Genomic DNA, 70,911 nt, shown 5'->3' on the forward strand with positions numbered 1-70,911 from the left:
GCAGACCTGGCAGTGTCTGGTTATAGACCTGACTTCCTCAATGGAGTAGGGCAGGTTACAGGCTTTAATGAAGTGAAAAAACCTGGTGACCCCCGGGTGGCAGAGGTCATTGTGGAGAGTCTGCAATTGGTCTATTTGTGCGCTGGCACATATTCCCGGGACAGGGCGTCTGGCGGCTCATTGAGCTTCCCGGGCTGGTATAAGATGTCGTAATTGTAGGTGGAAAGCTCGATTCTCCACCTCAATATTTTATCATTTTTGATCTTGCCCCGCTGCATGTTGTTAAACATGAATGCAACTGACCGTTGGTCCGTGAGTAGGGTGAATTGTTTACCAGCTAAGTAGTGGCGCCAGTGCCGTACAGCTTCCACTATGGCTTGGGCCTCCTTTTCGACAGGGGAGTGTCGAATTTCAGGGCCTTGGAGGGTTCATGAGAAGAAGGCTACAGGTCTGCCCGCCTGGTTAAGGGTGGCGGCTAGGGCGAAGTCAGACGCATCGCTCTCCACCTGGAACAGGATGGATTCGTCTACAGCGTGCATCATGGCCTTCGCAATGTCTGCTTTGATGCGGTCGAAGGCCAGGCGGGCCTCTGCCGTCAGGGGAAAAGAGGTGGATTTGATGAGCGGATGGGCTTTATCCACATAACTGGGGACCCACTGGGCGTAATACGAGAAGAAGCCCAGGCATCTCCTCAGTGTTTTGAGGCTGGTGGGGAGGGGAAGTTCCAGGAGGGGACGCATGCAGTCGGGATCGGGACCGATGACCCCGTTTTCCACAACACAACCAAGGATGGCGAGGCGGCGTGTGCGGAATACGCACTTCTCCTTATTATAGGTCAGATTTAGGAGTGTGGCGGTGTGGAGGAATTTGTGGAGGTTGGCGTCCTGGTCCTGCTGATCATGGCCGCAAATGGTGACGTTATCCAGGTACGGGAAGGTGGCCCGCAGCCCGTTCTGGTCTACCATTCGGTCCATCTCACGCTGGAAAACCAAGACCCCGTTGGTGACACCGAAGGGGACCCTAAGGAAGTGATAGAGGCGGCCATCCGCCTCGAAGGCAGTATATTGGTGGTCTTCCAGGCAGATAGGGAGCTGGTGGTATGCAGATTTTAGGTCGATGGTGGAGAACACCCGATATTGCGCAATCTGATTAACCATGTCAGATATGCGGGGAAGGGGGTACGCATCCAGCTGCGTGTATCAGTTAATGGTCTGACTGTAGTCAATGACCATGCGATGATTCTCCCCAGTCTTAACAACTACTACTTGGGCTCTCCAGGGGCTGGTACTGGCCTCGATGATCCCCTCCCCTAGGAGCCGTTGTACTTTGGACCTGATAAAAGCCCTGTCTCCAGCACTGTACCGTCTGCTCTTGGTGGCGATGGGCTTGCAGTCGGGGGTGAGATTTTCAAACAGTGAGGGAGGGGCGACTTTAAGGGTCGAGAGGCTGCAGGTGGGGCGCGGTGGGCAATCGAAGAACTGGTGATTGCAAACGGAGAGCGGGGGAAAAGGCCCATTATACTCCATGGCGACACTCTTAAGGTGACTCAGGGAATCTAGCCCCAGGAGTACGGCAGCGCAGAGTTGTGGCAGCACGAGGAGCCTGACGTTTTTGTACACTGTGCCCCGTACAGTCAGGGTCGCCACGCAGTACCCGAGGATATCCACCGAGTGGGACTTTGAAGCCATGGAAATCGTTTGCTTCACTGGCAGTACTGAAAGGGCGTAGCGACTCACTGTGTTAGGGTGAATAAAGCTCTCCATACTCCCACAGTCAAATAAACAGTTTGTAGTGCGACCGTTTACCTCGATGTCTATCATGGACCTGGCGAGTTGGTGAGGCCTGGATTGGTCCAGCGTAACCGAAGCCACCGTTGGATTTTGCGACACGGCTGAAGACGTCCAAGATGGCGGCCCGCACGGCTCACACGCGGCTGAAGGTGTCCAAGATGGCAGGTTGCACGCGGTGCTACTGGGCTTGGAGATCGACTTCGCCCTGTTTACCTTCGCGTAATGGACCTTCTTTCCACACCCGGAGCAGATCGCATCCTTCGCCGGGCAGCGTTATCGGGGGTGCTTCCCCAGGCCGCAGAAGTAGCACTTTGGGCCTCCAGACACTGCCGCAGCGGTCGGGTCATTGGTGGGACGTGGCGTGGCGTAGGCCTGCGGCCCTCCCGAGTACAGAGGTGGCGGCGACTGCGGCGTCCACGATGCGCCCCCGTGGTCAGGGGTGTAGGCCTCGAGATTACGGAAGGCCACCTCTACCGAGTCGGCAAGCGCTACAGTCTTTTGTAGGTCCAGCCCACCCTGTTCCAGCAGTCGTTGTCGGATATAGTTTGACCTGATACCCGTGACATAGGCATCTCTGATTAAGCCCTCAGTGTTTTGGGCGGCTGTTACGGCCTTGCAGTTGCAGGCCCTGCCAAGTGCTCGCCACGCACGCAGGAATTGGTCGCCCGATTCTCCTGGCTGTTGTCTACGAGTAGCCAGAAGATGTCTGACGTAGATTACATTAGTCTGTTTGTTGTACTGGCCTTTTAAAAGTTCGATCGCATCCTCGTAAGTTTCAGCGTCTCTAATCATCGAGAATACTTGATCGCTTACCCGGGCGTGGAGCACGTGTAGCTTGTCGGTTTCGGTCCGGACGATGGAGGCGGAGGAGGTGAGGAAAGTTTCAAAACATCGCAGCCAGTGATCGAAGCTGTTAGAGGCTCCTACGGCTTGAGGATCCAATTCAATTCTATCGGGTTTTAGTATCTGCTCCATCCCAAAACTTTTTGCGAATAAAATTGATGCACTGTCAATCAAGCAAAGACTAGTTTGTATGCAAGAACAAATAGGATTTTATTCGCAAAAGACTTGGAGCACACCCATGCTGATGAACTGGTCCAGAGACTGAGGCAGGGGGGTTGGGAGCAGTCACCTTTATACCTAGACCAGGGGGGAGGAGTCCCAGGCAGGGCCGGCAGGGGCATGCCCAGGCATGTCACACACATACACACAGGCAGTAAGCTTAACAGTGCTTTACCACACCCACCTCCTTGACCAAGCTTTTGGTCATTTGCCCTCATATCACCTGATGTGGCTCGGTGTCATTTTTGCCTTCTAACGCTCTTGTGAAGCACCTTAGAAGCCTCAAAATAAATACTAGTGATTGTTTTAAAGTTTATTTGTTAGTCACAAGTAGGCTTACATTAACACTGCAGTGAAGTTACTGTGAAAATCCCCTAGTCGCCACACTCCGGCACCTGTTCAGGTACACTGAGGGAGAACTTAGCATGGCCAATGATGTGCGGGTTAGGTTGATTGGCCATGGTAAATTGCCCCTTAGTATCCGGGGGTTTAGCAGAGTAAATACATGGGGTTATGGGGATTGGGCCTGGGTGGGATTGTGGTCGGTGCAGACTCGATGGGCCGAATGCCCTCCTTCTGCACTGTAGGGATTCTATGAATGCACTTAACCTGCACATCTTTGGATTGTGGGAGGAAACCAGAGCACCCAGAGGAAACCCACACAGACACGGGGAGAACGTTCAGACTCCGCACAGTGACCCAAGCCGGAAATTGAACCAGGGTCCCTGGCGCTGTGAGGCAGCAGTGGTAGTCACTGTGCCACCGTGCCTCCCTTGTTGTTGACATAAATAGAATCTACCAACAGTAGACATCTGCGTTACATACAACATATATACCATTCAGCCACATTTCTCGGAGTTTTATACAGTGGGGTGGTGTAATTAGAAAACTCCAAAATGAATAGGATGTGATTCTATGTGAATGATTTTCACTTTTGGAGTTGGCTGCTGTAATTATGCCCTTTTGGAGACTTCATTAGGAGAACAAGGGATTTATTTACAAGCCATATAGAGCAGCTGCATGTTTGCAGCTGATTCTAAAATACCTCAGTCTTAGGGGAACTCCTCCCCCTGGGGTGATGCCCCATTCTGTGTCCCGATTGGTCACCTGGGTCAGATGTCCTTAAATGGAAAATCACCACAGCTGCCCATCCCAATTGTGAAGGGACACCCTTGACTTATAAGACCCCCCCGCTCCATTCTTGTTTACTTCAAACTAGCGCAATGCAGAGTGCCAGACAGCAGGTCAATATCATAGAAATCATAGAAACCCTACAGTGCAGAAACAGGCCATTCGGCCCATCAAGTCTGCACCGACCACAATCCCACCCAGGCCCTACTCCCATATCCCTACATATATTACCCGCTAATCCCTCTAACCTACGCATCTCCGGACACTAAGGGGCAATTTTAGCATGGCCAATCAACCTAACCCGCACATCTTTGGACATGTGCCCCAACCAGCAGCAACATAAATGCAGTGGAAGGTCATGATCTTACAAAGGACGCGATGGGTGCTGTCTGGGGTGGTAATGGGATCTCAGAGTGACAGAAGCCCAGATTAATTTTGTGTTCATCTTGCCCTCTTTTTAGGTAAATGAATTGGCCGGGAATCGAACCCGGGCCTCCCGCGTGGCAGGCGAGAATTCTACCACTGAACCACCAATGCACTTCACCTTGCTTACTTGATGACTACTTGTATAGAAGCAATGTGCAGTGGTAAGGAGAAAAGGCAAGGGGATGGCACTGACTAAGTCATGATGCTCATTTCGAGAACCAGTGCAGACACGATGGGCCAAATGGCCTCCTTCTGCCCCGTAACAATTCTGTGAATGAGGTCCTGAGGTCATGAAAGATCCTATAAAAATGTAATATTTTTCATTATGAAAACAAAATAAGAGCAAATCCCAATGAGAGGTTTTGCTGGTGAAATATAAAGCAGGAAAACAAATCCTGTGTTGCTGCAGGTAGTAGAAAAGGAAGAATTGTTAGAAGATTGTTAGGGGCAGGAAAGAGATTGTGGAACTGCTGAATGTGAGGGGATGATGTTATCAGACTAATGCCAAGGCAGCTGGTGGAATTCAATTCGTAAATCTAGAATTAAAAACCAGTATTGGATTTTTGTAAAAACCCATCTGGTTCAGTAATGTTCCTTTAGGGAAGGAAATTTGCCATCCTGACCTGATCTGGCCTACATATGACTCCAGACCCCCCCTTAATTGCCCTCTGAAAAAGCCGTTCATTTGCACCAACCAACTGCAGAAAAGTCAAAAAGCAATGAAACTGGATGAAAGCCTGGCTTTGGCCTAGGCACTGGCAATGATGCACCATGCCCTGTTGACCCTGCAAAGTCTTACTAACATCTGGGGGCTGTGCCAGAACTAAGAGAGCTGTCCCACAGACCAGTCCAGTAACAGGCTGACATTGACATTTCTTTCAACTGCACCTGACAAATCTGCAAACTCTACCACCAAAAGACCAAGGGTAGCAGACGCAAGGGTTCACAGCGGCCTGCTAGTTCCCCTCCAAGTCACTCACCATCCTGACTTGGAACTATATCGCTGTTCCTTCGTGGATCTGGTGGATCTGCCACCAGATCCCTCCCTAACAACACTGTGGGTGTACCTACACTTCCTGTGTACGAGGCAGACTAGCATAATAGATGGAAAGCAAAGGAAGCAAATCCTGAACTCTGGCCCCACTACTGTGTTGGATGGCAGGACTTTTATCACTGGGAAATAATGTTCAAAGAAATTGAAAAGGAAAAGTCCAATTTTGTGTTTCGAGCTCTTATGTTTTTTTACCCCCCCAGAGTTGCTTGCAGACATGTATTGGAGATTAATCTGCCATTCCTGGAAGCTTCACGGTGTGGCATGATGACACAGTGGTTAGCACTGCTGCCTCACAGCACCAGGGACCCGGGTTCAATTCCAGCCTTGGGTCTGTGTGGAGTTTGCACATTCTCCCCGTGTCTGCATGGATTTCCTCCAGGTGTTCCGGTTTCTTCTCACAGTCCCAAAGATGTGCAGGTTAGATGGATTGCACTTGCTAAATTGCCCCTTCGTGTCCCAAGATATATAGGTTAGGGGGATTAGCAGGGTAAATACATACGGTTATGGAGATAGGGCCTGGGCCAAATGGCCTCCTCCTGCACTAAAGGGATTCTTATGATTCAGGGTACAGCTGTTAGTTTGTCAACCCTAGAAACCTATACTGGTTTAGTCGGTGATGCTCATGTCTAGGGTTGCCAATTTTATATGTTCCTGGAGGTCTCATCACATGACTTGCCCCCCATGCTCCAGCCATTAGTCGGCCAACACATAGAAGAATCATAGAATCCCTACAGTACAGAAGGAGGCCATTTGGCCCATCGGGTCTGTACCAACCATAATCCCACCCAGGCCCTATTCCTGTAACCCCACATATTTACTCTGCTAATCCCCCTGATACTAAGGGGCAACTTAACCCACACATCTTTGGACTGTGGGAGGAAACCGGAGGAAACCCACGCAGACATGGGGAGAACGTGCAGACTCCACACAGACAGTGACACAAGCTGGGAATCGAATCTGGGTCCGTGGCGCTCTGAGGCAGCAGTGCTAACCACTGTGCTGCCCCTAAATCCATCCTTGTGACGTACTGACCTTCCTACTCCAATTGGAAAGCAAAAAGACTCATTACACAATTGGGTGATGATCGACTGTCAGAAAGTCTTCCCCCGCAATTTTCAATATTTTTTATATCTGGTTAAGGGAAATGTTAAAAAAAAACATTTTTAATGTCCCTATGATATTTCTCCAGAGCTGTGTCCTGGAGGGTGAGCTTGGGGGATTGGAGGGTTGGCAACAGCACTCAGAGCCCCGGAAGGAAGAAAGACAGCAGAAAGAAGGGCTTCTCGGCCTTTTGGCTAAGATCAAGTGTAGTATGGTCGGCAGCCCATGGTCGGCAGCACTTGGTTGAGGTCATTGGGTTACACCGAAGCTTCATATGTTTCATATGAAGCAATTTTTTAAAGCGGCATCTCGGCCTTTTGGCTAAGATGCAAATGAGCTCAAGTCTTGGAGGAGGAACCTCCCCCTTCTCCAATCAGCTTGGCTCATGTAGATCAGGCCCAGGACAGGGTGGTTTGGTCGCTCGCCCTGTCTTGTCAGCCTGGATCTGAAATGTCTCAACTTGTTGAGACTCTGAATTGGATTTGATTTGATTGAATTGGAAAAGTATTAAAAAAAGGGCGACCTGTCACTCAGAATGATTGACAGTAGGGGGCATGCCTTAGGCGTGACGTCATTGTGGCATGGCGTGACGTGGAGGGACGTCATTGCGGCGTGACGTGGCGGGACTGTAAATAGGTGGTCTCGCGCTGCTTGGAGCGGGTGAGAGTGACGTGTTTGCTGCGAGGAATGGGCGGTGAGTGAGGCTGGGGGAAAAAATACGGTTAAAATGGCGGGGTTTCCCCTCCCCTCACTAAACGCAGAAAGGGGGAGGAAGAGGAGTTCGAAAGGTCCTGCCCGGTTATATTCTTCCGTCTCCGTTATTCGGGGGCGTCGAGTGAACGCGGCGGGATTTGCCTTGGGCCCGAGTGCTGCAGCGGCCTGTCCTGAGTGACTTCCTCTGAGGAGGCAGGCAGATCTGCCGGCCCGTCCTCTCACTCGGCCCAGGGCCTCCTGCCTTAACCCCCATTCACGGGCCCCACTTCCCCAATCTGTGTTTTTTTGGGATGCACTCAGACTTGTTTTTCGTCACTCAAACTCCTAAAACCCAAGCCGCCATCTCAGTTTTGGCGAGGAGTGAAAGAATTCCTGCAGGCTTTAATTTCATAAAGGAAGTACCTTTGTGCTTGCAACTGCCGTCCCACTTGATGTTTTGAAAGGAACCTTCGATTAAACTTTTAAGGCGGAGCGCTGTTAAATGGATGCTGATTTATTTTTTAGGTTTTGCACGTTTTATGCAATTTCAAGATTAGACAAATCACTTTTTAATGTTATTTTTTCATGCAAAAATTATGCTAAGTGCTTGGTTACTGGGGATTGGCTGCTACAAGCTTTGCAGCTTCTTTTGCGTGCAGACTGCTGGTGGAAGTGGTACTCTCCATTTTGTGAGTGTGTACGCCTCCAGGAAGCTGTTTCCTGCAGTGTAGAATTGACTCTGAAAGTTGTGGTTTCTAAGATCTGAGAGTTTAGACTGGAAACCACTATTTTAAACCTCCTCTTTGGCTTCTCTTTGTCTTGTTCAGTTGGTGAGAAATTAAACTTTAAAAAAAAATCCACATCTCAAGTATGTTCATGGGGCAGTCATGTCATCTCGTTGTTTCAATGATGGAGAATTTGCTGCTCGGAAGGTCGTCAGCATTTGAAAGTCATTGGAATATTTTTTAATTGCTTTTGTTGGAAGAATTATTGGGTTTTCAAGGCTGTAATGAGTTACTTTGAAGTTAACTCTTGTGATACTATTACTTTCATTGGTCTTGCATCATTTTTAACTATCTGCAAATTATTAGTTTAAATATTGTGATTTTTGACTGAGCAAACTGGAGGTAGCTGTCTCTTCTGAACAAGTGTTACAATGTCCTTTTTTTTCCTTGTGGAGTGGGTGCTAAATGTCATCGCCAGGCACAGTGACTATAATGTACAATTGGATTCGGAATAGTGTGGTATTTGGTGAGAATGCAGTTCTGAATAGTTCATTCATAATTAATTGCAACATATTTGAGTGAGATTATTCTGTGCAAAAACACCTGCAATAATAAACAATCTGTGGTTATGATCACTGCATCTAAGAAAATTAACTGAATAGATCTTGAGAGATTCTCCATTTTGAATATTTGTTTATCATTTACTTGCTGCCTTCCTGTGAAGGATGCATTGCCAGTGTGTAATGGAGACTCTACTGGAAATCACTTTTAAAGAGCTGTCACAGGCACAATGGGTCGAATGGTCATCTTCTGTGTTTGTCCTATAATGCCTGTTGAAATATTTCAATGGACAGAAAAGTGTACACCAGCTATTTGAGTGGTGTAGTGCTGTTTTTTTACCTGCTACTTTAGCCTTGTTTTCCAAAACATGTCACATTACATTTAACCTTATTCAAAAGGGGTTTAGGGACATAGGATTTGGCAAAGAGCAATTTGGTTAAATCAGCTGTCCTGAGGGATGCTTGCAGTTGGTGCTGCTGTCCTTTACAGAGTGATATCTTGTTGGATGCTGCAATTCAGCTAATGTAACATAGTTTGGTTAGAGAATGCAGAAGGAAGAAATAGAGCAAGAGAAACTGCAGGATGTGAAAGACGGAAGGAAGTGAAATTTAAAATGTCGGACTTGAGAAATCAGCATCTATAATCAAGGCTAACATTTTGTTAGCATTAACCTGTTTCATTCAGTTGCCCTGCAATACTTGTTTGATTCTAGATGTCCAGTGTTGTTTTACTTTATTGGCACGCTGACGTAAGTAAAACTCAAACTGCTAGTAAAACCGCTTTGGTATAAATTCCAAGATCTCCTGTACTTGCTACTTGGATCTGACTGACATAACCTAAATTCTCTGTGTAGTACTGTCCATCATGCCCCTGAATTTCCGAGGTGGGTTAGACGTAATGTATCGAGAAAAGTGAAACTATGTACTGCTGGGGGAGGGGAGCAATGTGGGTGTAGGAAGTTGGTGGGGAAGGAATGTGCTTAAAAATATAATGTGGGTAGACTAGAAGATGGATGAGTACAAGAAGGTTAGAGTCTGCTAAGATCTTTGAGAACCAAGCTGGATGCAGTACAGAGTACAAAACCTATTTGGAAAGGCTTTTTAAAATACTTTTAACCATCTGGGGAACAGTGGAACCTGCTGAATTGCTTCAAATGTTCAAGGAATGGCAAGTATTCAATTAATTGAGGAAGTGATTGCGCTTGTACAGGGAACTGAGGTGTCCGGGCATTGGAGAGAATGCAGTAACTAAATTGATACGTCTGGTTTAACTACAGTCGTGAGGAACGGCTGTAGAAGCTGGGAAAGAACACCCGCATGATCTTATTAGCGATCCTAAAGGCTAGAGACCAACTTCATGTCAAAATGTTAATGGTGACAGCAAATAGAATTTGCAAAGTTGGAGGGATGAAGACAGTTGGGTTTAATTTGAACTGTACTGAGTGTTGTGAATGGATTATCCATGGAAACTATGCCATTGCATCAGCAAGTTCAAGAATATTGAATATCTGGCCAAAAGAAAGAGGTGAGGTATCATAGGATTAGGCCACTTCTGACACTGGGCGTGTCCTTCATATGTGCATTGCAACATTACTGCTTCCCCAAGTCTTGGTCAAATTGCAAAACGTGAAGCCATGAATGTAATAGCAAGGGTCAACACGCTTCAAATAGTGTAATGTTGTTGGGTAATTAAGACTTTGGCATGATACACAATTGTTTTTAAAATGTTACATTGTGGTAGGTGTTTGTAGCTTTTGGTGGAGTCATTGTTGTCCAGTGTCTTAATTTCAGGGATTGGTGGTTGAATTAGTATTTGTATATGACCTTGTCACCACTGAACAAGTATATATTGAATGAAGTGACAGATGGAATAAGTTGAAATGTGTGGGTGTGTGCATGGGTGGAACTGCTATTTCTATAGTGACAGTTCCTAAAACCTCAAGCTGAAGAGTAATGTTGCAGCACAGTGGTTAGCACTGCTGCATCACAGGGATCTGGAGACTGATCTGGATTCGATTCCAGCCTAGGGTGACTGTGTCTGTGTGGAGTTTGCACGTTCTCCCGTGTCTGCGTGGGTTTCCTCCCACAGTCCAAGATATGTAGGTTAAGTGGATTGGCCATGGTAAATGCACAGGGATAGGGGGTGGGATGCTCTTCTGGAGAATCAGTGCAGACTCAATGGGCCGAATGGCCTTTTTCCACACTGTAGGGATCCTATTTGGCAGAATGTTTTTTTTTTCTTGCTTTTATTTTTGCTTGTTTCATTTGCAGTGGATGATATCTCCAATCAACTGTGACACCAGACTTGGGTGAGCCTATACAGAGCACATCTGTATGTTTTGTAAGTTATTTTTTGTTTTGACTTTGTGAAACTTGCATTTAATATAACTAAAGCCTTGTAAGAATTTATAATCTCATGGTAGTTCTGATTTTGTTGGTTCCATATTCAAACTGCATTTAACCAGAAAGTTCAGTTCATTGCAATTTATTTTTTAAGATCACGGTTGGCAGACTGAACCAAAATTCTAGTAGTAGGTTATAACAAAATACACTTCAGGTAGTCTAGCCCACTGATTTGGTGAAGGCTTTTGTGCGATTGAAGTCTTGGTAAGTGTTTAAATTCAGTGCCTTTGTATCTTAGGCTGTCGCATTCGTACATACAGAAACAACTGACACTGGGTTCTGTAATGAATAATACTTTCCGAATTTGAGTTCAATCGTGTCTTGATCAGCACTACGTTGTTGAATTCCTAAAAGCAGCAGGCATGTGTATGTGCAGAACACTGATCCTTAAATGCTAATCTTGTTAGAACGTGGCCTATACAGTTGGGCAGAATCCAGGGTTTTTGTTATGTTTGCACTCTGCAGTTCACAGAATTGAGTGCAGAAGAGGCCCTTCAGCCCATTGTATCTGCACTGATGTGTAAGAAACAACATAGAAACCTAGAAAATAGGTGCAGGAGTAGGCCATTTGGCCCTTCGAGCCTGCACCACCATTCAATATGATCATGGCTAATCTTTGTCATCTGCAAGCAACTTACTAATCCTATCTATCTCTCCTTTTTTGCCCCCCCCCCCCCCAAAAACAAAAGTCATTTTATGTTAATATAAATAAATAATAGGGGGCCCAGCACAGATCCCTGTGGTATGCCACTGGGCACTGGCTTCTGTCATCGCCCTCTGTCTCCTACAGCTAAGCCCCAATTTTAAATACACCTTATCAAATTACCCTGTGTCCCATGTGTATTTGCCGCCTTTATATCTTCCATGTGGAATCTTGTCAATGGCTTTTTGAAATCCATATCGACTTTGTCAACTGCACTACCCTATGGGACTAATAGGACTGATCTTCAAAAGACTTGATGGCCTGAGTGATCCCCTTCTGTGCTATTTTATGGTTACATCATGGAGAACTCTTGAACATTCTCACAATTAGTGTCTTTTCTAGCGCAGGTGAGAAATTTGAGGACTTCGAGTGGCCTTTCATTATTATGCCATAAATACAAGACCATAGAATGCTTCTATATTTCTGCTGTGCCAACATCCAAACAGATGTTCTTTGCAGAACTATTTTTGCACTCAACCAGAATTTTCCATGTTTTTGCCTATTTACAATTCACTTGCATATTTTAACACCTGATTTCAGTGCATACTTTATTGCCACTTATGTTTTCAAGAACATTGAAGATGTTGGCTCCTCTATTAGGTCTTATAGAAGTCCATTCACACTGTTTTTCATTCTGAAGCTTCAGTGACCCTATCACTGCAGTGAGCAGCTAATGTGTCTTAAAGGTTGTCTTGCACAGTAGCTTAAGATATAAGTTTGTCTCTTTACCATTTTTATCTGTTGGAGTTCTGGAATCTTGAATATCACTGAACATAAGGAAGTGATTTGTGTCTCTTGTGCTGGGTATTCTAGGCCCAGCTGACTATCCACCTTTCCACCCCAAGCTATTAATCTGTTTCAGGTGTCTGTCATTTTTTTAATTTGGGGAACATTGAAGAAGCTGATGCCAGGTTTTACAGCATCTTTATTCAGGAACTTCAGTGAGCCCATTGTCATATTGATTTTTGTCCATACAGGTGGTGGTTGACCTATTTTGGAAAGTTTCTGCCTGTTTTTCTCCGACACTGATATCAACAGGTGATTGGCCATGGGAAACTTCTTTGATATCTTTAAAGGCTTGCTTGGAAAGAAAGAGATGAGAATTCTGATGGTTGGTCTGGATGCTGCTGGAAAAACCACCATTCTTTACAAATTGAAGCTTGGGGAGATTGTTACCACAATACCCACCATAGGTATGTTCAGTTAATCTTCAAGTCAATTACTCTGGGCAGGAAGAGTTGATGCTACATCAAACTGCCTACCTGATATGACCTGACTAAGCAGGAAAGAATAACCTGTCTTGTTTTCTCAGGTTTTAATGTTGAGACCGTGGAATATAAAAACATCAGTTTCACTGTGTGGGATGTTGGTGGCCAGGACAAAATCCGACCACTGTGGCGCCACTACTTTCAGAACACACAAGGTAAACAAGTGATTCTGTTTTTACCACCTCTTCCATCTGAAAAATAACCTTTCGGTGTCGTTATCAAGAGTAGGGAAGAGACATGTATCATATTTGACCTCTGATTCTGTGTCTGAATCAGTGGTTTTATAGGAATGTAAACTGAGTTTTAATCTATCTATTGAGTATTATGCTGGCCTTTTGCTTCTGGGTCCTGGGTTTAAATCCAGCCAAATCTTGATTGCAAGAAAAAGGTGAAGTGGTCATTTTAGTTATGAGTTTCTCTTTTATTTTGGCAGTCCAGGTACACCTCACTAAAGCTGGTGGGCAGGTATTAAGAGTAATCAAGGCCAACATAACATTAACATTTTACCTCAATGGGGCAGGAATACAAAGGATAGGAAGTTGTGTTTTTTTTTAGAGCCTTGGTCAGATCCTATCTGGAATGCTGCTTTGGTTTTGGGCACCAGCCCTCCAGAGGGGATATATTGGCTTTGGACAAAATGCACTGCATGTTCATCAGAATAATACCAGGGCTTAGAGTTAAATTGACAGCTTTCATAAGCTTGGCTTGTGTTTCCTTGAATATAGATTCCAATCTCAAGGTATTCAATGGGTTAGATACCATTTCCTCTCGTGGGGAGAATGCAGAGTAAAGGAGCACCATTTTCTAGTTGGAACTGGGCCATTTGGGAGTTAAATCTGAAAGTAATCTAAGGCTGTGGATGCTGGGATAATTGAAATTTTACAGTTACTATCTTTCATTTGGTAAAGATATTGAGAGTTATGGATCAAAGGTACATAAATGGAGTTGTATAGATCAGCCATGATATGGTTGAATAGCACAATCAAATCCGGCTCAAGTGCTGAATGGCCAAGTCCCGTTTCTGTTTCTCTAGCTGCAGGGTTCCTGTATGCAATAACAGTCCCATCTCTGTTCCTAAAGGGGCCCACAACAATAAGCCACACTATCTCTTTACTTTTCCATATGATGAACCTTGTACATCATTAGATTTCCTACTGCTCTGAGGGAAGTTGAGATTTTGAGGATATGGGAAGGAGTGGGTATGAGCAGGAGAAATATTAAACATCAGATGTTGAGCTTGCATTTTCGCTTTTCTAGGGTTGATATTTGTCGTTGACAGTAATGATAGAGAACGTGTGAATGAGGCACGTGAGGAACTGATGCGGATGCTTGCAGAGGATGAATTGCAAGATGCTGCTCTACTCGTCTTTGCCAACAAGCAGGTAAATGAGCCACTGGGAGGTAGTTCACTGCCTCATTGGACAGTGGCAATAAAGATGGCCCCAATGTCAAACCTAGATTTTGCATGAAGTGACTAATCTTTGATCATGCCTGTCTGTCACAAACCTGACATGTATCCCACTCGGGTGGAATGAGCTCTGAACTTTAATGCAGTGGCCTGATATTTCATTGCAGATGCAGTGACTACTTGTGACAACCGATGAGCCGGGCTTTCCCCATCGAGGTGGAAATGCAATGAACTGTTATGCCTATGGACCCATTTCTAATTTGTCTGTGGCTGCATCGCAAATACTGCATTCCAGAATAAGGCATTTGCAATTTGGCGCAATTTATAACCTGACTATTCTGATCAGCAAATCAGAAGCGGCATTTCTCTGCGCATTTGAGCTGATAGAACCAGCAAATTAACTTTTCTCTTGCAATCAAGATATTTGAGTTAATTGCTTTTTTTCAGGGATTAAAGATAAATGCATATATAACTCTTGAAGCATTTCAAATAAAATGAGAACTTTCTGCTTCAAGCGGAGCAATCCCTACTTCACTGATATATCTCAACCTTGCTATATTTATTTGTAAATCTTCTCTCATAGCTCCACCTCTACTTGTGAAATCCTCATCCATGCTTTAGTCTCCCCAGTCTTGAGTATTCCAACATGGTATCTGCTAGTTTCTACACTCATCCTACAAAACGCTGCTATCCACGTCCTAACTTGCACCATGTCCAGTTTACCATCAACCCTGTGCTTGCTCACCTATTGACCTATGTCAGCACTCAGTTAAGCAATGCTTCAAGGATAAGCTTGCTCTGCCATTCAATAAGATCATGGTTGAAGGGGCTGAATGGCCTACTTCTATTTTCTGTGTGCGCATGTTAAAATTTGCATCCTTATTTCAAATCCTGGTCCTCTCTCCCTATCTCTAATTTGTGCAATGCTCCAATTCTGGCCTCTTGAACATCCCTAATGTACTCTCTTTTTGCATCTTTACTATATGAAAGGAGCTAAATAAGTTGTTGCATCCAGACCTACTTCATGAAGTGTGGTGCCCAGAATTGTAACTCCAGGTGAGGCCTAACCAGTGAATTGTAGATTCAGCAGCATTTCCTTGCTGTTACGCCCTGTCTCTATATAAAGACGAGGACCCTGTGTGCTATTTTAACCAGCCTTCACAACAAAAATTTGTGACCCCCACCGCCAGATGTCTGTTCTTCAAATTGTACGATATTATAGTTTATATTGCCTCTTTATTCTGCCTTACAAAGTGCATCAGCAAATACTTCTATGTTAAATTCCTTCAACTATGTGTCTGCCCCTTTTGCCAGTCTGTCTCCCCCTGCACTCTTCTATTGCTACTATCCTCACTGTTTACTATTGTGTTTGTGGAGTTAAGCAAGGGTTGGGGGGAGGGGGTGTGATTTTTAAATTGGGCTTTTGGGAGCAGGGACAGTTTTGCAGGCTTCTCATGGAGCAATATAATCCTGAGGTATAAATGTTGCCTCTTCCTCCTAGGATCTGCCGAATGCAATGAGTGCGGCTCAAATCACAGACAAGCTGGGCCTGCATAACCTGCGCTGTCGACGCTGGTATATTCAAGCCACGTGTGCCACCAATGGTGACGGGCTCTACAACGGTCTGGACTGGTTATCTGTTATTTTGAAAAAGAAGTGATGACTGCTTTCCAAGGATTGTGTTTGGAAAGATTGACTGTCCAGATGAGGTGAATTTAGCCACACTGACTTTTTTTACTTTCATCGTTTCCTTGGGGTGTGGTGTCTTGTTACTGTCTTGAATCGGGGATGCAGGCAATAGCGTCTCTTTGATTTTATGTAGTCTCTCTTCCAAGACTCCTCCTCCAAAGCAGCTCCTTTTGGCTTAATGTGAGAAACTGAAATCTGAACTGGACCTGTGCAGAAAGAGTTAATGAACCAACAATACATCAAGATTTCATTCGATCAATGGTCCGTTTGCCACATTCCAATAAGTGGACCTTTTTTGCTCTTGTTTTTGAATTGCGCTTTTTGAATACTGCTATAAGTTCCAACAGTTCTGTTCATTTCCCCATGCTTCATTGTTGCGGTCTCTTTCTGCTGTGGATTAGTAAATTTTTCTGGGTATATTTTAGATTTTTGTTTATTGCATAGCCAGTGACAGAATAGGTACTGTAAAACTGGCCTTATTAAACACTTTACCTGTCCACCTCTGCAAAATGGTCTGGCTTTGGTGTCTTTGCATGATTGAAGTTGGAAATTGTGAATTCACTTTATAGTGAACGCACCCAATACAGTAAAAATTTGTTATCCAGAATGTGCTTAACTGGAATTCTGGGTCAGGTCTGTCTATTTTTTGGATTTGGTGATGTCAAACTCACAGTAATGGTTATTGGGTAGTTTTGATCTCGGCCTCCCATTACTCCTTGGTGACGTTGACTTGATTTGTGTGCTCCTGCAACTCTCGAGACCTCAACACATGCATGGTCATCCTGGTGCTTTCTCAATTGGATGAAAACATGGAACCCACCTTGCATTTCAGTTAACCAGCAACTTCCATTCCCAGAGCATGCAGGATAAGCATTTTTTCTCTCTCTCCCTCTCCCTCTCCCTCTCCCTCTCCCTCTCCCTCTCCCTCTCCCTCTCCCTCTCCCTCTCCCTCTCCCTCTCCCTCTCCCTCTCCCTCTCCCTCTCCCTCTCCCTCTCCCTCTCCCTCTCCCTCTCCCTCTCCCTCTCCCTCTCCCTCTCCCTCTCCCTCTCCCTCTCCCTCTCCTCCCTCTCCCTCTCCCTCTCCTCCCTCTCCCTCTCCCTCCCCCCCCCCCCCCCCGGCGCCTGTTCGGGTACACTGAGGGCGAATTTAGCATAGTCATGCACTGAACCAGCGCATCTTTCAGACTGTGGGAGGAAACCAGAGCACCTGGAGGAAACCCACGTGCACGCAGGAAGAACATGCAGACTTCGCACAAAGTGACCCAAGCTGAGGCCGCAGTGCTCACCACTGTGCCACCATGTTCATCCCATTCTTTCACTTCTGGGGCCCAGATTTGATTTGATTTTGGCTTGATATGTGAATGTTGCCTTCCTCTCTGGATCGAAGGGCCCTCAGTGAGAAAATCATGCAAGGTCTGGTGGCTTTCAGAAGTTGACACTTAAATTTGACAGAAATTGTAATCTGCTTCAAACCTTTTAAATTAGCAGGAGGGATCTGATTTGAGTTTTCTGCTTTAGGACCACCAAAGATGTGCAGGTTAGGTTGATTGGCCAGGTTAAAAAAAAATTGCCCCTTAGAGTCCTGGGATGCGTAGGTTAGTGGGTAAAATATGTGGGGGTAGGGCCTGGGTGGGATTGTGGTCGGTGCAGACTCGATGGGCCGAATGGCCTCCTTCTGCACTGTAGGGTTTCTATGATTTCTATGATCAGTAGCAGGAAATATCATGTAACAGGAAAGCTTTTTTTTTTGATCAGTCATCCAGCCAGCCCAGAACACTGCATACCCCAATATAGATCAGGTGGCCAAATACAAAGATTTGGGGGGGAAAAAATTACCTTTTTTAATCCAGAGGTCAAGCGGCAGTTACATAAGTATTTACAATGATATAGGGAGAGTAGATGGAAATTGATTTTCAAACACAGGAGGTTTTTACACAAGGGGACAATAAGGCAGTGGAATGGATTACTGAAGTTGGTGATTGCATTGTCAACTTCAGGAACAAGTTGAATAGGTGATTAAAAGAAATGGAGAGATGGGGAACAGCACACTGAGTGGAGGCTGAATGCAGTTGGGTTGAACAGCTTGCTCCAAGTGTGTATTAGAATTACAGCACTAAACAGAAATGTTAACTCCTGACCTTGTCATTATGGGGCTGAATTATTTTAAACAGCTTAATCTATCTAATACTGTAATCTTTTTCAGCTTTGTATTCTATTTTAATTTAGCACCTTGTAAAAGTATACATGAAACATTTCTGAACTAAAATTCCTCAAAGTTGGGCTTTTCTGGAATTGTCCTATAGTCAATTCCAACAAACATCCATTCCATTTGGGCCACAAATGAAGGCAGCAATTCTCTTAACTTGCTAATTTATATTTGACTTTTTTCATTTTGCCCTGCTATAACCTTGCAAGTTTGTTTTTGTGTAGCAACTTGTGTTAAGTACACTATGCTGCAAATCCCAGAGGGAAGAGTCGTGCATCACATTTGCTTGTAAAGCAGTCTTAAGATAGTAAGTGCTTCTGAGCTACGGCCTCAACTGAAGGCAAATTTCGATTGTAACATTGCCTGACTAAACAGTAATTATGCTGAGCCTTTCTTTACTTGACAGTTTTTGTGGACGTGACTTTGCCTTGGGAGTTATGCAATATATAACACCCCAGTCCTCGTGTCTGATTTGCTGTGTGCCATGCTGCAGGACATGATCTGGTGGCTTTAAAACAAAATAAATGAAATATTTCTATTCTTTTGTTGCTGTGTAGCTTTTACTGCAAGATAAGCTCTCCAGGATGGGGAAATAATGGTGAGCAGGTCAACTAACTTTTTTCTAAATATTGGACCTTTTTTTTGACCTAAGATACTTGTGTATTTTGTTTGAGCTGATTCTGGCACTGGGTTTTGGTGAGCAGCTCATCAGTGCCAACAGTGGGCAGTGATGGAATTGTCTGGACTTCACTGGGTCATTTATATAACAGTTTAATTCCAGTCCTTCAAGGAGAGGGGATTACTGCTTTAGTTTGCTTGGTTGGTTCTCGCTGTGCTGTTTGCACTTTAGCACAGCGGGACTGGGGAAGTTAGATAAAGCTAGCCTTGAGGAGCAGCATTGAGTAAACCGGAAACCTCTTTTTGGGCTCTCGTCGCCACTAATCCCATTCTCTGCTAATCCGGCTCACTTTGCAGATGAGTGACAGGAGTGTTTGAAAGGCTGTGTGCCACACCAAGGGTCTCCTTGGTCAGCTGTTGGGTCCCAGTGGTGCTCATGTCCACTCCTGGTACAAGTAGAGAGAGACTGAGCAGGAGTTTTGGGAGCCATTCTCAGCTCTGGCCTATTCAGGGGAGTCATCACTCATCTGTCTGTCTCCCTCACTTTCAGCCTGTTCACATTGTTCCCTGTACAACCTCTCCACATCACATGTCACAAGTGTTGACCCAGGCAGTAATCACATTAAATCATGAGAGGATTCAGCCATTCTGTCTTTTCAAATGCACAGCAACTGACAGTGGTATGTAAGCAGGGAGAGTGGGGAAACACTGCATTTTTTTTAATCGAGGAAGAAGTGCACAAAAGACTGAAGGCTGGCATAATAGGCAGCAGCAGTCCCTGTGAAGAATTGTCCAGATTCTTCTTGTTACCATAGATGCAGAGCTCACCAACACCCCTCTGACTTTCCTGAGACATTTCCAGTAAGATGCAGATCTCATGTATTCCGATGTTGCTGAAATGTCTTTATTGATTAAAATGGAGCTTGCTTTTCATTTCAGCAGATCTGATTTGTGTTTACTACGAATTACGCAATAAGCCCCAGAAGCAGTTTCCATCTTCAATTTATTTCATTTTGTTGTTCTGAAGTGGAGATTCACATTCCTACATGCTTGCTTAGAGACATCTCTGACAAATTTTTCTTATGGATTGACAAGCAAGGAATGGTGTAACAGGATTTAATTTCCATCTGAATAGGCATATTTGAACTGCAAGATGCCACTTGTCCTGAATATCACACTTGAGTATTTTTCTTGGTTTTATATTCTTTGAAAGTGTGTTAGGCCTGAGTCCATCATCTATGGAAGGAAGAATATGATATGGCATGTTTTAGATATTTTTGGGCATTTTTTTTCTCTGTAGCATAAAAGAAGCAAGTGGACCAAAACACAAGTAAACAAGAACAATCCAGCTTCATACCTTGCTGTGCATGGCAACTCCGATTTATACTTGCATTAAAATGTTCATACACTCACTCTTCACTTTGCATGCTCGTTGTGGTGGTTAGAAACTTATTGCACTAGCCCTTAGTGAGCTCCTCCTTTCCAGGAACATCAGTTGCTAACTCCTTGGCTTCATCAGTCAGGAACATTACTTTTTAAAATCATGCAATGCGCAAACTAGCTGCTGTTAACTTGCGCAAGTGCAGTGCAAAAACAATTCCATGCTTTGTGAAGCACGTTTGGTCTTCTGAGGAAATTAAAGGCGCTATATGAATCCAAGTCCTTTGCCTTGTTTCCCCACCCCTCCAGCTGGAAAACAAATGTGGATTGATTATCATGTTTTATCCATGTTTGAGTTGAGGTTTTTCTAGAAATGGTCGGTATTAGGAGCATTAGTGGAGTTGCAGATTAAAAAGCTACTTGCTGTGCTGCATGTTAAAGTTTATTCAGATTAATTTGCGCTTTTAGCTGTAAATGTATTGCCTGCTCTTGATCTGCACTGTTCCCTTGTCGGGTGCATAAATTTGGTAACGGGAGGAATATCCTTGTTGGGCTAGTACATCCATAAACCAATGCAGAGTATGAATGTCTGTTAACTGAAGTTTTGTCCAGTGTTTGCAAACTGTATATGAACTATCACATTGCTCCAAGAAGCTCAAGTTCTTGGTCTTGGACGACTTCCCTGCTGTTTCAGCTGGCTAAAGAAATGAGGGACTACACAGTAGAGATCGGACAGAGCCCAAGTTCATTCCCCTCTGTGAATTGGTGCATTTGAGCTAGAGAAGTAATATGGAAACTGTTAAGCCTTCGTGCCACTGGAAGTTAACCTGCACTTCTATGCTGCTTATTCCCTGACACCATTTCATAGGGAAGGACCCCACTCAAACCATTCTGGTGAATTATAATCTCATAAATTTTAAAAATACTTTTGAGCCCCTCTTTTTTTTACTTTTTACCTTGTGTGATATCCCTGTCTTTAAATGCACAGGATAATTGTTACAATGGTGACATGTATGGATGCCTCAATTTTTCACCATTAATATTCCTGCAGTTGTCTTTGGTTTTGCAATGCATTACATAATTAAAAATAACTATTGCTAGAGTGCCTTTTTGTTCCTAAGGAGATGGCTGACCGGCTGTATTGTCTTGACCAAGTATCATTTATCCCTTCTTGCTTTTAGACACAGGATTTGCTATTTCTTCAGATCCCTCTGGGAAGGGATTTCCTTTCGGGTTCATACACAGGACTCCTTTAACTATTGCGTTTACTTTGCTCCTTCATTTTAACGTGGAGCTGTTGAAAAGTGAGTACCTTAATGTAAGGATGTTTCATCTAGGCTGTTCAAAGTCCAAAGATGTGTGGGTTAGGTTGATTGGCCATGCTAAAATTGCCCTTAGTGTCCTGGGATACGGAGGTTAGAGGGATTAGTGGGTAAAATATGTAGGGGTATGGGGGTAGGGCCTGAGTGGGATTGTGGTTGGTGCAGACTTGATGGGCCGAATGGCCTCTTTCTATGCTGTAGGGTTTCTATGATTCTATGAAATGTCTATCTTGCCTTCCACCATGTGCTGACAGTCCAGGAGATGCATCTGGATAACTGATTTTAAGGAAATGCCAGAATTGTTACAGCACAGAAGGAGCTCCACCAGCTCTCTAAATGAGCAATTCCCCTCGTGCCGTTCCCTTGCTGCCTCCCTTTTTGGATAATTCTCATCCTTTTTTGAATGCCTGTCAAATCTGCCTCCACCACACTCCCTTTCAGACACTGCATTGCAGACCTTAATCACTTGCTGAAAATATTTCTCATGTCACCATTGCTGCTTTTGCCAATTACTTCAAATCAGGGGCCCCTCATTCTTGATCCTTTCATAAGTGGCAACCATTTTCCCCATCTCCTGTTAAGGCCCACTTGCGATTTTCAATCTCTCCTCTCCTGCACCCCCTTTAGAATTGTCTATGTTCTTCCTACAATTTTTTTGGCATCCAATCTTTCCGAGATCCTCACTCCTTTCCTCTGCATTTAGCCCTTCCTCGGTGATTACAATCTCTTCCTCCTTCCTCTTGCCCTCTTCTTGCGGTTCGCTGTCTTCCCATATTAGGGTGGCACAGTGGTTAGTGTTGCTGCCTCACAGCACCAGGGACCTGGGTTCAATTCCCACCTCAGGTCATGTTTGCACGTTTTCCCTGTGTCTGCATGGGTTTCCTCTCCAAAGATGTGTGGGTTAGGTGGATTGGCCATGCTAAATTGCCTCTTAGTGTCAGGGGGACTAGCAGGGTAAATATGTGGGGTTACAGGTCTAGGTGGGATTGTTGCCAGTGCAGACTCAATGGGCCAAGTGGCCGCCTCCTGCACTGTAGGGATTCTGTGATCCTATTCTATATTCCATCACTCCTCGGCCTTGCTATCTGAGATTGTGTGTGTGTCTCTCTCTCTCTCTCTCGTGTCCCTATCACAGAAGCTCATCTGATTACTTGTGTTCCTCACTATTTACATCTCTATGCCTTGCAATTTCAAACTCTTGTCACTTTGGTCCTCCATCCACCACAATAATTCGGCTATTCATCTGCCCACTCAAACTCACTGTTCTCTTTTCATGCCCTTAACTCTGCATCCTCAAGTCTACATCTCTAGCAAAGTCACTTTAGCCACACAAGATTGGGATGGACCACAAAGATAGGGCAAACGCAACTGAGTGGTTATGTCCCAGATTGGTGGATTTGCTAATAGTTCCGGGATATAGGTTGGAGACTTGGGCACAAATGGCAGTTGGAGTTTAATCCAGACACATGCAAGGTAATGCATTTTGGAAGATCAAATTTGGGTGTAGATTATACTGTAAATGGCAGAACCCTTGGGAATATTAACATGCAGAGGGATCTGCGTGCAGGTCCACAGTTCCTTTAAAAGTGGCAACGTGGGTGGCCAAGCTGATTAAGAAAGCATATAGCATGCTTGCCTTCATCAGCCGGGACATTGAGTACAAGAGTTGGGAAATTATGTTGTGGCTATATACTCCAAATGCAGCCTAACCAAGGTTTTATTGTGTGCAGTTCTGGTCACCACACTACCAGAAGACCTTGGGAGCTTTGGAGAGAGTGCAGAAAAGGTTCACCAGGATGGATGTTGCCTGGTCTCAAGGCTGTTGGCTATGAGGAGAGGTTGAATAAGCTAGGATTGCTTTCACTGGAAAGATGGAGGCTGAGGGGAGACCTGAGAGAAGTCTACAAAATTGAGGCATATACAGGGTGGATAATCAGAGGCTTTTTCCAAGGGTGGAACTATCAATTACAAGGGGCACAGGTTCAAGGTGAGAGGGGGAAAGCTTAAGGAAGATGTGCAGAGGAAGTTTTTCACGCAGAGTGATGGGTGTCTGGAACACTGCCAGAGGATGTGGTGGAAGCAGGCACATAGCAACATTTAAGAGGCATCTGGATGGGTCCATGAATGAGGGATATGGTCTGAGTAAAGGCAGAAGGTTTTTAGTTTAGGGCATCATGATGGGCACAAGCTTGTAGGGTCAAAGGGCCTGTTCTTGTGCTGTAATTTTCTTTGTTTGTTCTTTGTCCCCTGCATGAGTTGCAAATGGGGATCCTTTCCTCTTGTGACCATCAATCTTTACCTTCCCTAAACTGTTATCTTTACCCTAACCTGCCCATCATCCCTGTCCTTGCTGGCTTGTACTGGCTCCTGACCTCCCATCTAATAAATTTTAAATTCTCATGCTTGTACTCCCAATCTGGTCGAGCTGTGCTTATTCACTTCTGGTCTCTTACTTATCCTCAAATCCCTTTTCCTTTGTTGTCTGGATCATGACTGCAGCCCAAACTCTGGATTCTCCAGAAATCTCTCTTTTAACTCCTTTCTATGGTGTAAATTGCCTGATTTTATGTTTCTGCGAAGCACCTTGGGGGTTTCCCCACATTCAAGTGAATTTGTGTATTTCCAATACCATTGCACGGAGTTTGTGATCCTCCTTATTTCTCTCCCACCACCACCACCCCTCAGCATCCGTCTTGAGATTGATACTGAGATGGCTCTGCAGGCAGTGCTTATTATTGAACGCATTTTCTAAACAAAGGTAACAGGCTGGGGGAAATGCACCTCCAATGTTCAGCATCTTTTTCAAAACTGGGCAGCAATCTCAATTCGGCACAAGCTGCGTTCCTGTTCCAGAGGAGCCTCTGCCTCGCATATCCTTCTGTTCCTTTTTGCCTCATGACGCAGAAAGGTACTGGTTATAGTGCTTGGGGGCTGCAGAGCAGTAAACTGCTGAGCTGTCACCTTTCTAAGTGAGCTGAAAAATATCTACAGAAATGCAGGAAATATTCACTTGCTGCAGGAGCTAAATTACCCAGGTCAATTTGTTACATTTCTGACCCGTCCCAGACTTTTTTTTTATTCCTGGGATGTGAACAGCGCTGGCTAGGCCAGCATTGATTGCCCATCCCTAATTGCCCTCAAACTGAGTGGCTTCCTAGGCCATTTCAGAGGGCATTGCTCTGGATCTAGATTTGCTGGTGCAGATAGCAGATTTTCTTTCCCTAAAGGGTACTTGTGAGCCAGGTGGCTTTTTGCAACAATTTATAAATGAATAAAGTGATAAATTTGAATAGTGTGAAGTGTTTTTATTTGTGAGACATGGGTTGCTGATTCTGTGGAGTGAGCACAGGAGAGGCATGTTTTGCATCAACCACGTTCAAAAAGTGCAGTTCAAGTATTTCAACAAATCCTCTGTATGGCAAGCAGCTTCTTGCGGTAAACCCAAGCTTGAGTTTGGAGTGTTCTCCATCTGGTATACAGTAATTCACACATTTTTCAGCAATGAAAGGTGTAGGCCTAGGGGAAGGCACCTTAAATGTTCATCATCTCTTTCAAAACAGGACAGCAGGGGTGACATTTGACTTTTAATTTCAAATTTCGCCATCTGTCACACGCAGTCTAGTCAGAATCTGCAGAAGTGTTTGAAAGTCCTTTTCACCTTTGCAGAACAGCAAAAATTAAAGGACCATCAGGCTGAAAAAACACCTTGTTTGCATGAAGCAACTTGGTGTTTGGTCTCTTCAGTGCATTTCAAGAAAAATGTATCTGCCTGTGCTTCATTTACCACACGCATTAATATTTTGGGGGAGTAACTGGTGGGCACCCAATCATCTCCAGTGCGAGTGTACTGTTTCTTCCAAGTTGTACGTTTCTATTTCCCAGTAAATCAGTTGACTACTTCTGAAAAATTCAACCTAGCTGAGTTTCTTCATGGCCTTTATAAAGGTCGATGCACCAGTAGGGGAGGACCTGCAGGAATTTGCATACCACATGACAAGCCAGTGTCTCAAACCTTGAGGGGGGCAGGAAGTTTGTTGCAGAAACAAAAAGGCTGCACTGACATTAAGGTGGTAGCAGATAAGTGGCTACTTCTGGCTTATTGTCAACTTGTGTCTTATAGATGTTTGAGCAAAGTTTACTTGTGCTTCAAGCCGCGCTATAGAACATGCAACAGATTGTTCAGGTGCCCAGTTACTTTGTGCCATTCTCGTTGATTGCTGAGTCTGTACACCAGGTAAGCTCCCCACCATCAAAAAAGGGCAAAGTACAGAAACTGTTCAGACACAGGGTCCTCTCTAACACAAATGAAGAAACATTGAAAGAGGATTTGAGGTGGGGAGGGATATGATCTGTGTGAGGGGGAATTGCTGATATCTAGAGGCTCACTCTGGATAAGGACCACACAACAGAGCTGGTGGGGGTGGGCATTTTGTGCATTGTTTGTTGGTGCCTACAGTCAGGTGCCAATCCCAACTTCAGATGGGTGCGTGCAAAAGTGGCTTTTGCGCCTGCTGAAATACTTAACCGAGTAACCAGGGCAAAGCTGGTCTCCACCTTGACCCTGACTGGAAATTCTCTACTCCTTTCACCCTCTTCTACCAATCGGTTAGAGCAGGGAGGTGATTGGCTACCTCTGCCTCTATCCAAGGCAACAGTCATTTGCCCTTTCACTTGGGGTCAGAAGATGCTGAGGAATTGGGGAGATGTACAGCAGAATGCAGCTGGAGAACTGGAAGAGGACTCTGCCATCTGCCAGCTATGGAGATGACAGCCTTGGAACTGAAGGGGGTCCCATTTCATGAATTCTGCTCTAAGCCAAAGGACGCTGGATGGGCATCACACAATGCTAAGGCTGTATTACAGCAAACTTTTCCCCCTCCCTTTCAGCAACATCAGGGGGAGGGTTTTCTTCCTTGTGGACAGCAGTGGGATAGTTTGGCAGCTCCATTGCAGTCTGCAATCAACCATATGTATTCCACCTGATGAGTAAATAGCTCAGCAATATTGACTCCTTGATGGAAGCACAAGTCCTTGAGACTTGAGAAAGTGCTGCATTGTAACCTTAAGCTACCTGTGGGCAAATTACAGGTGGAGTTGGGAATCCTTTTATAATATGCATGTGGCCATCCTGAGCCTGGACCAAGTACCCAAAGCATAGCTGGAGAGAGCTAACATAATGCTGCTACTCTCCCAGGCCAGTAGTACATTCCAGGCTCCCTTCCTCATTCTTTGGATTGACTGAAAAAAAACCACATCATTTCAACATTTAGAGTGCAGCCTCTTTCCAATTGGGGAATTCAGTAGACTGATTTGATTGTTGCCACATGTATTGGTATACACTGAAAAGTATTGTTTCTTGCATGCTATACAAAGCATACCTTTCATAGAGAAGGAAACGGTGAGAATGCAGTGTCACAGTCCTAGCTAGGGTGTAGAGAAAGATCAGTTTAAGGCAAGTCTGATGGCAGCAGGGAAGAAGCTGTTCTTGAGTCGGTGTACACTCAGACTTTTGTATATTTTTTTCCTGACGGAAAAAGGTGGAAGAGAGAATGTCCGGGGTGCGTGGGGTCCTTAATAATGCTGGCTGTTTTTCCAAGGCCATGGGAAGTGCAGACAGAGTCAAGGGTGGGAGGCTGGTTTGAGTGGACTGGGCTTCATTCACAATCCTTTTGTAGTTTATTGTGGTCTTGGACAGAGCAGGAGCGCCATACCAAGCTGTGATACAACCAGAAAGAATGCTTTCTATGGTACATCTGTAAAAGTTGGTGAGAGTCGTATCACACATCCAAATTTCCTTAGCTGCCTGAGAAAGAGGTGTTGGTGGGCTTTCTTCACTATAAAGTCGGCATAGAGGGACCAGGGCAGGTTGTTGATGATCTGGGTGTCCAAAAACTTGAAGCTCTCGAACATTTCTACTTCATCCTCACTGATGTAGATAGAGGCACGCCCTCCATGACCCTTCCTGAAGTCAATATATCTCCTTTGTTTTGTTGACATTGAGAGAGAGAGATTGTTGTCATTGCACCAGTTCACCAGATTCTCCATCTCTTTCCTGTACTCCTGTCTCATCATTGTTTGAGATCCAACCCACTACGGTGGTGTCATCAGCAAACTTGAAAATCAAGTTGGAGGGGAATTTGGCTCCACAGTCAGAGGTATATAAGGATTATAGTAAGGGGCTGAGGACACAGCCTTGTGGGGCACTGGTATTGAGGATGATCGTGGAGGAGGTGCTGTTGCCTATCCTTACTGATTGCGGTCTGTCGGTTAGGAAGTCTAGGATCCAGTCGCAGAGGGAAGAGCTGAGCCCTAGGCCACTGAGTTTGAAGATGAGTTTCGTAAGAATAAAGGTGTTGAAGGCTGAGCTGTAGTCTATGAATAGGAGTCTGACATGGTGTCTTTGTTATCTAGGGTTGAGTGGAGGGCTGGGGCGATGGCGTCTGCTGTGGACCTGTGGTGGCAATAGACAAACTAGTGGATCCGGGAGGCCGGAATTGATTGATGCCATGACTAATCTTTCGAAGCACTTCATGATGATGGATGTCAGAGCCACTGGACAATGGTCATTAAGGCACGCTGCCTGGCTTTTCTTTGATACCGGGACAATGATCGTCTTCTTGAAGCAGATAGGGACCTCAGATTGGTGTAAAGAGAGGTTGAAGATGTCTGCGAATACCCCCACCAGTTAGTCTGCGCAGGATCTGAGTGCTCGTCTGGGTACCCGTTCCGTGCTAGTCGCTTTCCATGGGTTGAATTTCGAGAAGGCAGCTCTGACGTCTACAATGGTGGCCTTGGATACAGGTTTATCCGGGGTGGAGGGCATGCTCTCTCAGACCTCCTTGCTCAAAACAGGCATAGAATGCGTTGAGCTCATCTGGAAGGAGTGCTGGCGATTTTTACATGCCTTCGCCTTGTAGTGTGTTATGTCTCAGCGCAACAGAAATGCTATTAACTGCTCTGACCAGCAAAGTGAAATGAAGAAAAATTCATGTACCCTTACAATAAAAGTTAAAACTTAGTCAATTGTTAATCATTTAAAATCAGGTTTTATTCACAGGTGGTGGATTGATACTGAAGCTTTTTGTGATAAATCAATTTTCGGCTGAATTCATCAGATTTTTAAAAATGTATTCATTGTATATGTATGTCGCTGCTTGGGCCAGCATTTATTGTGAATTGCCCTTGAACTGAGCGGTTTAGTGAACCAGATGGGTTTTTACCACAATCAATAATGGTTTTGTGGTTGTTATTGGATCTTTGAATTCAATAAAAATCTGGAATTAAACTTCATCTGTCATGGTGGGATTCAGAGCATTACCCTGGGGTCTCTGGATTACTAGTCCAGTGATAATACCATTATGCTATGCCCCAACGCTCCCCAATTGTGCTGATTCATGGCAGATTTTACATTCTGTATGCAAATAAGTGCAACACAGGGAGGGCGGGGAGGCTTCTCCAAATGAGCGCGGTTTGCATCCGGATTGACAATTGTGTCCAAAGTGGGAATCCTAGCCTGTGATTTCTGAAATCTGCATGTGGATTAAGTTCATAAGAGTCAAACCAAACTCCAGAAAGATTTGCATCTCTAATGAATAGCCAATATTAACACGCCTGTCTCCTCTTTGTTTTCATGGTGGTGGTTTTGCTGTGTGGAATGTCACCAACGTTTGAAAGTCATTCAAGCTGGAATTTATTTTTTTTAGGCTTTCATTGAAAAATGATAGGTTTTCAAGGTTGTATTGAGCCATAATTCTATTTCAAATGGAATACTTTGTGTGCTATTTGCAGACTTCATCATTAGGTATGTAATAGAATTTGAGAATATCTGATCATTGACTATAACTAGTTGGTTCCTTTTTAACTCTGCAAATTATTACACTTCAGTTTAAATATTGTGAAGTTAGCTGTCTGAACAAGTGTTATAATGTCTTGAGGTTTTTTTTTCCTTGTGGAGTGAGTGCTAAATGTCATTACCAGGCACAGTGACTATAATGTATGATTGAATTGAAAGCAGTGTGGTATTAGTGAGAATGAAGTTGAGTAGTTCATTCATAACTAACTGCAGCATATTTGAGTGAGATTCAGTGCAAAGACACCTCCAATAAAAAACTGGAAAGGAACACAATCTGTGGTTATGTTCATTTGTTGTGTGCACCTAAGAAAATGAACTGAATGGATCCTGAGATTCTTTTTAAACGTCCTGTTTGTTATCATTTACTTGCTGCCTTCCTGTGAAGGATGCATTGCCAGTGTGTAATGGAGACTCTACTGGAAATCACCTTTTTTAAAGAGCTGGCATAGGCATAATGGGCCGAATGGTGGCCTTCTGTGTTGTACTCTATAAAGCCTGTTGAGATCATTCACCAGCTATTTTAAGAGGTGTAGCATTGCTTTTATCCGTAAAAAGCGGATTTTTTAAACCTACTTTAGCACTGTTTTCCAAAGCATGCCACATTTAGCCTAGGTTAAGCAGAACTGCCGTTCTGATAAACAAAGATCAATTCTTCCCACCTAATGGACATGTAAGGAACACATGTTTGGAAAAACTTTTGCACGTTGGATACCGTAGCTCGTGTATCTGTGCTACTTGTTACTTTGAGTCACTAATTATTTACTTTCAGAATGTTGACATGTTTGGGTTCTTTGTTGCTCTGGGGAACGATGCTTGTGGTTTGTAATGTGCTGCAGGTCACCATCACTTAAAAGTCGGGTGCTTCCCCTCTTCCTATGCTGCAGCTGAAGAGAACACAGAGCATCAGCAACTTTTAAGCCCACAGCACTTCAAAGATGTCAGAAAAACAGGTGGCCATAAGACGTAGGAGCAGAGGTAGGCCAGTCAGCCTTTCAAGACTGCTCCTCCAGTCAGTAAGATCATGACTGATCTGATGTGATAATCCTCAACTCCACTTTCCCACCTTTATCCCCATAACCCTTGATTCCCTAATTGATTAAAAATCTATCTCCGCCTTGAACATACTTAACGACCCAGCCTCTACAGCGCTCTGCAGTAAAGAATTCCACAGATTCACTACCCTCTAAGAGAAGAAATTGCTCCTCATCTCTATCTTCAATGGACGACCCCTTTCTCTGAGATTATGTCCTAGACTCTCCCACAAGGGGAAACAGCCTCTCAGCATCTACCCTGTCAAGCCCCCTGAGAATCCTATGTCGCTAAGGTCACCTCTCATTCTTCTAAATTCCAATGAGCACAGGTTCAACCTCAAAAAAAAATCCCTCCGTTCTTGGGATAAACCTAGTGAACCTCCTCTGGACTGCCTCCACTGTCAGTACATCTTTCCTGACATAAGGAAACCAAAACTGTTCACAGTATTCCAGGTGTGGTCTAACTAGTGCCTTGTATAGTTTTAGCAAGACTTCCCTATTTTTATACTCCATTTCTTTTGAAATAAAGGCTGACAATGCATTTGCTTTCCCTATTGCCTGCTGAACTTGTATGCTAGCGTTTTGTGATTTATGCACGAGGACCCCCAAATCCCTCTGTGCCGCAGTTTTCTGCAGTCTTTCTCCATTTAAATAATATTCAGCTCCTTTATTCTTTCTAAACAAGTATAATTTTACATTTTCCTACATTATATTGTGATGTTAGTGTACCTTTTTAAGAAAGGGTTTTTTAAAACTTGATTTTTGCGGCTCACCGCTTCAGTTATGTCATTATTGTTGCCAGGCTGACTAAGTCCTTTCGTGCTACTTCAGTAGCTTAAGTAGGGGTTGTTTATATTTTACTCTGAGATTAGTTTTACAATCCTGCATTATTAGGAGAAAAGGTGTGTTTTTGGACAGTTCCTTTTCTTTCCAGTGAGTTTAAGGTGTCAGTTTTGAGTTCTGAGGCTGCAGTTTTTAGTTTTAGCAGGGGCATCAAGCAAAGAAGCTGAAATGTCTGTCTCCCTGTTCTATTTGGAAATTCTGTTGGTTATCTCAAGGCAACGTTTTGCCTTCCGGAAGGAAAGTTCAGGCTTCGAAAAGACTCAATTCCAGTCAAGTGAGATTTTAATCTCTGCTGTGTTAAACCTGTGAAAAGGGTTTTGTCTGTGAAAGGTTTTGGTTTGTTGGAACAGCTTTAATATTCAATTAAGGGTTAATACATTATTGTGGTTGTTTTCTTTCTGTTTTGTTTGCAATTGATAAAAAGTATTGCTAATTTTCTTTCTATACATGTTAACTATATTCTTAAATAAACTTTGTTTGATAAAAGTTCTCTAATGAGTTGTTGAATCATACCTGAAATGAAACCTATCATACTCATCCTAGCCAAATTCAAGTTGCAAAACTTGTAATTCAGGCAGGCTTCATAAAACACTTTTGGAGTTTCTAACCTGGACCCATAACAATATTCCATCTGTCAAGTTTTTGCCCACTCAGTTAACTTGTCTATATCCCTTTGTGGACACTTGTGTCATCCACTCCACTTGCCTTCCCACCTTTTTTTGTGTCATCTGCAAACTTGGCAATAATGCATTCACTTCCCTTGTCCAAGTAATTTAATATATATTATAAATAATTGTGCCCCCAGCACTGATCCTTGTGGCACTCCACTAGTTGCAGGTTGCCATCCTGAAATTCCCAGCTCTGTCTTCTATCAGTTAGCCAATCCTCTATCCATGCTAATATACTACCCCTAACACCATGGGCTCTTAAGTAGTTTTTATGCGGTACCTTATCAAATGCTTTTTGGAAATCGAAGTATATTGCGTCTACTGGTCCCACTTCACCTATCCTGCTTGTCATCACCTCAAGAAATTCTAATTCTAAAAGTGGCGAGCCAGTAAAGAAGAGGCCCAAAGAACTAACCATAAGTCTGGTCAAGGAGATAACATGTCCATGGAGGAACTTGATGACAGGGAGCCCATGTGTATGTTCAAGTGGGGCAAGATATATTCAGAGTTTTCAAGAAGTTGGAGAGGGTGAGAGTCCAGCAAACAGAGGATTGCAGTAATTAAGTCGGGAGGTGACAAAAGCAGGAATACAGCCTTTGGAGGCAGTTAAGCTGAATTAGTGGTAGAGGTGAGCAAATGTTGTAGTGGTGGAAATGGTCTTGGTGATGGAAAGAATTTTTAAAAAAGGAACACTTGTATTTATGTTGTGACTTTTATGACCTCTGGATGTCTCAAAACACTTTCCAGCCAATGAATACCTTTTTGAGCTGTTGTAATTCAGCAAAATCGACAAGTTTAACACAGCCTCTTGGATGTCTGGTATGGAAAGTGTTCAGTTCTCCTGCACTAACATTCTTCACCTTCAAGAGCAGCAATTTCACAAAGCACCTCCCAATACCATTCCCACCCTGAAAATCCTAGCCTTTTTTTATAGTTTTAGTGGCTTCCCTCCTTTGCTCCCTCCAATAAAGAGAAGAAAGGGCTGTCAGCAGGGAGGGATACACTTGATTGAGTCTGTCAATGAGTGACTCCATAAAATTGCCCATCTGTTGCATTGCTTTCTAGCCCTTCTGCCTTGTTTGAGGTGGATGCTGAGTTTGAAAGTAAGCATTATGAATTGGACACTAAAACCTGGATTTTACATTCAGCATTATTCCAATGTCAACATCAACCCATTTATTTTAAACTAACCAATTGCAGCAATAAAATAATCCCAGACAATTGGGGCAAAGAGTATTTTGTATATTCTCTCCTTTTTCTTACTGATTCCCCCCCCCCCAAGCACGCGCACACACACACACACACACACACACACACTTGTTTAATAAGGTACCTGTTGTGTAATGTTTAATTGGGTGTCAATTTCATTTCAATAGAAAGGTGTCTAAAGCTGCTTACGATGCTTCTACGTGCACCAAATGAAGTGTATGTCTCTCATTGGCATGGTAACTGATGGGCTTGGGAAGGCAGTTCCCTTCATGGTGAGTTCCTCGTTCTTGGGTTGAATGGAAAAAGCTGTGCTTCTTGGCTAATGGCCTCCTGGTGACGAATGGAGGCTTGCAAGAAAGTTAATTCATGTTCTGGGCCAGGAAATTGGTATGAAGAAGAGGCTGAGAGTGGGAGAGATATTAACTGTCTGGTTCACTACTTTTTTATTTGATATTTGTCGTTGACAGTAATAGACAACGTGTGAATGAGGCACCATGCGGAACTAATGCGGATGCTTGCAGAGGATGAATTGCGCGATGCTGTTCTACTCGTCTTCGCCAACAAGCAGGTAAATGAGCCACAATGTGGGAGGTAGTTCACTGCCTCATTAGGGCTATCTTTACTGCTCTCCCTGTCTTCCCAGAAATATTTCCACCCATAATATTCTTTACTTTGGCATCAGGGACACAGCTACCATTTGGGTCTTTCAGTCACGCTTGCAAAAAAAATGGTTTAGTGCTCTGTGTTTCTCACAACTATCATTCTCCTACCCTCATGGCCCACCTGCCTTCCACCATCCAATAACACCTTGTGCCATTGTTGTTCAGAACTATCCTCTCAGTTACGGTCACTCCCCACTTCACAATCTGTATCCATTGGACTTATTTTATATTAGTGATTCCACCAACTCCTGTCTCCCACTGTTGCCCTTGTAGATGGCCCCCACTTTTCTCTCTCTCCATTATTCTTATTTCTAGATCTGATTCTGGCACTGGGTTTCAGTGAGTAGCTCATCAGTGCCAACAGTGGGTAGTGAAGGAATTGTCTGGACTTCACTGCCGCTCAATCATTTATTCAACTCTGTTTAATTCCGAGGAGAGGGGATTACTGCTTTAGTTTGCTTGGTTGGTTCTCGCTGTGCTGTGTGCACTTTAGCACAGCGGGACTGGGGAAGTTAGATAAAGCTAGCCTTGAGGAGCAGCGTTGAGTAAACCGGAAACCTCTTTTTGGGCTCTCGTCGCCACTAATCCCATTCTCTGCTAATCCGGCTCACTTTGCAGATGAGTGACAGGAGTGTTTGAAAGGCTGTGTGCCACACCAAGGGTCTCCTTGGTCAGCTGTTGGGTCCCAGTGGTGCTCATGTCCACTCCTGGTACAAGTAGAGAGAGACTGAGCAGGAGTTTTGGGAGCCATTCTCAGCTCTGGCCTATTCAGGGGAGTCATCACTCATCTGTCTGTCTCCCTCACTTTCAGCCTGTTCACATTGTTCCCTGTACAACCTCTCCACATCACATGTCACAAGTGTTGACCCAGGCAGTAATCACATTAAATCATGAGAGGATTCAGCCATTCTGTCTTTTCAAATGCACAGCAACTGACAGTGGTATGTAAGCAGGGAGAGTGGGGAAACACTGCATTTTTTTTAATCGAGGAAGAAGTGCACAAAAGACTGAAGGCTGGCATAATAGGCAGCAGCAGTCCCTGTGAAGAATTGTCCAGATTCTTCTTGTTACCATAGATGCAGAGCTCACCAACACCCCTCTGACTTTCCTGAGACATTTCCAGTAAGATGCAGATCTCATGTATTCCGATGTTGCTGAAATGTCTTTATTGATTAAAATGGAGCTTGCTTTTCATTTCAGCAGATCTGATTTGTGTTTACTACGAATTACGCAATAAGCCCCAGAAGCAGTTTCCATCTTCAATTTATTTCATTTTGTTGTTCTGAAGTGGAGATTCACATTCCTACATGCTTATTTAGAGACGGCTCTGACAAAGGTTTTTTGGGCAGTGGGAGGGGTGCTTAATGCTTATTTTGTAAACTAGCTACTATGATATTTATAGGAGGAGAAGGGAAGTATTTGTATACAATCTCATTGCTTCCAGTGTTTCTAAGCCCTTCGTACATAGTAAGGTAATTTGGAGTGCAGTCATTATTGTGCAAACAAGCACAGCAGCCGTGTTGCCAACAGCAAAGTGTCTCGGGCACAATGAAAGTGAATAGTTTGCGATGAGGGAGGAATGTGAGTTAAGAGTCCACTCTGCTCATCAGATTTCATTTATAGCACAAGGATGGCCACTGTGACCATTGTCGTTCCATTAATTTGGACTATGCAATCCGAAGTACCATTTCAAAATTTGCAGATGATGCTAGCTGGTGTTATTGGGTTGTGTTACTATGTTGGAGGCACTTATAAATGCAAGTTGTTGAAATAGTTAGTGAAAAATATCTGCAACAAAATAAAACATTAACCTTGCAGAATGGGCGCACAAATGGGTTCCAATATAGATAAGTGTGAGGTGGTGCATCTGGGAGTAAGGAGACCACATACTCCTTTGGAAAAAATTTAATGGGGGTGGCAGCAGACAAAGTGAAGCCCAAAGAGTCTTCGATGGCAGTGCAAGTGAAAGAGGACTGCCTCACTGGCTGCAAAGGCAGAAGCAGGCTGCAGTGGCAAAGTGGGCCCAGTCATTGTGGTTTGACATGTCACCAAAATCTGGCCAACAAGCTGTCCAAATCATGTGGGCAATGATGGTACGCCCTGAAGTCTTCACATTAAACAAAGTCCCTCGCAGGCTTCAACCAGGGAAACTCCAGGAGCAGTGCCTCCACCACATCCGGGTTCAATGGGAGGGTGATCAAACAAGCGCTGGTTTTCTTACTATGCTTACCCCAGTCCAACACCGGCATCTCCACATCATACCTTCTTGAAGCCAGCTCCACAAGCACTCGGGGAAAACTCCTGCAAAATCAACTTTAATAAACTGGATGCTGACAGGATGACCGCAAAGTCATTCCCCCACTCATGTCTTGTTTTCTCACCTTTCAAATGGCCAGTGTTTCAGGGGAAGATAAAGGAAACACTACAAGACATTCTGAAGCACGGCAGCAGTGACATTTAATGACTGGAAGGAGTTTGCTACCAATCATTCAAAACGGCAACAACCTGTCCATGAAGGTGGATCACGCTTTGAGTCCAAACGTCTTAATGATGATGCAGAGCGGCAGCAGAGAAGGAAAGAGAACAAATCCCGCTCTCCGGATCCCACTGCCTCATGGACTGTCCTACCCCATATGCTCAAAAGACCTGCGGGTGGAGAATCGGCCTGTTCAGTCAGATGAAGACCCATGACAGAAACCCATGACCCTGCGTGGACATCATCCTCTAATGGAGGAACAACGGCTGCTGCCGATGACTCCTGTGTCGTGTGGAAGTTTGGATTATTGGGTTGGCCTTTGCTGACCATTTTTCTGTAAATTATTTGGTTCTTCCTTAGTTGCTGCTCCCATCAATCCTTTTGACTCCAATCTCACTATGCTCGTGTTATTTCTTCTGTGCGTCAAAGAAAGCTTCTCACTTTGGAATTTGGTACTGTATAATTGTTATGTTTTGCAATGTATTCTGAATGGTTATGGCAGTATTTCTTTCTTCTATGGGGGTTTGAGAGAAAACTCAAAGCAAGTTACTGATGCATCATGCAACCACCAGGATGGCTGAAGGTGAATGAGATGGATCTCAGTCTGTCTTTATTAAGAAATTCCTAGGTTCCAGGTAGGTTCTGGGAGGGCCGTTAAAATAATTTAAGTTTGGAGAATGGTTCTGAATAATAAAAGTCCTACATTTTAGGCATTATTATTTAAGCAAAAACCTTTTGCCACAAAGTCATGGTCAAAAGGAAAGACTGAAAAAAAAATTGTTCTTTTTGTGACTACCATTCTCAATAAGACTGGAATGAAAGTGAGAATTTTAATCTTGTGCGGCTTGCTTCAGGCCCAGGTGATGCCGGGGACTGTCTGTCCAGGAGGCTGGGCTGAGTTGTCACTAGATGGGACAGAGTGCCCACTAGACTGGTTACAGCATTGCTCCCTCTGCCATCACCCGTTGGAGACTTGTATAGACTTAAACGACAGGAACTAATTTATTTACCTCAAACAAAAGCAGAAAATGCTGGAAAATCTCAGCAGATCTAACAGCACCTGTAAGGAGAGAGAATAGAGCCAACGTTTCAAGTCTGGATGCCATGGGCCCCTTAAGTCTTTTAGCACAGCAACTTAAAGGGACCGACTTGTGTTCGGCCTGCGTGAGAGCTTCTGTGCGGCTATAAAGCTTAAAGGAAACATTGTCCCAATCCTCCAAAGAACAAGTTTCCAACAAGTGTTTATTACTTCTTCTGAAAAAAAGAGCATTAAAAAAGTCACTTCTAATTTTTATGCTTTTCTCAAGGCTTTCAAATAATAATGGGAGATTCGTTTTGGGAGCTGATAGCTCAAGCGATACAAGCGAAATAGAGTAAAAGTTCACAATTCTAACAAACTCTTAACTTTAAATGAATCATCAGAAGGGATGCGCTAATGTTAGAATTGAATACTGGATAGACTGGATTCATTCATTTTCTGGTATTGCTTTTGTTGTAAATGATCCCAGTTAATTTTAGAGTGAATATCATCAGGCACTGAGGATAGCAGATTAAGAAGTGATCCTTGTGGTGGGATGTCGCCACCTCTTGGCATGTTTCTGCCTGGCAAGATTTTATTCACTGACTCAAATAGTTAAGGAAATGGGTATCACAATAGCTCTCATTTAACTGGCAGCCTATTGAAACATGAAGGGATGCTTCGTGTAACTGACAAGTGTCCTCATATATTCACTTAACATCGTTTTCTCTAACTTGCAGGAAATTTTATTTAAGGGATAAACTAGATACATAGATGAGGGAGAAATGAGTACAGGGATATGTTCATAGGATGGGAGGAGGCTTTTGTGGGGCACAAACACCAGCATATTTGTGCGCTGTGAATTGAGATTTGTCTCCTTCAGCACAATCTCACCAACGACTGAATATTACAACATTGTGCCGGTCCACCTCGGTCAGTTACATCCAGTGATATGTCATATTTGAGGGGGATTCACTGTATCACTCTACCCAAAAAAGGGGCCAGTTTGAAGGATGAAATCAACATGACTGATCTATTTCAAAAGCCGCCACCCTTGATTTGATTGAGAAATTTCAGTTAAGCAGTTTGATATGAATCCAGATGGGGATCAGGACATCTTAGTCACTTGACATTGTTTTATTTTAATACCAGCAGCAAAGCTCCCTCTTGCCCCACTAAACGTCTGTTTTGTTGCATGATCACCTTCTGCTATTGAATGTTTCAACAAGTTTACACTTGGTGAAATTATGTCACTGAGGTGCCTGAAATTCGAACAAAAGCACACTCAGAGAAAGTAAATCTCGCTGAGTGCCTGATCTCACTTATTTAGAATTATACTTCACTCACTCCTCCTCAGAGATTGCAAATGAATTACTTGTCTGCTCTGTACTTCAGAAGAACCTCCGAGTCATTACAAAGGTTTGGCAAAAGGCCAAGAAATATGCATGATGGCCTCTAATATTGATCATTCTGTGCTGCAGAAAAGATAAAGTATTTTACCTGAGACATGGGTGAAAAATAATACATTTGACATTATTTTCAATTAAAATAAACAATTTGATTAAGAACATGGGAGAAGTCAGGGATGAGGAGTTCCCACTGAAGCCCATCCCTTTAGTATATTAGTGCTCCCATCAAGGTGTCTGACAGGAGAATGGTTTTTTCTCTTTTTGTATGTCCTGTTCAAGAATGTACAATTTAAATTGAATTTTTAAACAGTTCTTTTGACCATCTGAAATTAGTTTTGAACATCCTAAATCCTCCTGGGACATTTCCTCTTTCTGTACCTCTGACATTAATCCTGGATTAGTTTCTGCTTTTCAATCTGTGAATGTTAAAACCTCCTGCTCTGCCTTGCATTGCTGCCCTCTCACTGAGTGAGAAAGAAAGTTCCTGCAGTATCAGCACATTTTTCTTGATGTGCTGTTTTAAAATGAATAAACTGGAGGTAGAATTCAGTTTAGGATACTTAAATCTGATTTCAATATGAAGTTAAAACTGAAGGATGAAAAAGATTGCATTCTTTTCCTTTTAGTGAAATGTAGCTTTTATTTAAAGAAAGAGTCTAGCCCTTTCACATCAGCTTTGTGGAAGTATCTTTCCATTTGTCACTTACTAAAACTTCAAATTGCTGCATCGGTTTCACAAGACGTTCGTCAGGAAGCATAGGCGTCAACCACAAGAGGAAGCACTGGGTTGGGTTGGGGTGGGGTGCTTTGTGTACAAATTTTAATGGCCAGCTCGAACATCATCTGCACAGCACTATCTATTAAAGACTAGTTTATAGCATGTCTGGAAGGAATGTCCAAAAGGAGAGACCTAAAATATTTGGAGAGGGACAAAAAATAAATTTGGCAGCAGAAGTACATGCACTCGCTGTGATTCTATGCAATAGAACATACTCTTCAGACAATTGGAGATGTAAACAGATTTCGAATATAAAAAAATTGTGATTTACCAGATTTTTATAACATTTTTCAATCCCTTGTTTTAATGGCGGCATTAACTATTTGTTTTAAATGTGCTAAGACTTAAATAGTTAATAACAAGAACAAAGAACAATACAGCACAGGAACAGGCCCTTCGGCCCTCCAAGCCTGCGCCGCTCCTTGGTCCAAACTAGACCATTCTTTTGTATCCCTCCATTCCCACTCCGTTCATGTGGCTATCTAGATAAGTCTTAAACGTTCCCAGTGTGTCCGCCTCCACCACCTTGCCCAGCAGCACATTCCAGGCCCCCACCACCCTCTGAGTAAAATACGTCCTTCTGATATCTGTGTTTAAACCCCACCGCGCCCCCACCTTGAACCTATGACCCCTCGTGAACGTCACCACCGACCTGGGAAAAAGCTTCCCACTGTTCACCCTATCTATGCCTTTCATAATTTTATACACTTCTATTAGGTCACCTCTCATCCTCCGTCTTTCCAGTGAGAACAACCCCAGTTTACCCAATCTCTCCTCATAACTAAGCTCTTCCATACCAGACAACATCCTGGTAAACCTCCTCTGCACTCTCCCTAAAGCCTCCACGTCCTTCTGGTAGTGTGGCGACCAGAACTGGGCACAGTATTCCAAATGCGGCCGAACCAACGTTCTATACAACTGCAACATCAGACCAACTTTTATACTCTATGCCCCGCCCTATAAAGGCAAGCACGCCATATGCCTTATTCACTACCTTCTCCACCTGTGACGTCACCTTCAAGGATCTGTGGACTTGCATACCCAGGTCCCTCTGCGTATCTACACCCTTTATGGTTCTGCCATTTATCGTATAGCTCCCCCCTACGTTAGTTCTACCAAAATGCATCACTTCTCATTGATCTGGATTGAACTCCATCTGCCATTTCTTTGCCCAAATTTCCAGCCTATCTATATCCTTCTGTAGCCTCTGACAATGTTCCTCACTATCTGCAAGTCCAGCCATTTTCGTGTCATCCGCAAACTTACTGATCACCCCAGTTACACCTCCTTCCAGATCGTTTATATAAATCACAAACAGCAGAGGTCCCAATACAGAGCCCTGTGGAACACCACTAGTCACAGGCCTCCAGCCGGAAAAAGACCCTTCCACGACCACCCTCTGTCTTCTGTGACCAAGCCAGTTCTCCACCCATCTAGCCATGAGATCCAACCTTTTGCACCAACCTACCATGAGGGACTTTGTCAAACGCTTTACTAAAGTCCATATAGATGACATCCACGGCCCTTCCCTCGTCAACCATTCCAGTCACTTCTTCAAAAAACTCCACCAGGTTAGTGAGGCATGACCTCCCTCTCACAAAACCATGCTGACTATCGTTAATGAGTTTATTCCTTTCTAAATGCACATACATCCTGTCTCTAAGAATCCTCCAACAACTTCCCTACCATGGACGTCAAGCTCACCGGCCTATAATTTCCCGGGTTATCCTTCCCTCCCCTCCTTAAATAACGGGACCACATTAGCAATCCTCTGGGACCTCACCTGTGTCCAGTGACGAGACAAAGATTTGCTTCAGAGGCCCAGTGATTTCATCTCTCGTCTCCCTGAGCAGCCTTGGATAGATTCCATCAGGCCCTGGGGATTTGTCAGTCTTTATATTCCCTAAAAAACCTAACACTTCCTCCCTTGTAATGGAGATTTTCTCTAACGGGTCAACACTCCCCTCCGAGACACTCCCAGTCAACACATCCCTCTCCTTTGTGAATACCGACGCAAAGTATTCATTTAGGATCTCCCCTACTTCTTTGGGCTCTAAGCATAATTCCCCACTTTTGTCCCTGAGAGGTCCGATTTTTTTCCCTGACAACCCTTTTGTTCCTAGCGTATGAATAAAATGCCTTGGGATTCTCCTTAATCCTGTCTGCCAAGGACATTTCGTGACCCCTTTTTGCCCTTCTAATTCCTCGTTTGAGTTCTTTCCTACTTTCTTTGTATTCCTCCAGAGCTCCCTCCATTTTTAGCTGCCTGGACCTAACGTACGCCTCTCTTTTTGACCAATCCCTCAATTTCCCTGGTCATCCACAGTTCTCGAATCCTACCCTTCCTATCCTTTTTTTACAGGTACATGCCTATCCTGCAGCCCTAACAACTGTTCCTTAAAAGACTCCCACATGCCAGATGTGGATTTACCTTCAAACAGCCTCTCCCAATCAACAGCTGCCAATTTCTGCCTAATCCCACTAAAGTTAGCCTTCCCCCAATCCAACACCTTACCCTTGGGACACCACTCATCCTTTTCCATCACTATCCTAAAGCTAACAGAATTGTGGTCACTATTTGCCACATGTTCCCCTACCGAAACTTTGAAGACCTGACCGGGCTCATTCCCCAGTACCAGGTCCAGTATAGCCCCCTCTCTAGTCGGGCTATCTACATATTGTTCCAAAGAACCTTCCTATACGCATTTTACAAATTCCTCCCCCATTCAGGCTCCCAGCCCTACGCGATTTCCAGTCTATACCAGGGAAATTGAAATCTCCCACGACAACAACCCTATTTTTCCTGCACCTATCCATTGTCTCCTGACATATCCATTCTTCCACTTCCCTTGGGCTGTTGGGGGGCCTGTAGTATACCCCCAACATAGTGACTGCGCCCTTCCTGTTTCTGAGCTCCACCCACAGTGACTCGTTACACGACCCCTCTAAATTGTCCTCCCTCTGCACCGCTGTAATATGCTCTCTAACTAATACTGCTACTCCTCCACCTCTTTTGGCCCCTCCTCTGTCTCGCCTAGAACACTTGTACCCTGGAATATTCAGTTGCCAGTCCTGTCCCTCTTTCAACCAAGTCTCTGTCACCGCAACCACATCCAAATTCCTCGTAAGCATTAAGGCCCTAAGTTCGTCTGTCTTACCTGCTACGCTCTTTGCATTGAAGTAGATGCACTCCAGACCTCCAGGCCCAGTGAGGTCATCCTCCCCCAGAGTGCTCTTCTTCTTTGCCAGCCTTGTCCTGGCCCCAAGCTCGTCCCCAGCCTCTACACTTGTAGACATAATGTTTTGATCCCCACCCCCCCTGCTGTCAACTGACCATCAAAAGAAATTGCCTGCTTGTTTGACCTAGAGTAATTTCAAGACCATAATGAGCCAGGACTACATTGCATTATTTGGAGTGCATTTAAAAAATTACTTCTTGAAATTCTGAACATAATACCATCAGAATCAATTTTGAAAAACTCTACTCAGTAACTTGCTAGCTTAGTAACTTTGCAGCTTTGATGATTGTGAAAGCAATATGTCCATTTGAGAGTTATAAAGTGCATTGCTTAAGTCTCTTTTCAGTATCTTCTGGTCTCTTTTTCTCTTGATGTATTTGATGATGTGAGATATGTATTGTATTCCCTTGTTTCTTCTGTCCTAAAGGTCAAGTGGCAAGTTTTTGTTGAGTTTGTAACTTGTGAATATCTTTTTAAATTCCAGTACTGTGTGTATAGCTTGCAATTCTATGTATTGTATTCGTCAATGCTGTATTGTTTTTTTGAACTAATTCTGGAATTCAAATCAAACAGCTACGTCAGATTAGATTACAAAATTAGATCAAGGTGTGAGTGCCACAGTAGGTTACAATACTGTCCTTTTAACCTGGGCACCTAACTCAGATTGACCCTAGACTGGTGGGATGAAACTCTTACTCTTTCCTCCTCCCCCCCCCCCCCCCAAAAAAAAAAGAATGGCAGGGACTAAGTGGTGCCCACCAAGCTTGCTTCATCTAGTTGACAGTGCAACCTTGCACACTACTTGCCCACTCCCTGTCCATACTAACTCCTGAAAGAAGCAAAGCAAACTGGGGTCAATTCAAGAAAGGTTCTGGGACCTGAGGGTAAGCAAACAAGTTCCCATACATAAAAGCAAAATACTGCGGATGCTGGAATCTGAAACAAAAATGGAAAATGTTGGAAAATCTCAACAGGTCTGACAGCATTTGTGAAGAGAGAATAGAGCCAACGTTTCGAGTCTACATAACCCTTCGTCAGAGCTGAAGACAAAATAGAGGGGGGGGAGGGGCTTGTGTAATTGACCAAGATGTTATAGACAAAAGGATTGTAAATCGTGGTGAAAAAGGCTGGGAATGATGCTAAGAGTCCATTAAATGATCGGAATATGTAAATGGCAGAACAAAGAACAACGTGAAGCATATGGCAGATGGCCCTAGTGGGGGGAGGGCAGGAGGGAAGCAAGATTTAGAAGTGGACAAATGAAACAATGGAAGAAATTAAAAATAAGAATATAAAGTAATAAAAGTGGATAAATAGGATAGATAAAATGGAGGTGGAGGAAAGAGTTCATACTCTTGAAATTGTTGAACTTGGTGTTCAGTCCAGGAGGCTGTAAAGTGCCGAATTGGAAGATACGACGCTGTTCCTCCAGTTTGCATTGGGCTTCACTGGAACGTTGCAACAGGCCAAGGACAGACATGGATAAGAGTAGGATGGTGTGTTGAAATGGCAAGCGACAGGAAGGTCTGGCTCCTGCTTGTGGATGGACCAAAAGTGGTCACCCAGTCTGCGTTTGGTCTCTACAATGCAGAGTAGACCGCATTGGGAGCAGCGAATGCAAGTTCCCATAGATCACAGTTCCAAAAGGTGGGATTTTGCAGCCTCGCTCGTCCTGAAACTGTAAAATCCCACCTGAGGTCAACAGACCTTCCCATGCTCCGGCCCTCTCCCGCTCTGATTCCCGTGGCGAGCAGGGTGGTAAAATTCCAGCCAGAATGTTAACTCTGTTTCTCTCCACCGATGCTGCCCGACCTGCTGAGTTTTTCCAGCATTTTTTGTTTTCATCCCGGAGATTGTAGTAGCCCTGACTCATTGCAACTAATGGCAATTTAGCAATAATAACAAATTTGCATTAAGTGGAACAACACACAGCTATTGTTAACGATATTGCTCAAACACTAGAGTTTATTTCAAAGCTATTTGATTACATTCAAAAGCACCTCACTTAACATTTTATCATAAGGCCACATTGAGAATGTTGGTACAAATGTGAGGTTTTATAAGATGGTTATGTTTTAAACTCTCCTTTTAATTCAAGGTAAAATGTTCTGGCTGGAAACGAGCACTTGTGTCCTAATTGCTATGGGGTAAGCCAGTCCAGGTCATGCCCTATTGAAAGCAAGGTGCCAATTTGTAACACCCACAACAGAAAAGGACTTTACTGCTGCCAGACTTACTAGATGAACTATAAAATCCCACCCGAGGTCAATGGCCCTTCCCATGGTCTGCACTTCGCCTGCTCCAATTCTCATGGCAGGCGGGGTGGTAAACTTCCAGCCACTGACTCAGACTGGACAGAGAGAGGAGCAAACACTTGTTAGCCACCAGGCAGGATGCTGATGGGAGCTCATTCTTTGGTCAGGGAGCCGGGACCTGTGTGAAGGACCTCTGATGATTTGACCTGATGTAGCTGGGAGAAGGAGTAATTGGAATGGGTCTTGCTGTTACAAGTCACTTTGGGGATTCTCAGAAGACTAAGGGAAATTACTTTGAATGGACACTAGATGTTGCAGCTCAGCGAAACCGAGAGAAACAAGCCTGTTCGGAGATGGGAGTAACTGAACTTGATCCTGTGAAGACTAAAAATTTGCAGGGTGTGGTGTAATGTATAAACGTGGTTTGGGGTTTTCAGTTGTGTTAGGAAGTAAAGGGGGAATATCTTCTGTAGTTTATTAATGTTAGTTTGTACAGTAAATGTCTTAAAATCTTAAGTGATTCTTTGAGTCAGTCACTGGGAATAAAATTATCTGTATGGGGAACAACATCTTGTGTTGTTTTGAGGACCTTATTGTCAAAAGGAATGAAGGGGTTCCGAGAGTAATGGATTTTTACAAGTGTAAATAAGGAGAAATTGTTTCCACTGGCAGAAGGGTCAGTAATCGGAGGACGCCAATTTCGGGCAAAGGGTATTTTGAAGTATTATAATGTGGGAAATGGGGCAGCCAATTGGCACACAGCAAGCTCCCACAAACAGCAATGTGATACTGACCAGATCTGTTTTTAGTGATGTTGGTTGGGAGATAAATGTTGACAAAGGGGGAGAACTCCCCTGTTGGTCTGATAGGGCTACAGTCCTCGAGAACAGACAGGGACAGTTCCCTTGGAACGACGGCAGTGTCGCACTCCCTGTGCACTGTAGCCTTGTGCTCAGAAGCAGGGCTTGAACCCACATCTGACCAACTGAGTCATGGCTGTCACAAGAAGTGTAGAAATACGTTGGACGGATGAGTGAGGGAAGTTTGCGTTTCTTAGCTGGACGTTGCAGCAGTTTGCAGGACCTGAGGTGCAGGAAAAATAACATTCACCAGTGGAGCTGGGCGGTGCTTACTGCTCAAAAGAGGGAGACAAAGACTGCCGGGATAGTGGAAGACTAAAATTTGCTTCCAAGGCTATTGAAGGGTTAGGTAGTGATCCAGGTGTGTGTTGACTGTTCACTTAATCGGTCTGCTGGTCAGAATGAGCAGAGTTGTGCTCCTTTTTCTGATTATTGTCTCATTGAACGGAATCTCCAGCCAGGATGAAAACGGGCAAGAAGTTAAAGTGGAAGTCTTGGTGAGATTTCGTTTAAAACCGCCTTTCCTGGATAGCCTTTCACTATAACATTAAACGTTCACAACTATAAAAGAAGCACAGCGCCTGGCTGTATTTCCTTCTGATTCCCAAGTGCTTTATCTTTAACAGCTGAAACCAGAAGGCTGTCCCGAGCTGTCGACAGTTGGAGATACTCTTCACATCCACTACACTGTAAGAAAATAAAGTTTTATTTTTCTAGGTGGTCGTGTCGGCTGTAAATTCGAAGCGTTGTGAGATTTGTACAGTATTTAAAAGAAGAAACTTGGCAATTGTTGCATGGCTGGAGGCTGTTGGGGGGGGGGGGGGGTCTGATTGCAATAACACGTCAGCATTAATGTTCCTTAACCCACCAGATATTCCCCCCGCCCCCCGGTCAGTTTCCAGGGAAAGTATTAAGAGGAGATGCATTTCCACTCGGAAATTAACGGTAAATCAGGCAGATTGAGGGAATGTCGGAGTAGGACAAGTTTGTAACCTGGTGATCAGAGGAAGTGACAAATGGACACGTCAGTGTGTGAAACTCGCACATGTAATCCCCCGACCCCTTTAGCCCTGGGTTGCACCTTGAATGAATCTAGACCCGGCAGCTAAATGCAATATCCCATCCACATTTAGTGGAAGCAAATTAGCATTTACATTTAGGAAGTTGGTAGCTTAATTTGTTTTTCTTTGTAAATTTTTTGCCTTTTAATTCTGAAACTCATAGCTAACTCGCTGCTTTTGCAGCACCCAAATAAATTTTATCTGGGATTATATGAAGGGCCTGGGTTCGGAAAGTCCACGCAAAGTGGCCAAATGCTGTCTCAAACTAGGAAGGGCGGTGAACCAGAGGAGGCAACTCCGAAATTGCAGTGGGTTGGGTAAAATAAAAATGCAGGCAGCTTGATTTAATTATAGACAAGTGCCTATAGGATGGAAAATAACCAAGACGTGTACTCGGCAAATGATGTAGAAGTAGCAAAGCTTAAGTTTAAGACCTGGGGAGCTTAGACTCTGTATTCAAAATATTCATGATGTGGAGATGCCGGCGTTGGACTGGGGTAAACACAGTAAGAAGTTTAACAACACCAGGTTAAAGTCCAACAGGTTTATTTGGCCAAATAAACCTGTTGGACTTTAACCTGGTGTTGTTAAACTTCTTACTGTGTTCAAAATATTCAACCAGTGCAGATTTTCGCTATTCTTAGGATGTGGGCATTGCTGGCAATACCACCATTTGTTGCCTATCCTAAATTTCCCTTGAGAAGGCGGTGGTTAACCGTCTTAAGCCGCTGCAGTCCATGTGATGTAGGTAGACCCACAGTGCTGTTGGGGAGTTCCAGGATTTTTGACCCAGCCCAGTGAAGGAACAATGATATATTTTCAAATCAGGATGTGAGAATTGGAGGAAAACTTCCAGATGGTGGTGTTCCTATGTATTGCTGCTCTTGTCCTTCTAGATGGTAGAGGTTGTGGGTTTGGAAGATGAGGCCGAAGGAACCTTGGTGAGTTACTACAGTTCATCTTGTAGATGGTAAACACTGCTGCCACTGTGTTGGTGGTAGAGGAACTTACTACAGTGCATCCTGTCGATGGTGCACACTGCTGCCACTGTATGTTGCTGGTGGAAGGAGTGAATGTTTACAGGTAGTTATCAAGGAAGCCAATAGGATGTCGAGCTACATTACAACAGTGACTGCACTTTACAGCTAATAAATAATTATTTAAAGTGCTTTGGAATATCCAGAGGTTGTGAATAAGCAGAAATGACTCATAAATATTCACTTGAGCCTGAAATCCTTGCACGCAGTTACACTCAGCTGTGCCACACCAAACTGCAAATGTAGCTCACAGCCCTGTGAATGGTTACAGGGATTGCCTGCCACATTCAGTATGTGCGTCATAGTACTCGTGGATATCAGTCATTTCTTATCTGTTTATCTTTTGTTGGATATTTAATGTCACTTTAAATGTCATTTATCAATTCCATTATTACTGACTGGTATAAAATCAGTGGTCTATTCTAGTAATATTCTAAATAAGCTATGCGTTACAGGGAATACTTACAACTGATTTCTTTTGGCGTGTTGACTGATTAGATTGGGGGCTCTGTTGAAGATCATAGTGTATTGGGCAATTTAAAATGTTGGGAGGTTACCCAGTGTAGCAGCGAAAGATAACTCCATGTGGGATACTGTAATAATGGAGGGTATTAATTGAAGGACTACTGAAAGTCTGAGTTGCTATGGATGTAAACACTGGAGAGTTGATGTACTTCCCTTTAAAAACAGAAAATGCTGGAAAATCTCAGCAGGTCTGACAGCATCTGTGGAGAGAGAATCGAGCCAACGTTTTGAGTCTAGATGACCCTTCATTTGAGATTTTCCAGCATTTTCTGTTTTTGTTTCAGATCCCACCATCCGCAGTATTTTGCTTTTATTTTATTTTCTTCCCTTACTGTGTTTCTCAGGGCAAGCTGGAAGATGGGACCTTGTTTGATAATTCCTTAATTCGAGATCCTCTGGTGGTAGAACTGGGCAAAAAGCAGGTTATTCCAGGTAAAACGTGACGTAGTCTGTCGGAATGAAACTATGCTGAAGAAATGCATCCTACATCCAGTTACAAAGATTGATCCAAGAATGAGTCTTGTCCTCGTTTCATACTATAAATTTTGACTCTCGCTAAAGTAAAAATGTTGACTTCATTCCATATACAAAAATCTTAATTGAGATTAAGAGCCACATTTTGATTCAGGTATTTTCATACCATTGGAAATCTGAGACTATTAGTGCAGATGTGTTGAAAAAGAATTTGAATCCGACTTTATTTCTATTGTCAGGTTTGGAACAGGGTCTCCTTGATATGTGTGTTGGGTAAGTCAAGTGACTGAAATGCAGTGATGTGAATTGGTTTTAAGTTCTACAGTGTCACTAATATTCTGTCTCAGGTTAAGATTCTCCCCCTCCCGCTGTCCCCTCAAGTCCTTTTTTCTGGACTATGGTCCAATTGGCACCAGCAATCCTCCAGTTGTCAACTCGAATGCCCATTTCTTCATGTGATCCTGGGCAGTTAGTGTCTGGGACTAGGTCCACCTTCAATTTTGTGGATGGCGTTGCAGTCAAACTCAATTTTGTTTTTGCCCAACCCCCCAACATACTCACTAAACAGAGGTCTCTGGAAAGAGAGCGAGAGAAGGAAACCGAGCTGATTCGTTTTTACCCCTCCACTACAAAAAAAATGTAAAAAGAAAACTGCCATAGCAGCATCTTGTAGTAATTACACATCAGTGATCTTCAATGAGTTTAATTATCGTAAAATATATATTACAGGTTCAAAACACCTGAAGTGTTGATATCTACAGCTGGCAAAAGGATGTTTGCTATACAACTGTCCAAACCATAAGATCTTTGTGTGACGATTTTATTTCATTTATAGTTGTAGGCAGTTTCTTTCCTATGCTGAAGCTGTTGACTCCTTGGTAGAGTTCAGTTCAGTTCCATGGGCATTAGCCACCGCCTCGTGCATCCTCCATGTGTGAACCTCGATAGTGAGAAGCAGCAGGTACTCTAACCGAATACCGTCATCCAGCATTTCCCCTTCATAGCCTAAAGCATGCTGAGAGTCCCATTCAGCACAGACCAGGGACCTTTGCACATTGATAGTAAGCCAACTTTACCAACGTGTTCTGAGTAGTTGTAAAAGAACCTATTAATCTTGTGCCCATTCAATATACCATAGTATAACAAGGAGGCGATGGTATTATTGCTAGACTGTTAATCCAGAAACACACTAATGTTCTGGGGACCCAGGTTCAAATCCCACCATGGCAGATCTGGAATTAAGAACCTACTGACGACCATGAAACCATTGTCGGAAAAACCCATCTGGTTCACTAATGTCCTTTAGGGGAGGAAATCTACCATTCTTACCTGGTCTGGTCTACATGTGACCCCAGAGCCACAGCAATGTGGTTGACTCAACTACCCTCTGAAATGGCCATTCAGTGATGCCCATGTCCCATGAATGAATAAAAAGAAATTGCAGCTTACAAGTCAACCTGGCGTATAAGATGACACTAAAATGCACATCTAGGTCTATACTCAGCATACAAGTCAACTCTTTCCTCTTTCTCTCTCTCCCCTCCCCCCCCAAAATTGTTGGCTAATAACTGCATGTTCAGGGCTATACTGGCATTAGGGGTTGGCCTCTCAATTTTTCAGCTCAAAGATGTTCTGAGTTATACCCTTATAAGTGGGTGCATGGGATCAAGCAGCACACAGGCCACGTTGCTGAGGTGACGTGCAGGAATAAGACACACCCACACACAGCAGACTGCACATGGTGACCGATGGACAGAAATGTTTTCACATTTCAAAATGAGGACCGCCTAACACCAACACGGGCAGTTCATATTTCAAACTCAGCCTATAAAGTCCACCCCTGTTTTTGGAAGGATTTAGAACCATAGAAAATTACAGCTCAGAAACAGGCCTTTTGGCCCTTCTTGTCTGTGCCGAACCATTTTTTGCCTAGTCCCACTGACCTGCACTTGGACCATATCCCTCCACACCCCTCTCATCCATGAACCCGTCCAAGTTTTTCTTAAATGTTAAAAGTGACCCCGCATTTACCACTTTATCCGGCAGCTCATTCCACACTCCCACCACTCTGCGTGAAGAAGCCCCCCCTAATATTCCCTTTAAACTTTTCTCCTTTCACCCTTGGTGAAAGAAGAAAAGGCCAATGTACCATTTCTTGAAGCTTCAAAGGTCGACACATATGCTTTGATGTAGGTGCTAACTAGAGCTTGATGACTGAATCATTTTGCCCCCCCCATCACATTTTTACAGAGAATGATATATATTTTTATTTACAGAGAGAAGAGGAAGTTAACAGTTCCGTCTAGCCTTGCATATGGGAAACGTGGCTTCCCACCCTCCATTCCAGGCATGTATTATGTTTTTTTCCTTTTGGGCGAGGGAAAAGGTGGATTCTAAATCTGTTCCTCACAGTTTCCTTCACCCAGTAGGGCAGAAATGGCAATCTTGCCTCTTGGATTTGCACCCTCATCCCCTCCAAGCCACTCACCGTCCTGACTTGGAAATATATCGCCGGTCTTTTGCAGTCGCTGGGTCAAAATCCTGGAATTCCCTCCCCAACGGCATTGTGGATCAACCCACAGATCATGGACTGCAGCGATTCAAGAAGGCAGCTCACCACCACCTTCAAGGGCAACTAAGGATGGATAATAAATGCTGGCCAGCCAGCAACACCCCTGTCCCATGAATAAAAAGAAAATCCTCCAACACTAGAATCAGAGCAGACAGACTGACCAGTTTCTTTTCCTTGCTTCAATTGCCCGTTTTCCTCAATCTTGGATTAGCTTTGTTCATTGCAATGAGTTTAACTCTGGCCATCGGTCCTGATTTGCAGCGAGTCAGACAAACTCTCCTCAAATTGTGATGTTCTCTTTCCCCACCAATCTCAGCTGCACACTTAAATCAAAGTTTAAAATAGTTTTAAAAAGAAAATTGGTACTTCAGGATTTTGCAGCAATCTCAATCAACAATTTTGCATTCATATAGTGCCTTTAGTGGAGGTCTTGTGGCACAGTGGGTAGTGTCCCTGCTTTTAAGCCAGAAGCTCTTGTTTAAGTCCCATGGAAGATGCGTTCTTAACGCGACCAAGCAAGCATTGACTTGTAATTCCCTCCACCAAACACCAATAGCAGGTGGTAAGAGCAGTAGAGATTCCTGATCAGGCATATGATTGAAAGAAATTGGAGCCTCTACGACCTATAGCATATATGTAAACGTGTGTTGCTGCAGCAACTCTGTCTCCTTTGGGGGCTGCTTGGGTCAGTTGGCTAGAAGGCCTGCATGGATCAGATGGTGTCAACAGCATGGGGTTTGATCTCCGTTCCAGCTGGTGTGGATTCAGGACCTGCCTCCTTACTCTACCCGTAGTGAAGGTTGTGGCGCTGTGGGTCAGACCTGCTTTTGGGCAAAGAACTCAAGCTAGTGCTTTTAATAGAAATGATTATAATTGTCCTTGGAAGAAATACTGCTAGTCTACAGCCTTCATAATTGTGTCTAGTTATATCCTTAACTCAAGAAAACAAAGGTTTGTTAAACTATTTTGAGAAACAATGCTGACAGTTGAAACGAGAAAAAGGTTAGGCAAAAAATGTAGAAACAAGTTCAATATTGGATAAGGGTAAAGGAGGAAGATGTGATTAAGTGACAACAGGATTGGGTTTAATAACCTGTACACTGAGGGGAGGCTGAACAGGTTAGGAGACTATCAGAAGAGTTTTGCTATCAAGTGAGGAGATGGGGAGAAGAGACAGTGGTGTCGGATGTCATTCTGGAACGTAGCAGCAGCTTTCCATGGAACAATCAGTAGCTTGAAAAAGAGCCTAAATTCAGAACCTGTAAAACTGCAAGCTATTTCTGGTGCCTCTGCCCAAGAACATGGACAGGTGCTAGAAGAGACTCAAAGGCTCTGGGCTTTTGCTTTACACAGTTAAACATTGGTGACAGGGTAAGTAGTGTTGGGGGAATTGTGTTTGGCTTAACAGAGAAAGAGATAAGCTTCTTGGAGACGTAGGAGTTTCACTTGAGGTCAAAGAAGGGCCAGATGAGTACAACACCCCATGATCAAGCTAATGAACAAACTGCCCAAGCTTTACTCTTTACATTTATGATGATAAAATACATAAGTGAAATTCAAAGTGGTTCTATGTTACTGCCTGTGGTTCAAGTGCTGCCATATCCAAAATGTGACTGAAGACTGAGTTTTAAAGTTTACTTTCTGTATTGCAGGAGACTCTGTCTTGTTGTTTGAGACAGAGTTGGTGACTCTAGTGAAATCGACATATTGGAAGAAAATGATGGACAATGTGATCCCAATTGCCAGCCTCCTACTGGTCCCTGGACTTCTGTGTCTAATAGGCTATTACCTCTACCTAAAAGCAAATGTGCCAAAAATCTCCAAACGGAAATTCAAAGAGGAGAAAAAGAGCAGGGCAAAAAATAAATAAATTTTCTACAAAGCTGCTTAATTTTGTGTAGTTTTCTTTTGTAAACATGGAGAGTTAGTTTGATTTCTTCTGCATAATGGCATCTGTGAATAATCACTTGGTTACAGATCATTACTGCTTTCAAGTAATTCTTCACCGGTTCAGCTTTGGGTCAGACTCCAGCATGTTGCTTTAATTGATTGTTACATGTTCAAGCAGCAGGGCAAAGGTGAAAGAGAAGCAATACGAACATTAAGTAGCTGTGCTAATCAGCACAATAGTAAGCAAAACATCTATCTCATTACACTTCTGCCAGTATTGAGGGTGTATTCCTCGCTTGCATGCTGGTCCTGACCAGGTCTCGATTATATAAGATTGTTATTGTAAAACATGCCTTTTGTTGATTTTGAAAACAAATTCTCGCATTGCCAAATGTCAAAATGCAAGTTAAGCATTCAGATATATCTAAACCTGTGGGCTGAAGATGAGAAATAGTTAGGGAAATGGGGTGTATGAACACTACACCACCCAAACATCTTTGCCAGGATTCTCCCAAAATAAAATTCTAAGTCCCCAATTTGCAGGAAAATGGGAGTAAATCCCACTAGTTTTCTTTTTAAAAAGTGTGATTTCCAGAATGAATCTCCAACACACTGTGCATCACAGAGTGCTCTAGCATGATTCACTCTGGAAATCTAGGGATGGCCTATTCCTGCCCAAGAGGCCAGCAACAGAGCTGCTGATTTTTCCATCAGGAAATAAATACAAAAGTCTGAGGTCACGCACCAACCGACTGAAGAACAGCTTCTTCCCTGCTGCCATCAGACTTTTGAATGGACTTACATTAAAGGTGATCTTTCTCTACACCCTAGCTATGACTGTAACACTACATTCTGCACTCTTTCCTATGAATGGTATGCCTCATCTGTATAGCATGCAAGAAACAATACTTTTCACTGTATACCAACATGTGACAATAAATCAAATCAAGTAGCGCTGAGCAGGCCACTGCACATGCACCGATCTCCATGCTGACAGATTGGTGCATGTGCAGTGTCCCCGCCCCCATTGTCAGCCTCCAGATCACTGGCCTTCCAGACCCCCCACACCCCGAACACTGGCTTCCCAGACCTCCTTGAGCCAGCCCTAATTTTCCACCCCAATCGCCCTCACTCCCTCCCCCACTGATCCTCTGGCACAGCCTGATGCCTGGTAGGCAGTGCCAAGGTGCCCCTTGGTAGTGCCAGACTTACCTCCAACCTCCCAGGGGGGCCTCAATTGCCTAATCCTCCCTTCAGCAGAGCCAGGCCACCTGTTCCGCATTAGTAGGGAGCAGTCATGAACCACTCCTGGCCCAGGGGGCAGGAGAGAGATGCTAGCAGGCCCGGATAATTCTGTCCAGGCTCACTAATCATACGGAAATGGAGATTTCCATGTGATAATCAGCTCCACGCCAAAAAACCGAGTCCCAGAGACAGGTGACGCCCAGCACGAAGCCTGCGAAACAGCCCACTGAGCTACTCGAGCCTCCCATATTTTAATCTCAGTGGTACATGCAAATCTTTAATATGCAAGGTGTGTTGCTGTGTAAAAGACAGTTCTCAAACTCACAACTGACCTACAATGCAAGGGTCTAAAAATGAGTGAGATATATTGTACAAATACTTACCAAATTTCTCTTGGTTATTTCCATGGGGGATACTGCCAGCCTTTTGCATGGGTTAAAGTCTCCAGTGACTGGGGAACTTGCTACAACCATGTTAATTGTTTGCCGAGGCTTTGATTTCTAAATTCAGTCACCATGTTCAAGTCAAACCATTTAATTGAACCAGGGAGTTACGGCTGTAGCCTAGAGCAATTTCAACCTGCTTCCAAACGGGTGTGAATACAGAATAACAGCTCATAATTCAGCACTAATTAGCACTGAATTGCGAGTCCTACTTGCAAGAGGCCACATAGCAGCTGGTGTGAGAAATGGAAATTCACACTGGCAGAGTTGTGTTTTTTGAGATTACAGGAAAGCAAGGTTGCTGGGTCTGGGGAGAGGGATCTTTTGTTTGTGTTTGATGCTGAAATCAAAACTAGAAAGGTATTTAATTTCTTCAGTTGTAATATTCTTTAATGTGACCGCAAAAGTCACAAAATCAGCAAGCTGGTGCCAGTGCAGTGAGGCCTGTTACACCGCATACGCTGTGTCAGCAGCACAATGGCGAAGGGTAGAGGAAGGTGGGGAAGGGGTGATAAGATCCTGTAGCACAGAATAGATTTTGTTTCAATTATTTTCATTATTTGAACAGTGACATCTGTTGACAGGTGGAAACGTTGGACTGAAGGTGAACGAGCTCACCCATAGGTTGCTTCAAGCGATCGCCATTAAGATGCAGAAGCCACCAACAAAGTTTACTATAATGTCACAGGGTCTCAGGACAAGTAGTTTTGAAGAGCAATAAACGCCTTGAGAACTTCAAATGTTTCTTGAAAATGGAGCTTGTGGTCAAGAGGACATGTGACAAAGCCATAGCTAATGTTAACGCAAGCAGGCCCACTCAAACAAAACATTCCTTACCCTAGAGTGGAAAATAAGCTGCCAGGATCACAAACAGCTCTTTCAGGTCAACATATAGGGGCATGGTTTTGCCGTCCTGATCGAGTAGCGTAACAGGGCAAGAAATTTAAGGGGGACACCGCAAGGGCGGCACGGTAGCACAGTGGTTAGCACTGCTGCTTCACAGCTCCAGGGTCCCGGGTTCGATTCCCGGCCTGGGTCACTGTCTGTGTGGAGTTTGCACATTCTCCTCGTGTCTGCGTGGGTTTCCTCCGGGTGCTCCGGTTTCCTCCCACAGTCCAAAGATGTGCGGGTTAGGTTGATTGGCCAGGTTAAAAAATTGCCCACGATTTTCCAGTATACTGGGAGATCGGTGCATGCCTAATTGCCCCCTCAGCACTCTGCTGCCAGCAACTCCAATGGGTTTATGGCTTGTTCTCAATTCTTGTTGGAGTTACCTCATAAGTATTTGCAATAGATGAAGTTGGAGTTATTTATTCAGTATATTTTGCATGGTATCTGCATAAAATCAGAAAGTATGGATGGAATTTTCTCAAACATTCGAAGTGTGGAACAGGCAAGAAAACCTCTGTTTTCTCACCAGTTTTTCCAGCATGGTAAGTTATGTGAGGGGTGGGCGGAGTCTATTCATGAGGGAAGCCGGCTGAAGATTTCTAAGGGTGCTATTGCTCATGCGCTCTGATGAGAAGTATCAAAAACCATCCCACCCTTCAAGGACATCACCCTGCACACCTTCCCCCCCCCTTACCAGACCCCTGATCGGCCGCCAACCCTGCCCCCCCCCCCCCCGCCCCCAAATCAGTGACCTCCCGATTGCCATTCCACCCCCCACCCCACCCGATTGGCAACCCCACTGACCAGCGCCCACCCAGGATGCAGACCTCAACGAGGTCAGAAACCTAAGTGAATCTGAACTATTGTGGCCCAGGCTTACTAATAACATTAAAATGAGCTAATAAATATTTAAATCAGCCTCGCGCCCTTCCCGACAGAACGGACAGCAATAGCAAGAGTGGCAACAAATCGGATGCAAAAGGCTCATCTGGTTCACGAATGCTCTTTAAAAAGGAGGAAATCTGCCATCTGGCCTACGGTTAGTTGACTCTGAAATGACCCAGCAAACAACCCAATTGTATCAAACCGATACAGAAAGGAATGAAACTGGACAGATCATCCAGCATCGACCTAGGTGGAAACAACAATGGAAAACACAGACCTGTTGACCCTGCAAAAGTGGCAGAGCTGTCCCACAAACTAGTCAAGCAACAGTGTAACATTGTAAGGTACAATTGCAGGAGTACGACTAAGTCTCAAACACTATATCAGAAAGTATGGCCATCGATGGGCGAGGCAAACTGGTGAAATAGCACGTGAGCAAAGAAATTAGGATTGCACTGAATTTTTCAGCTCTCGTGATTTTACCGACACCGGATTGTTGACGCGGTCAGCCTCTCACCCATGTCTGGCAAGAGACTGAAGAATTTATTTGATGCCAATTTATATGGCATTAGCAAGCCTGCATTCATCTGGGCTCACTTGCCTTTGTGGCCTCGCCAGGAGAGATTCTCTCCAGTGAGGAAAACAACTGCTCCCCATGAACGGGGAACAGTCGTGCACCTTTGTACTGCCAGTCTGGCACTTTGGCAATGCCCACTGGGCACCCTGGCACTGCCCAATGTGCAGGGCCTGCTGCGCACTCTGCATCACAATCGGTGGGGTGTGTTGGGGGCGGGGTTTGCACTCTGCCTGTGATCGGTGGGGGAAGGAGGGGCACTGCCACTCTGCATGGTGATCAGTGAGGGGAGGGGGGGGTGCATGATCAGTCTGGGTGGCAGGGGGCTGGGTTAAGGCAGACTGCAGCAGCAGAGGCCTGGCAGATATCTCTCTCAGGCCTCTGCTGTTGCCATTGTGCATGTACTGACCTCTGTGGCTGCACATGCACAATAGTTCCTTCTGCTACTACAGCAAGTTGGCTGGCGAATTAAGGTCCACCCACTGCCCCAAGTAGCTAGAAACAGTCTAATCCCTTTTCTCATGCACTAAATGCATAAGATTGTATTGGTAAGACTGACCACCGCACAGTACTTGTGGAGACAAAGTTCCTTCTTTACATTGAAGATACCTTCTATTGCATTGTGTAGTACTAACTGTGCTAAATGGGATACATTTCAAACAAATCGAGCAGCTCAAGACTCAATGAGGCAGCGTGGGCCATCAGCAGCAGCAGAATTGTATACAACCACAATCTGTAACCTCATGGCCTGGCATATCCCCCACTCGACCATTACCACCAAGCCAGGGGATCAATCCTAGTTCAATGAAGTGTGCAGGAGGGCATGCAGGATCAGCACCAGACATACCTAAAAATTAGGTGTCAACCTGGTGAAGCTACAGCACAGGACTATTTGCATGTCAAACAGCAAGTGATAGACAGAGCCAAGCAATCCCACAACCAACAGATCAGATCTAAGCTCTGCAGTTCTGACACATCCAGTCATGAATGGTATTGGAGAATTAAACTCACTGGACGAGGAGGCTCCACAAATATCCCCATCCTCAATGATGGAGGAGCCCAGCTTATCATTCCAAATATAAGGCTGAAGCATTTGCCACAATCTTCAGACAGAAGTGCCAAGCGGATGATCCGTCTTTGCCTCCACCAGAGGTCCCCAGCATCACAGCTGCCAGTCTTTAGTCAATTTGATTCACTCCAAGTGATATCAAGAAACAGCTGAAGGTACTGGATACTGCAAAGGCTGTGGGCCCTGATAACATTCCAGCAATAGAACTTAAGACTTGTGCTCCAGAACTTGCCATGCCCCTAGCCAAGCTCTTCCAGTACATCTACGTCACCGGTAACAACCCGGCAACGTGGAAAAATGCGCAGTTATGTCCTGTTCACAAAAAGCAGGACAAATCCAACTCTAGTCAATTAACACATCAGTCTACTCTCAATCAGCAAGGTGATTGAAGGGGTCCTCAACAGCGCTATCAAGCAGCACTTACTCAGCAATAACCTGCTCACTGACATTCAGTTTTGTTTCTGACAGGGTCACTCAATTCCTGATTTTATGACAGCCTAGGTTCAAACATGGACAAATGAGCTGAATTCCAGGTGAGAGTGGGGCAGCATGTGACTGAGTAAGACATCAAGGAGTCCCAGCAAAACTGAAGTCAATAAGAATCAGGAGGAAAACTCTCCACTGTTTGGCATCATACCTATCACATAGGAAGATGGTTGTGGTTGTGGAGGGTCAGTCATCTCAGTTCCAGGAAATCACTGTAGGAGTTCCTTAGGGTAGTGTTCTAGGTCCAACCATCTTCAGCTGCTTCATCAATGACCTTCCTGCCATAAGGTCAGAAGTGGGGATATATTTTCAGCACCATTCGCGACGACTCAGATACTGAAGCAGTCTGTGTCCACATGCAACAAGACCTGGACAATATCCAGGTTTGGGCTGAACAAGTAGCAAGTAACATTTACACCACACAAATGCCTGACAATGGTCATCTCTAACAAGACAGAATCCAAGCAAGTAGGTAAAAATCTGGCAAATGGAGTATAATGTAGGAAAATGCAAAATTGTTCATTTTGGCAGGAAAATTAAGAAACATTTAGCTGAATGGTGAAAGGTTGCAGAGCTCAGAGATCTGGGGTTAAGGTTACAATCAGATCAGTCATGACCTTACTGAATGGCGGAGCAGGCTCAAGGGGCCAAGTGGCCTACTCCTGCTCCTAACTCATACGTTCACATGTATTCTCCACTTTCCTCGATGAGTGCTGCTCCAACAACACTTGAGAAGCTTGACACCATCCAGGACAAAGCAGCTCTGCTTGATTCGCACCCCATCCACAAACATTCACTCCCTCCAACACCAATGCACAGTGGCAGTAGTATGTGTACCATCAGTATACAAGATACACTGCAGCATCTCACCAAGGGTCCTTCACTACTAGCTCCTTGCAAACTCAAGACCTCTACCACCTAGAAGGGCAAGGGCAGTAGATGCAAGGCAAGACACTAATGATTGTACATCACCGTGTCCACAATATTTAAAACAGCAATGCTTTTAGACAACAGGAAAATAAGCAGGATCCAAGTCTATAAGCAATAAAAGGTAGAGGAAAAGATACTTCTCTCTTTTTTTTAAAAAAAGAGCATGGATTTTTCATCAGGGACATAATGGTTCTACAAGCAAACCGAATTGGACTAGCCATATAAATACCATGGCTACCAGAGCAGGTCAAAGGCTGGGAATGCTGTGGCAAGTAATTCACCTCCCCAAAGCCTGTCCACCATTTACAAGGCACAAGTCAGGAGTGTGATGGAATACTCTCCACTCGCCTGGATGAGTGCAGCTCCAACATTGTCCTGAATGGTGCCAAGAATGTTGACACCATCCAGGACAAAGCAGCCACTTGATTGCTACCTCATTCACAAACATCCAATCCCTCCACCATCGACAAACAGTGGCAGCCGTGTCTACCATCTACAAGATGCACTGCAGGAACACACCAAGCCTCCTTCGACAGCATCTTGTAAACCCGCCACCTCTACCACCAAGGACAATGGTAGTAGATACAAGGGGACACCAACATCTGCAAGTTCCCAAGTCAGACACCATCCTGAATTGAAAATATATCACCATTCCTTCACTGTCACTGGGCAAAAATCCTGGAACTCCCTAACAGCACTGTGGATGTATCTACACCACATGGATTGCAGTGGTTCAAGGCGGCTATTCACCACCACCTTCCCAAGGGCATTTAGGGATGGGCAATAAATGCTGGCCTATAAGCGATGCCCATATCCCATGAAGGGGTGTAAAAAACGTACAAGTTTTGCTGAAATCAAGAGTGGTGACTTTTTTAAAAGACAGCTAAGCTATGAAAGTAGCAAAGGCAAAAGGACTGACTGCTGTTACTATCAGAACCATAGATCACCCCGGTTAAAACAGTAATTTTCATTGCTTACCTTTGCCCGTGGTCTCTCCTTGGTGTGTCTGACTGTCAGCTGACTCAGTCGAATGGGCACCTCTGCTACAATATTTTAAAAAGGTTTGCTGGAGGTGACAGAGAATGTTTCTACTTGCCGACAACACCAGAATACAAGACAGTAAGTGATAAATCCATTAGGGAATTCAGGAGAAACCTTTTTACCAAGAGTGTTAGTGGGGGCGGGAGGAGCAAGATAAACATGAGGGAGAAAGGAATAGAAGGATATGTTGATGGGATAAGAAGAGGGGGGTGGGAGAAGGCTCATATGGAGCATAAACACCAGCATGGAGCAGTTTCTGCACCACTAATACTTGGTAATCTGGTCAACATGAATCTTGGACATTACACCATGTTGCATAAACCCCTCTCTATTGTTATTATCCTCACATTAACCATTAGCAACAGGTTGAATAAATCGTTCTCAATCACTCCGCTACTGGGTTAGACATTAAGAAATTTGGTTAAACAGAGGATAAGAACATAGAGTCATCGAGGTTTACAGCATGGAAACAGGACCTTCGGCCCAACTTGTCCATGTCACCCAGTTTTTTTTAAAACCCCTAAGCTAGTCCCAATTGCCCGCATTTGGCCCATATCCCTCTATACCCATCGTACCCATGTAACTATCCAAATGCTTTTTAAAAGATAAAATTGTACCCGCCTCTACTACTACCTCTGGCAGCTTGTTCCAGACACTCCCCACCCTGTGTGTGAGAAAAAATTGCTCCTCTGGACACTTTTGTATCTCTCCCCTCTCACCTTAAACCGATGCCCTCTAGTTTTAGACTCCCCTACCTTTGGGAAAAGATATTGACTATCTACCTTGTGTATGCCCCTCATTATTTTATAGACCTCTATAAGATCACCCCTCAGCCTCCTACGCTCCAGAGAAAAAAGTCCCAGTCTATTCAGCCTCTCCTTATAACTCAATCCATCAAGTCCCGGTAGCATCCGAGTAAATCTTTTCTGCACTCTTTCTAGTTTAATAATATCCTTTCTATAATAGGGTGACCAGAATTGCACACAGTATTCCAAGTGTGACCTTACCAATGTCTTGTACAACTTCAACAAGACGTCCCAACTCCTGTATTCAATGTTCTGACCGATGATTTGGAAGACATAATTTGGAAGACATTTTTAAAAAAAAACATATTGAATGAATTCGCCTTGTTTCAACATGTATATGTATTTATACAGAAAATTTGATGACTAGTTGGTGTAGTTGTGGATTTGCATGTTATTTATTGAATGTTAAATGACCAGGTGAGTAGATATTTAACTTAATAGTTAGGTAAAGAATTGTCATTTAATGACACACAGTTTTAGTCACTTGTCAGTAAAGTAAAAGATAGACATTTTGACATGAATCACCGTGATTATTAGACTGTATGATTAATGATATGTGCAGCCTCAATCACATTGTAAACTGGCTTAGGGGCTGTAGATTCTATCACAGGTATACTCAAATTGACATTTGTTTTGTTGTTGATGACAATGAGGGGGTTCAGGTTTGACAGGATTTCCTCATTGACAGAGATTCCATCCAAGTACTGTTTCAGGAGTTGCCGGAAACGGCTGTTCTCCTGCAATAAAGTCGACTTCTCTTGCTGCAAAACCACCTGATCCAAGAGAACCTTATTATAGCGTTTCCAGAATTGTTCCAGAGCCCCACAGTCCATCACCTTTAAAAAGACAAGAAATAAAAATTTGCTGTGCTACAGAATCACATGTTAACCCTTCATTTTGTTACAATATGGTGATAGTTACAATGATGCAGAATTTAGTTTGCTGTCCATTCAGGAAGTGGTGCAACTCAGCAAGGTTACACAAATTAAATGCAGCATGCACTCTGCTGAGCCAAATCTCGTCCATCGTCTACAAGACATATTCTTTGGAGGAAAACCCCTCTCATCTACCATGTTTATTAACCTCACCCACCTTACTCTGCTCATTCCTACACACATCCAACTTCATCCACATCTAACTCGAGTCAATTCGTCTTGCCAATGAGCAAGCCCTGTTCCTGCGATAGAACCTGTCCATCACTCACCTCAGCAAGCTCTTCACACGGCCGCAACATCATCAGATGCTGAACTTTACTCTCCTCTTCTGGGGTCAGAGAGGAGGCATAGAATGGAAGGACTTTCTCTTCTTCCGTTTCCAGTTTCCTGCACATCTCTGCCATCCTCAGAACGTGTTCACCCTGGGGCACATCAAAGGAGTCAACATTTGCCACGACAATTATTCAAGATTTGACCCTAAAAGGGTTACATTCATAAGAATTCACTGAGATGAATGACAATGGTCAAAGCTAAAGCGTTCATGATCTACTATTATACAAGTATTAAAGAGTTGGAAGCAAGGGTACAATATTGGGAACCAGGGCTGGTAATCTGCCAATGAAACAGCGAACAGAGCCTCAAGCAATGCAGCAACACTCAAACCGTTTCATATGGAGAGGATTGGTACATCGATAAAACAGAACCCATGAACATGTTAAATTACTGAGTTCTTCACACAATTTGGAAAGATGTGGTATGCTGACAACATAGAATACACAATGAGACAAGTATCATCACACATCATGTAGTTGCTTCTAGAATGTGCAATGTGTAGGTGAGATTTTTCAGAAAGGACAAGGAAATTCTTAAATTAGTTGATCAGAACAAAGATGGGATAATTAGAAGTAATCTCACAAAGTGACTTGTGGCAATGTGCTGAATAAATAAATATTCTGGTGCTTTGCTGAATGCTGGAATCAATCAGAATCTATTTTCCTCATATGTTTCATTCAGGGCCTTGTCACTTTACCTTCTCACAAACATTCTTCAGTGTTTTGATTGCAGCATTACTCTCAACGGTTAGCTTGATGAGCCGCTCATGTTCATGTGCTCGGAGATAATTCATCTGGCTTTTCTGCATCAAGAAATGCTGCTTAATTGCTTCCTTTTCATCTTGTAATTTTTTATTCTGCGCCTCACATTTCCGTGCATGAGCTGTCATCTTGACCTTCAGTGGTGCTATTGTATCCTATTAATAAAAAACAAACAAAACAGTCAAACTTTATACTGATTTTAAAAAAAATGAGAACTAGAGATTATTAGCACTGGCAATATCAAGTCGGACAACTGTAGGACTGAACACAAAGTACATCAAGAAATGGTGATTAAGAAATCATAGAAATCATAGAAACCCTACAGTACAGAAAGAGGCCATTCGGCCCATCGAGTCTGCACCGACCACATTCCCACCCAGGCCCTACCCCCATATCCCTACATATTTTACCCACTAATCCCTCTAACCTACACATCTCAGGACACTAAGGGGCAATTTAATCATGGCCAATCAACCTAACCCGCACATCTTTGGATATTAGGGGATATCAAGCTTGTGTTTGACACTACAGAGACAGATGGCGAGTGCTACACAGTTTTGAGGTGATATTGTACAAATCATTCTCTAAACTTTTCCCGCTAGGAGCGTCTGGTGTTAAATCACAGGGTTTTTCCTCACAATGTTTAATTCATTCAAATAAATTTGCCTGTGACTTCCCAATGTGTTAAGTTCCACACTGACTGCACTCATTCATAAAATCCAACTCTGAGTTCATACAGTGAGGATTTATTGGGGAATAATGTTGTCAGATGGTATATCTGGAGCTTGCAAGGCCCAAAGCAATGTTCAGAGGAGCTGCTATTCATAACGCTCAGAGACTACAAGAAAAGCTGCAGCAGAGAGAAATAGAGGGCTTTAGTATTCTAAACAAAGTAGCATATAAATTCAATCCGAGGAAAGGTGCAGCTACAACAGTGCTGTTTATAACTTTTCACATCTTTGCTCAAATATGGTCAAATTAAACTCTGCACTAACTGCAGTACAGTACACCGTTGGTATACACTGTTGGTATTTAGTTTGACCTACTTGCATTTGCTGTAACTTTTTCATCTGCATTTCAATCTCTTTTGCGCTCTTCTCATCTCGTGCCTTCAGTGTTTCAAATGCAATTTTCCGATCCTCAGTTGAGTCAATATAGTTCTTCAGTGCATGGTGAAACTGCAGCCACAGGTCTTCCACTAACCCCTCCAGATTTACTCTGAGCGAATGCTTCTCCTCCAGGCTCTAAATACAGCAACGTACACCACAGCTCTCATTAAGTTTAAAGGTGTTGTTTGCTTAAGCAATTTGGAAATATTAGAAATGACAAACAATTGTTTTTTGCAACCAGCCTTAGGTTCTGCACTAATTTGGGTTTGGATAGCAAGTCTAATAAGATTCATGAAAATACAATAAACAGTCTTAGTTCCGACAGTACAATATTAATGTTGATAAATCTGTGAGAATAGGAAAGTGACCGTGGGCCATGTTTTGCTCCATGTTAATTTCCATCGGAAAGCCTCTGTGTTAAACAGTAGGAAGTGTCAATGGACTTTATCTGTGTATACTACAGTGAACATCTTAGAATCCAAAGAATAAAATACCTGCTCGTTAAGGACAGCGAGGAGTCTTTTAAAAAGGCAGGACTTCCATAGAGGTGGGGATAACAGAGTGCAACCCTACTGTCAGTTTGAATGAATGTAAAGATTTTGTCACATTCCCAGAGCATTAACAGGAGTGAATAATGGAGGAGATTACAGCCCAAAGCCTGGGTGCAATGCCCATTGATATCTGAGTGCAGCAGAAGGACCGAGCACTCCGGACACGTACAGGACATAGAACGAGTGCAGAAGTAGCAACTATTACTTTAGTCATATTCTTCCTCAACTTGCAGCTATTTTCCAAGACAAAACACACCATACTGGACCCCATTCCCGGCAGTAGGTGTCCAAAGAGACTGGAGGGGTCAGATGCATAGATCTTTGAAATGCCAATTATAGGTGCAGAGAATAATCAAGGCGGCTAATAAGAACATAAGAAATAGGAGCAGGAGTAGGCCATCTAGCCCCTCGAGCCTGCCCCGCCATTCAAAAAGATCATGGCTGATCTGAAGTGGATCAGTTCCACTTACCCGCCTGATCCCTATAACCCCTAATTCCCTTACTGATCAGGAATCCATCTATCCGTGATTTAAACATATTCAACGAGGTAGCCTCCACCACTTCAGTGGGCAGAGAATTCCAGAGATTCACCACCCTCTGAGAGAAGAAGTTCCTCCTCAACTCTGTCCTAAACTGACCCCCCTTTATTTTATAGGTCTCTATAAGATCCCCCCTCAGCCTTCTAAATTCCAACGAGTACAAACCCAATCTGCTCAGTCTCTCCTCATAATCAACACCCCTCATCTCTGGTATCAACCTGGTGAACCTTCTCTGCACTCCCTCCAAGGCCAATATATCCTTCCGCAAATAAGGGGACCAATACTGCACACAGTATTCCAGCTGCGGCCTCACCAATGCCCTGTACAGATGCAGCAAGACATCTCTGCTTTTATATTCTATCCCCCTTGCGATATAGGCCAACATCCCATTTGCCTTCTTGATCACCTGTTGCACCTGCAGACTGGGTTTTTGCGTCTCATGCACAAGGACCCCCAGGTCCCTTTGCACAGTAGCATGTTGTAATTTCTTTCCATTTAGATAATAATCCAATTTGCTATTATTTCCTCCAAAGTGAATAACCTCGCATTTGTCAACGTTATACTCCATCTGCCAGATCCTCGCCCACTCACTCAGCCTGTCCAAATCTCTCTGCAGACCTTCTACGCCCTCCACACGATTCACTTTTCCACTTATCTTTGTGTCGTCTGCAAACTTTGTTACCCTACACTCAGTCCCCTCCTCCAGATAGTCTATATAAATGGTAAATAGTTGAGGCCCCAGTACCGATCCCTGCAGCACGCCACTAGTTACCATCCGCCAACCAGAAAAGCACCCATTTATTCCGACTCTCTGCTTCCTGTCGGATAGCCAATCCCCAATTCATGCTAACACCCTATCCCCAACTCCGTGCGACCCAATCTTCAGCAACCTTTTGTGAGGCACCTTATCAAACGCCTTTTGGAAATCCAAAAACACCGCATCCACCGGTTCCCTTCCGTCAACCGCACTAGTCACATCTTCATAAAAATCCAACAAGTTCGTCAAGCACGGCTTTCCCCTCCTGAATCCGTGCTGCGTCTGCTTAATCGAACCATTCTTATCCAGATGGCCTGCTATTTCTTCTTTTATGATGGATTCCAGCATTTTCCCAACTACAGACATTAAGCTAACCGGCCTGTAGTTACCCGCCTTTTGTCTATTTCCTTTTTTATGGAATGGAATGGAATGCTGGTCTTTATATTGACAGGAACATAAGGACGCTGAAGTTATGCTGCAGCTATACAAAACCTTAGTAAGACCACATTTGGAGAATTGTGATCGGATCTGGGCACCACACCTTAGGAAGGATATATTGGCTTTGGAGGGAGTGCAGCGTGGGTTTACAAGAATGATGCCTGGACTTCAGGGGTTCAATGAGCAGAGATTTCACAAATTAGAACCGTTTTCGCTAGAATTTAGAAGGTTAAGGGGTGATCTGATCGAAGTCTTCAAGATACTAACAGGAAAAGAGGGTAGATAAAGATAAACTATTTTCACTGGTTGGAGATTCTAGAACTAGGGGGCATAGTCTAAGGATTAGGGCCAGGCCGTTGAGGAGAGATGTTAGGAAGCTCTCATGTCCTAGCCAAGTGGCTTGCTAGGCCATTTCCGAGGGCAGTTCAGAATCAACCACATTCTGTGGGTCCAAAAGTCACATATAGGTGGTGGCCTGGAAGTATTATCGTCATTATTGCTAAACAATTAATCCAGAAACTCAGCTAATGTTCTGAGGACCTGAGGTTTGAATCCCGCCATGGCAGATGGTGGAATTTGAATTCAATTTTTAAAAATCTGGAATTAAGGATCTACTGATGACCATGAATCCATTGTCAGAAAATTTAGGGAAGGTCAACTAGAGAGGATGCGATATTGGATCTCCTGTTGGGAAATGAGTTAGGGCAGGTGATGGATGTGAGTGTGAGGGAACACTTTGGATCCAGTGATCATAATGCCATTAGTTTCAACCTGATCGTGGATAAGGATAGATCTGGTCCTCGGGTTGAAGTTCTGAACTGGAAAAAGGCCAAATTTGATGAAATGAGAAGGGATCTGGGAAGTGTGGATTGGCACAGGCTGTTCTCTGGTAAGGATGTAAATGGAAAGTGGGAGGCCTTCAAAGGAGAAATTTTGAGAGTGCAGAGTTTGTATGTTCCTGTCAGGATTAAAGGCAAAGTAAATAGGAATAAGGAACCTTGGTTCTCGAGGGAGATTGTAACACTGATTAAGAGGAAGAGAGAGTTGTATGAAATGTACAGGCAGCAAGGAACACATCAGATGCTCGAGGAGTATAAAAAGTGCAAGAAGCTACTTAAGAGGGAAATCAGGAGGGCTAAAAGAAGACATGAGGTTGCTTTGGCAGACAGAGTGAAGGAAAATCCAAAGAGCTTCTATAGGTATGTTAGGAGCAAAAGGATAGTGAGGGATAAAATTGGTCCTCTTGAAGACCAGAGTGGTAGACTGTGTATGGAACCAAAAGAGATGGGGGAGATACTAAATGGGTTTTTTGCATCCGTATTTACTGAGGAAACGGGCATGGAGTCTACGGAAATAGGGCAAACTGGTAGGGAGGCCATGGAACCGTTACAGATTAAAGGGGAGGAGGTGCTCGCTGTCTTGAGGCAAATCAGAGTGGATAAATCCCCAGGACCGGACAGGGTATTCCCACGGACCTTGAGGGAAGCTAGTGTTGAACTTGCAGGGGCAATGGCAGACATATTTAAAATGTCAGTATTCACGGGGGAGGTGCCGGATGATTGGAGGGTGGCTCATGTTGTTCCGTTGTTCAAAAAAGGTTCCAAAAGAAATCCGGGAAATTATCGGCCAGTAAGTTTGACGTCGGTGGTGGGCAAGTTATTGGAAGGTGTGATACGGGATAGGATCTACAAATATTTGGATAGACAGGGACTTATTATGGAGAGTCAACATGGCTTTGTGCATGGTAGGTCATGTTTGACCAATCTATTAGAGTTTTTCGAGGAGGTTACCAGGAAAGTGGATGAAGGGAAGGCGGTGGATGTTGTCTACCTGGATTTCAGCAAGGCCTTTGACAAGGTCCCTCATGGGAGGTTAGTTAGGAAGGTTCAGTTGCTAGGTATACATGGGGAGGTAGTAAATTGGATAAGACACTGGCTCAATGGAAGAAGCCAGAGAGTGGTTGTGGAGGATTGCTTCTCTGAGTGGAGGCCTGTGACTAGTGGTGTGCCGCAGGGATCGGTGTTGGGTCCATTGTTGTTTGTCATCTATATCAATGATCTGGATGATAATGTGGTAAATTGGATCAGCAAGTTTGCTGATGATACAAAGATTGGAGGTGTAGTGGACAGTGAGGAAGGTTTTCAAAGCTTGCAGAGGAATTTGGACCAACTAGAAAAATGGGCTGAAAAATGGCAAATGGAATTTAACACAGACAAGTGTGAGATATTGCACTTTGGAAGGACAAATCAAAGAAGAACGTACAGGGTAAATGGTAGGACTCTGAAGAGTGCAGTTGAACAGAGGGATCTGGGAATACAGGTACAGAATTCCCTAAAAGTGACGTCACAGGTGGATAGGGTCGTAAAGAGTGCCTTTGGTACATTGGCCTTTATAAATCAGAGTATCGAGTATAAAAGTTGGAGTGTTATGGTAAGGTTATATAAGGCATTGGTGAGGCCGAATTTGGAGTATTGTGTACAGTTTTGGTCACCTAGTTACAGGAAGGATGTAAATAAGATTGAAAGAGTGCAGAGAAGGTTCACAAGGATGTTGCCGGGACTTGAGAAGCTGAGTTACAGAGAGAGATTGAATAGGTTGGGACTTTATTCCCTGGAGCGTAGAAGATTGAGGGGAGATTTGATAGAGGTGTATAAGATTTTGATGGGTATAGATAGAGTGAATGCGAGCAGGCTTTTTCCGCTGAGGCTAGGGGAGAAAAAAACCAGAGGGCATGGGTTAAGGGTGAAAGGAGAAAAGTTTAAAGGGAATATTAGGGGGGGCTTCAAGAAAAACTTTAAGAAAAACTTGGACGGGTTCATGGATGAGAGGGGTGTGGAGGGATATGGTCCAAGTGCAGGTCAGTGGGACTAGGCAAAAAATGGTTCGGCACAGACAAGAAGGGCCAAAAGGCCTGTTTCTGAGCTGTAATTTTCTATGGTTCTATGGAAATCTGCCATCCTTACCTGGCCTGGACTACATGTGACTCCAGATCCATAGCAGCTTGACTCTCAACTGCCCTCTGAACAAGGGCAACTAGGGAATAAATGCTGACCAGCCAGCAACGCCCATGTCCCACAAATTATCATTTTTTTAAAAAAAGAGACCAGATTAGGCAAGGACAGCAGATTTCTTTCCCTAAAGGGCACTGGTGAACCAGACGGGTTTTTACAACAATCCAGTACATTCATGACCATCATTACTGGGAGAACATTTTTTTGGAAAATTCCAATTTTATCAGTTAACTGCATTTAAATTCCTCAGCTATCATGGCCAGACTTAAACTCACGGTCTCAAATCTTTCTGAGACTCTGGGTCACTGGTCCAAGAACATTATGCAGCAACTTCCTGCTGGAAAGTAAGTGCACACAGACATTGGGAGAACACAGCATTGGACCCCCACAGTTCTATAGCTTGCCAACCCTTGTTGGGCCCCACACATGAAGAATACCTGCTTTTATTAAGGCGGTATCTAAAGAGAATGGCAGTTTTAGTATTAAAAAAGCAGCATTTCCCACTGAGATATCTCTGATAATGTTTAGACCCAGAAACAAACACCCACAAATTTGAATTTTTATGTGTTATACAAAAGTCATAGCGAAAATTTCTAAATGACCTATTGTGTTGATAACCAGTTATGTCCTGTATTTGTGACAGTACTTGGATCACATGGTGTCTGTAGTCTTTGCTTCACTGGTGGTGCCCTGAGCTTCCTTACCTTGT

The 70,911-nt window shown here is 43.9% G+C and overlaps 3 protein-coding genes and 1 non-coding gene across 11 annotated transcripts in view; 2 read left to right on the top strand and 2 right to left on the bottom strand.

The window, feature by feature from the left end:
• Positions 1 to 4,449: 4,449 nt before the first annotated feature.
• On the bottom strand, positions 4,450 to 4,520 carry trnag-gcc (transfer RNA glycine (anticodon GCC)). Its single transcript has one exon. It is a non-coding gene; the product is annotated as a tRNA-Gly (tRNA).
• Positions 4,521 to 7,150: 2,630 nt separating this feature from the next.
• On the top strand, positions 7,151 to 16,898 carry LOC144482036 (ADP-ribosylation factor 1-like). Of its 4 annotated transcripts, none has more exons than XM_078201316.1 (6): positions 7,151 to 7,258; positions 10,814 to 10,883; positions 12,626 to 12,841; positions 12,961 to 13,071; positions 14,174 to 14,298; positions 15,826 to 16,897. In XM_078201316.1, exons 3-6 carry the CDS (start codon positions 12,697 to 12,699, stop codon positions 15,982 to 15,984), a joined length of 540 nt encoding a protein of 179 aa, XP_078057442.1. In that variant the 5' UTR covers positions 7,151 to 7,258; positions 10,814 to 10,883; positions 12,626 to 12,696; the 3' UTR covers positions 15,985 to 16,897. The 4 variants fall into 4 exon arrangements, with proteins under 4 accessions (XP_078057442.1, XP_078057444.1, XP_078057443.1 ...); XM_078201318.1 differs by having other exon boundaries at positions 7,172 to 7,258; positions 10,814 to 10,851; positions 15,826 to 16,898; XM_078201317.1 differs by having other exon boundaries at positions 7,227 to 7,352.
• A 16,708-nt stretch (positions 16,899 to 33,606) lies between these two features.
• Positions 33,607 to 53,393, top strand: LOC144482034 (peptidyl-prolyl cis-trans isomerase FKBP11-like). 5 transcript variants are annotated; one of them, XM_078201313.1, is made up of 7 exons: positions 33,638 to 33,736; positions 36,823 to 36,863; positions 46,466 to 46,528; positions 48,807 to 48,894; positions 49,176 to 49,209; positions 51,213 to 51,283; positions 53,161 to 53,386. In XM_078201313.1, exons 2-7 carry the CDS (start codon positions 36,840 to 36,842, stop codon positions 53,376 to 53,378), a joined length of 498 nt encoding a protein of 165 aa, XP_078057439.1. In that variant the 5' UTR covers positions 33,638 to 33,736; positions 36,823 to 36,839; the 3' UTR covers positions 53,379 to 53,386. The 5 variants fall into 5 exon arrangements, with proteins under 5 accessions (XP_078057440.1, XP_078057438.1, XP_078057439.1 ...); XM_078201312.1 differs by lacking the exon at positions 36,823 to 36,863 and having other exon boundaries at positions 33,615 to 33,710; positions 53,161 to 53,393; XM_078201315.1 differs by lacking the exon at positions 33,638 to 33,736 and having other exon boundaries at positions 36,836 to 36,915.
• An 8,702-nt stretch (positions 53,394 to 62,095) lies between these two features.
• Positions 62,096 to 70,911, bottom strand: part of drc2 (dynein regulatory complex subunit 2) — a 12,524-nt gene continuing 3,708 nt past the window's right edge. Inside the window, exons 4-8 of the mRNA XM_078201304.1 lie at positions 70,907 to 70,911; positions 64,844 to 65,041; positions 63,734 to 63,952; positions 62,973 to 63,125; positions 62,096 to 62,604 (exon numbers count right to left, since the gene is read on the bottom strand). The exon at positions 70,907 to 70,911 is cut by the window's right edge and continues 134 nt beyond it. Of these exons, the coding sequence (XP_078057430.1) occupies positions 62,302 to 62,604; positions 62,973 to 63,125; positions 63,734 to 63,952; positions 64,844 to 65,041; positions 70,907 to 70,911 (878 nt within the window). The 3' untranslated portion in view covers positions 62,096 to 62,301. The remainder of the gene's footprint in view (positions 62,605 to 62,972; positions 63,126 to 63,733; positions 63,953 to 64,843; positions 65,042 to 70,906) is intronic.

Source organism: Mustelus asterias, chromosome X (genome assembly GCF_964213995.1).
Source record: "Mustelus asterias chromosome X, sMusAst1.hap1.1, whole genome shotgun sequence".
Classification (NCBI taxonomy): domain Eukaryota; kingdom Metazoa; phylum Chordata; class Chondrichthyes; order Carcharhiniformes; family Triakidae; genus Mustelus; species Mustelus asterias.

What these genes read in the sequence shown, in the direction of transcription:
- LOC144482034 (XM_078201311.1), top strand. Translation starts at nt 46,241, where the DNA reads ATGAGCAGAGTTGTGCTCCTTTTTCTGATTATTGTCTCATTGAACGGA. An exon ending in CTCTTCACATCCACTACACT is followed by an intron (nt 46,529 to 48,806) that starts GTAAGAAAATAA and finishes TGTGTTTCTCAG; the next exon opens with GGCAAGCTGGAAGATGGGAC. An exon ending in CAAAAAGCAGGTTATTCCAG is followed by an intron (nt 48,895 to 49,175) that starts GTAAAACGTGAC and finishes TTCTATTGTCAG; the next exon opens with GTTTGGAACAGGGTCTCCTT.
- LOC144482036 (XM_078201316.1), top strand. Translation starts at nt 12,697, where the DNA reads ATGGGAAACTTCTTTGATATCTTTAAAGGCTTGCTTGGAAAGAAAGAG. An exon ending in TACCACAATACCCACCATAG is followed by an intron (nt 12,842 to 12,960) that starts GTATGTTCAGTT and finishes TTGTTTTCTCAG; the next exon opens with GTTTTAATGTTGAGACCGTG. An exon ending in CTACTTTCAGAACACACAAG is followed by an intron (nt 13,072 to 14,173) that starts GTAAACAAGTGA and finishes TCGCTTTTCTAG; the next exon opens with GGTTGATATTTGTCGTTGAC.